The sequence below is a fragment of the Lissotriton vulgaris genome, chromosome 5, assembly GCF_964263255.1.
Source record: "Lissotriton vulgaris chromosome 5, aLisVul1.2, whole genome shotgun sequence".
NCBI lineage: Eukaryota > Metazoa > Chordata > Amphibia > Caudata > Salamandridae > Lissotriton > Lissotriton vulgaris.
The window spans coordinates 1,606,090,811-1,606,162,899 of NC_141693.1; the positions used below are offsets into that span (position 1 = coordinate 1,606,090,811).

The following is a 72,089-nucleotide window of genomic DNA, read 5'->3' on the forward strand; positions in this document are numbered from 1 at the left end:
ATGAACCCGCCCACTCTTTAAAAGCGCCGCACAGGCGCAGAATCGCGGCCGCACGCAAGGGGTTAAGAAATGTTACTTTGGCAAAGTTCTTATGTGGTCATGTTCATTCCAGAATGTAAATTGTAAAATGCATTTGGTACACTTGAAGTCCTTGATAGTAATCCACCACAAAATGTGAGCCTCCACACATGACCATGCTCGGAGCTCCGGGGGAGCTTGCATGAAAACATGATCATTTCAAATTGTGTTTTCATGCGGTCTGTCATCAGTGTGCCTAGAGGTTTGACAAGAGGAAGAGTGAGCCAAGCCAGGACTAAACCTGACATCATCATGATCCATCGGTAGGCTGATGTGTATGGGGGAGTCTTCAGATGAATTTATGTATAGATCATGTGTGTATGCTTAAGTCGGAAAAGACCCTTTACACAGGCCAAATCTATAGAATTGGTCAGTCATGTCTGCTAAAATGTGGCTTTCAGGGCCATCATCAGTGAACCCCTGATCAACTGCAATCTGGATAGCACAGCATTCCAAGTTTCTTATAGTTTCTCATTGCTTCTCATTGCAGTCCTATCTGAAGCTGGGAGCAGGCTTTAGGGCCTTAGGCTTCTTAATCCCACTCCTCCTGTTTTCTCTGGCTTTCTGGTTCTTGAGGTTGACTTGACTCAGATATTCATGGAATTGTATGCCAGAGAGAGAGAGAGCCTTGATTTGCAGCTACCCATCAGAGGAGCAAAAGTAAGGTAGTTAAAGTGCCTCAAAGAATTTTCGAATGTTTGGGAAGTGGGGAAAGGCGGTGGTCACAATGGGCTGACGTTCTCATTACAGTGACGACAAACGGTGATGCCCAGCCTGCCCCTCGAGATAGAGCAACTGCCATCAGTAACACTTTCCTTGCTTCTCATGGCCCCTTCCAGTGCAAACGGAACTATTTACGCTGGACTTCGGATGGTAACTCTTTCAGCGGGACTACCCTGGTTTCTGTATCCGACCCATGCTCCATCACGGTCAGAGTGAAGTTGGGACTTTCACCCAGTACTGCACGACCAGGTAACCGCAAGTGCTGCTTTGTAGCTTTTTGGCACTATACATACATCTTTAAAATTGTATATCTGTGTTTCTACTGATTGGATTTTTGTTGCTTTGATCTCAAATAATATATTAAATTGTACTCTATTTTTCTAAATTGATGTGGGACGTTTCTAAGTTAAGCCTCGCTGCTTTGTGCCAAGCTACGGGAGGGTTGAGCACAAGTTAATTTGGGGTTTGCGTGTGACTTCACAGGAATTGTGGTTGCTGCCTGAGTAGGGTATTAACCCCCCCCCCCCCCCAACCAGCAACTCAATTTGCTACAAATATTTCTGTTTGCAGCTTAGTTTGTTGTAGATCATATGCTTTGCGCGGACTTAAAAACAGTGGTTTATTCCTTTAAATTTAAGGTCGATGGAAAGCAGAGATCGGTGTAGTCGCTAATCTTTTTAAATAAAACTGGAACAGTCGGGTTTCCTTTTTTGCTTACTGTCAACATTATAATGTTTTGTAGATGTGTCTATAGATGACCAAGAGTGGAATATTGCCAACAAAGCCCATGGTATTCCCTTCTTCGAGAGTGGAATGTCTCTGAGCGTAAGTATAGCAGATTTAAAATGCATTTGACCATCATCCAGTTGCTGTACTTTTTTAGGTAAGCATGGTGGAAGTACAAATAGATGGATTTTGTAAAACCCCCACATAAAAGAAGAGATTGAAAGCTCAGTTTACGACAGATTGAACCGTGCTTACTATTGCATCAACAGAAAACAAATATCTTGATAGTTTTAATGTAGGTTTTCCTGTCTTCTTATTATTTTGTAAATTAATGAAATTGACATCAATATATTTTCAGCAATCAATCCCCTCTATTTTTTTCTATCAGGTATTATATGCCTTTTATGCTGTCATTTAGATTTGTATGTTCATCTAGGTTATATGATTAACTAATATTGAAAATTGCAGTGCCGTCATTTTTCACCTGTTGACTTTATACGAATAATTTAGTATATATGTACATAATTATAATTTGTGATCCAGTTCGTATTTTGTCTATTACTGAGCTACTACACAACTATTACAGAATTAATTATGAGGCTTTAAATGTCAGGAAAGTAATTGTGGGGTCATCTTTGAGAAAGGCCGGGGAGCTGGCTGAATCGTGGCAGGCTCTTCGGCACCTTTTGCAATTGCTTAATTTTGCAGGCAGGTTATCTCTGCAGAATTATATAAAATGAAATAAGAGGAAACAAGTAATTTTCTACACTAATGGATTCCGTGGATTCTGCTCATTAATTCTTCTCAAATTAGACCAAACACTTAGCCTGGTAAACCAGAGAATGCAGATGTGGTCGTCATTCTTTGCTGATGCATTTAACTATCCAACTACATTTGCCACCCTTGGAAATAGATTGACCAAGGTGTGCAGGAGCAGGAAAACAAATGGACATGACAAGCAAGTGCCCTGCAGGTCTCTACACAAAACAAAACATCTGTGTGAAAGACCATGTGTTCATTTATAGGTTTGTTTGAAACATCTTGATTACTAGACACTGCTTTTCGTTCCAACATTTTCATCTGAAGAAGTTGTTTGGCTGGGTTCCACTTCACTTGAAATTTAAAGGAGAAAGAGATGTACTTACGATCTCTGTAAGAGGCGTTAAAGTGTATTATGTGGCATGGAATTTGCAAACCATCACCCTTTTGATCGATTATATCAGATTCCCCATAGAAATTGTGCTTTACCTGACGCGACAACATCACAAGATCTTTTGAGATGCTTGTTCACTCGGATATTACACATACCTGCAGGGATGCAGTACAATTTAGGACAGCAAGTTTAATGAGCCTACACATTCCCTGCCCTGCCCAGTCCCCGTAGGGGAAACTAGCGTCCGCCTAGATCCAGCTCCCGGATGATCAGCAGCCATACAGCAGTCTGGGATTACATCTGAAAACCAGAACGTATTACCATTCTTTGTTTTTGTTAATAGATTCATTTCCGCTGACCTATTAAACTTTCCTGTAAATAGGAAATATTCTATTTACAAGTAGCTGTTCTGACTGCACTTGGAGCTTATTACTTGTCAATATGGCTGCTCACAAAGAGTCAAACTCTTAAATATAATAACGTGTTTATTCAACTGGAGGCTCTGGGATACCAGTGCTAAATGAATGAGCCTCACTGATTTTCCTTAGTGACCAGGGATTGCAATAGGACAGAAGAACAGACCTCATAAGTGAATATTGAGGAACAGGATGTTTGGAGGCGTGCCCTTCCTCCATTTTTCGCAAACAGAGTTGAGTCTGGCAATATAAAGTCGCAGCATAGTTCTTTATTTTTCATCAACAAGAAAACGCACTTCCCTCAATTTATTTCTGTACAAAAATAGTTAAAAGGCAAAAAATATCGGAAAGACCCAACCCAGTCCCTATTTCCCTCCCCTTCCTCCCCACAGAAACCCTTCTTTGGTTCGTGATGAAGAGTGTCTTCCCTGAAAAATAATCTGATTGTAGTCCTGAAGAAATCATGTAAACAATGGAATGTTTCACAGTTTCACCCCTTGAAGGGGTGTAGCCATTACTCCCTCACTAACAGAGCAAGCCGGCAGCAAAGACTTGCACCTTCTTCGTTCAGACACTCACATCTTCTTCACCCGTTCCTCCAGCGCGTCCAGCTCACTCACTACCTCACCAGGCAAGTCTTGGTTCACCTGCTCAGTCAGGTATTGCCTGACCTCGCCCACCTCCTGCTCCCAGAATCCCTTGGGAAGGGAGAAGAGCTCATTGGTATCAACTGGGGGCAGCCCTTGCAAGTCCAGGGCTCCTTCTGCTGGCACATAACCAATGGGTGTAACCCGGGCACTCGGGTCGCCATCCACACGACGGAAGATCCAGTCCAGGACTCGTGAGTTCTCCCCAAAGCCGGGCCAAAGGAAGTTGTTTTCGGAGTCCTTTCTGAACCAGTTGACGTGGAAGATCTTGGGAAGTTGGACAGATGGACGGTTCTGCATGCTCAGCCAGTGTGATAAGTAGTGCCCAAAGTTGTATCCAAAGAATGGTCGCATGGCGAAGGGGTCATGCATGATGACTTTCCCTGGGAGACAAGAAAGAAAGGAAGACTGTAAACAGCTGTATATTTTGGGTAGCATTTCCAACCCCTCATAGACACCATGCTGGGTGAGACTCACACAGTTCTTAGAGACTGGTTTTTGGGTTGTGGCTCTCACAGACTTCAACTAGGAAAAAGCTCTCAATGGCGCTACATCCGGTGTGTCTCTCTCTCAATGATAACATTGTGGCTTTGCTACCACATATCTCACAAACGCCATTCTGAGTAGGACCCTCGGAGACTCCTTAGAGGCGCGGTTACAAAGTTCTCATTAGACGTCATTGATTAATAAACAGTTTTACTAGCTTTCTATGTACCAATCAACAAGAGAAGAGAATGCCATGGGGCATGGAACAGGGACATCCCCCAAGTTGTGTGTATCAAGCACATCAGTCATATTTGTACAAAAGAGGGTTGAGGTAGGTTACGAAGTAAAGATGTTGACTGTAGTTGTAGCATTAAGTTGATTTATTAAGGGAAGTTACATTAAATAGCACCCCACCAGGAGCATGTTGGCATCAGCTCAGGTCTAGCCCTCCTGAGCTTCTCCACCTGGCTGGAGGGATCTACTGCACACTAGAATTCTATATCACCTCACAGACACCATAGACACAGAGCAGACATCAGATACACAGCATATAAAACTGGATACAACAAAGAACAACATAGCAAGAACAATTACCAAATTTAAAAACACAATGGAGTGCATCAGTTGGGGTGTGTCAATATTCTTTGTTTTCTACACTTTGCGGTGCTTCTGTGGGCAGCTTGGTGCCTCATATTGTTCTTTCAAGTCTTCTATCACCTGTCTAGCCCTGCTTACGTAGGCTTAGAGCTTCCGCCTCCCTCCTGTGCTAATCAGTCTCCCCTTTAACGTCTATAAAGTCTAGGGGCCAGATGTAGGTAAATCCCATTTACCGATTTTGAAATACCGAATTTTACCGATTCGGTATTTCAAAATCGGTAAATGGGATGTAGATACCAACATCTGGATTTTTTACCGATACCTTGAAATTCGGTATTTACCGATTCGGTAAATACCGAATCGGTATTTGCTATTGAATCCTATGGGCCTTGAAGCCCATAGGATTCAATTCAAATACCGATCCGGATTTACCGAATCGGTAAATACCGAATTTGTCAAGGGTGCAGGGGGTGTCACTTGGACACCCTCTAGCACCCCCAAAACGGGCATGTGTGCAATGTGGCACACAGACATGCCCTAAGGGCACGTCTGTCTGTCACATGGCACATGTGTACATGCACAGATGTGCATGTACACAGGAATCGGTATTTTACCATGGATTTGTATTCCATGGTAAAATACCGATTCTGAAAGCCATGTGCCAATGGAAAATTGGCTACCCACATTGCATTTTCGGTAATTTTACCGAATAGGTAAATATTACCGAATCGGTAAATTTACCGATTCGGTAATAATAACGATTCGGTAAAATTACCGAATATGTGCCCCTACATCTCCATAGCCCTTTACCGATCGGAAACGTCCGAAAATCGGTATTTTCGGCCGATTCCGATCGGTACAGGGCTACCTACATCTGGCCCTTGGTCCCTAAAAGCAAGGCAGCATCTGTTTAAATCCATTTAATCTAGAACGTATAGTAGCACAAGGGAGGGGGGGGGGCCTGAGGGTTGAGGACTGTTGGTGCCCTACTATGCGGACAGTACCTCCAGCACTGCATCCCAGAAGCCCCTAATGAAAGTTACCATAATCAATCAATCAATCAATCAGTGACACTTATAAGCGCGCTACATACCCGTGGGGTCTCAAGGCGCTGGGGGGGGGGGGAGCCGCTACTGCTCGAACAGCCAGGTCTTCAGCTTCTTCCTGAAGGAGAGGTGGTCTTGGGTCAGGCGCAGGTCGGTCGGGAGGGAGTTCCAGGTCTTGGCGGCCAGGTGGGAGAAGGACCTTCCTCCTGTAGTCGCTCTTCGGATGCGGGGGACGGCGGCGAGGGCGTGGTTGGCTGATCGGAGGTGGCGTTTGGGAGCGTAGAAGTTGACTCGGCTGTTGAGGTAGCTCGGGCCTTGGTCGTGTAGGGCTTTGTGTGCGTGGGTGAGGAGGCGGAAGGTGATTCTTTTGTTGACGGGGAGCCAGTGAAGGTCTCGCAGATGTCCGGAGATGTGGCTGGTTCGTGGGATGTCGAGGATGAGTCTGGCTGAGGCGTTCTGGATCCGCTGGAGTCTCTTCTGGAGCTTGGCGGTGGTCCCGGCGTAGAGGGCGTTGCCGTAGTCCAGTCGGCTGGTGACGAGGGCCTGGGTGACGGTCTTCCTGGTCTCGGTGGGGATCCACCAGAAGATCTTCCGTAGCATGCGTAGGATGTTGAAGCATGCCGAGGAGACGTTGTTGACTTGCCTGGTCATGGAGAGGGAGGAGTCCAGGATGAAGCCCAGGTTGCGTGCATGGTCTGTCGGTTTGGGTGCGGTGCCCAGGGCGGGAGGCCACCAGGAGTCGTCCCAGGCGGAGGGAGAGGAGCCCAGGATGAGGACCTCCGTCTTGTCCGAGTTCAGTTTCAGGCGGCTGGTCGTCATCCACTCGGCTACCTCTTTCATCCCTTCGTGCAGGTTGGCTCTGGCGGCGGCGGGGTCGTTGGTCAGGGAGAGGATCAGCTGGGTGTCGTCGGCGTAGGAGATTATGCTGAGGTTGTGTTTGCGTACGATGGCCGCGAGGGGGCTCATGTAGACGTTGAAGAGGGTGGGGCTCAGAGATGATCCTTGGGGGACGCCGCAGATGACTTCGGTGGCCTCTGACTTGTACGGTGGTAGGCGGACTCTCTGTGTTCTCCCGTCGAGGAAGGAGGTGATCCACTCCAGCGCCTTGTCCTGGATTCCGACGTTGCTGAGGCGCCGTACTAGGGTGCGGTGGCAGACCGTGTCGAATGCCGCGGAGAGGTCTAGGAGGATGAGGGCCGCTGTTTCTCCATTGTCCATCAGGGCTCGGATGTCGTCGGTGGCGGCGATGAGGGCGGTCTCGGTGCTGTGGTTGGCTCGGAAGCCGGACTGTGAGGGGTCGAGGGATCCGTTCGTCTCGAGGAAAGCGGCCATCTGCTTGTTGACGGTCTTCTCGATGACTTTGGCTGGAAACGGGAGGAGCGAGATGGGGCGGTAATTCTTGAGGTCGGTGGGGTCCGCTGTTGGTTTCTTGAGTAGGGCGCTGAGTTCGGCGTGTTTCCAGCTCTCGGGGAAGATGGTGGTGTCGAGGGATGTGTTGATGATGTCTCGCAGGTGGGGTGCGATGACAGCGTCGGCTTTGTTGAAGACGTGGTGAGGGCAGGGGTCGGTCGGTGATCCGGAGTGGATGGAGTTCATCGTGCGGATGGTGTCTTCGGTGCTGATCGGGGTCCAGGCGCGGAGGGTGGTGGTGGGGGGTGGTTGTTCGGTCATGGTGTGCGTTGGTTGGTTGTTGAAGCTGTTGTGTATGTCCGCGATCTTGTTGTGGAAGTATGAAGCCAGGGAGTTGCAGAGGTCTTGCGATGGGGTGATGTCGTTGTTTCCTGCGCTGGGGTTGGAAAGCTCTTTGACGATGTTGAAGAGTTCCTTGCAGTTGTGTGCGTTGTTGTCCAACCGGTCCTTGAATGCTGTTTTCTTGGCGGCGCGGATCAGCTGGTGGTGTTTCCGGTGTTACCCAAACATGTCGGGGGGGGGGGGTGGAGAGGGGAGGGGGGAGGGGGGGAAGGGGTCGGGAAATCTACCCATATTCCGGAGTCCTAGAGTCCTATTCGTTAGAAGTGTGTACGACATAAAGACTTAAATTGTACAAGCTTGATGATATGGCTATTGGTCTAGGGACCATCAGAGCAGTGTGCCACTTCACTGCATCCAAGGGACCAACGTCAGCATTCTATGCCTCCAATAGTACTGGGAAGGTGCCTGGCCCATGTATCACCATGCTTAAACATTCCCATTACCTTTTCATCTGTAAGTTCAGATATGGTGAGTTTCACTTCTAATGGGTGTAATTGGGGGAGCTCCTAGAGGATGATCCGGTAGAGTGTTAGTGCATGACGGAGCTGTCCTATGAAAGTTCAAACTCCTTCCGCAGGGCTGTGAAGGAATTTGTAGACTTACTTGTGACCACATTCCCCATTATAAAGATGTCAAGTGTATCCCAGCCCTGAAGCCTTCAACTTCTGCGACCCTATGTTGAAGTCTCCCAGCACGAGGTGGGGATTCTCTTGTTAACTTATTTGCCCATCCCAGGGCATGCAAAGAGTCTCTCCTTCTTACCAGTACTATCTTAGAGGCTGGCGGATCATCACTCTACTGATGCCAAACCTACCCAGCCCCCACAGATGTCATGTATAGGCGTTAATCCACTTATCACCCAAAGCTCCCCCAGAGTCCGATACGGCACCAAACATCCAGTCAGTAATGACCACTAGGTAAACCGCTTGGAAGTATGCCATAAAATCTGCCATGCCTGGATTCGCGTCAAAGACCGATTTACAATAACTGGTCAGTGCCAATATGGCAGCTTGATTGTTCCATATGAAGGATTTAACCAACAAGGTTAAACCCCCAATGTGACACCCCCCCCCCTCTACCCACTGGGGCGGCAGAAAGCTCCCTAGACACATGGAAAAAAATTGTCAAAAAAGAGAAGTGTTAGGACCGGCTTACCCAAGAAACAGGTCATGCCCCCTTCCCAGAAAGGGTCCAGCAGTCTTTCATCTACCCTGGGGGCAGATTAGGGGAGTTTATCCCCTGGAACCATTGGGGAGGGGGTGTGTGGGAGGGGAGGGGGTGTTACCAGCAATAAGACCTGTAAAAAATTGCAGTAGGGTAAATGGAAGGGGTGGATTGGGACAGCCTGCCCAAGCATCCTTATGTGCCCCCAACCTCCACAAGAGGCTCATGCCCCCTTCCCAGGGAACGATAGGAGAATTTGCCCCCAATCTTAACACAGGATGTGGCAGAAAGCACACGGATGCCAGGGATATTTCTTAAAGAAATAATGGGATGGGGGCTGCCTTGACATTATATAGTGCCAACATTCTTTCGGCCCGATGAGGACTAGACCATTCCCATGGCAAGCAACAGGAAATTGGCATTCTTTTGGCTGACGTATGGTCTTCACATATTGTCTCCACCTTCTGGAATTCTTAATGATGGCCAACCAATCTGGTTCTCTTCCTTACCTAGTTCAAAAAGTTAGAAATCTTGGCGTCATATTTGACACCAAACTGTGCTGTTCAGAGCAAATAAACCAAATCACCTCTTTCTGTTTTTTCCTGCTTAGGACTAACTCCTTGGGCGCGGCCGCGATTCTGCGCCTATGCGGGCGATTTAGAGAGTGGGCGGGTTCATGACGGCCCCCAGCCGTCATCAGCACACGCCCACCGTGATGCAAGACGGCCGGGGGCCATCATCAGCATGGAAGGGGTTAAAGAAGATCTTTCTGTTTATTCCTCTGGAACTACAAAAGACAGTCGTTGTGACACTTGTCATTACAAAGATTGACTACTGTAACGCTTTGTATATGGCCACCCAAAAGTGTGTGGTGAAAAGAAACTTCAATCTCTTCAAAACGCAGCTGACAGACTGGTGTTTTAAATTCATAAGACAGCCCCTACGTCTCGATCCTTGCAGAGCCTTCATAGGATCAGTCAGAGGTAGGATTGATCTTAAACCATAATGTACTGGTATACTTTCAGAAAACGTTTTCATGGCACTCACTGGGCCGGGTTCTTAGATCAAGCTCAGCTAGAAAGGGAACTGTGCCCAGAATAAATAAAGCAAGATGGGGAGGCAGGAGCTTCTCGTTTTGTGTTAGGTAACTCTGGAACGCTTTGCCTCTAAACTGTGTTTCAATCCAAACTGTTGCAATTTAGGAAACTGATAAAAACGTGGCTTTACTTAAAGAACCATAACTAAATTTATGTAGTTGTTCTGGTCTATGGTGGGTTTTCAGGGTTAAATGCTAGCGCTAAGACACCTTTGGGTAATTGCGCGCTGTATAAAACCTGAATACATTACAATTGAGCAAAATCCCAATTTTCTATCACTTGCCCTGCTGAATGGCTGCATTATTCAGACTCTTGGTCAGCCAACAACCAGGGAACCCTTCTGAATTCAAACATTCATTAAAACTAAACACTCAGTGGGGTCCAAGTTGGTATGACTTGCATGGCTTCCAATACGTTTTCTTACTCAGAACACCATGCAAACCCCAAACTTTGGCTAAAATCACACATTTTCTTTGAGGGAATCTTCCAGACTCACTTGTGTAGCTGGTCTAAGTGTCCATAACAGTTAAGGATCAAACCAGAGACCGTGCACTGTGCATGGCCCCTAGTTTGATCCATTCCCGTCACAAGTGCTAAATTTACCTGGGTGGCAGTTACGCTCGGTGCTAGTCTCAGCCACATAGTAGCACGGGATGCAAGGAAGACCTGGCCTAGATTCAGTCATGTGAGGAGGGCTAAAATGTGCTCCCATTTCAGATTATTAAAGTCTTCTCAAATTCTATCTGAAAGACTGCTATTGGCAATTTGAGCCTTCCTGCAACTAGCAGGGCATGGTTAAGGTGTTGTAAGTCATGATATGCATTGACTTGTGTGATATCACATGAATTATAGCTTCAACATTAGTGAAACGGTCGCAGCAGTTGACTGGATACTCAGATTTAGGCACCGACATTATGAACACCTCACTGGAGTCCTGGGGTAACTCTCCTGATTCCCTTACAGCTGTGTGCGTCATCAGCAGATGTGGTCCAGTATGCTGAAGTGTAATTTTACAAATTTTATGGAGAATCCATTAGTTTCCAGGGTTTTCTAGGACAACATTTGACCAATGGCGCCAGTCACCTTTTTCCTCAGTAATGGGGTAGTCAATAGGGTCGCTCGCCATGTCAGTGAGGCTCTTCAGTTACAGATCTGCTACGAAGGCCCTCATGGTCACACTATTTGAGAGCGCCCTCGGGCTATAATGTCCCAGCTAGAACTCAGTTCTCCGGTTGCTGCTGGGTCTTACTCTCTGCCCTTCCATATTTCTGATGTATAAGAGATAGTGTATATTTACCTTTTTTTGTACCTAGTCCAGAAGAATAAGTTTAGAGCTTTATCATCTTTGTCATAAAGCTGGCTTTAGGCAATAACCACATATTTTGGCCTCTTCTGTGAGAAGCTGTCGATACTACAATTTTCCACTCTCAATCTCAAGCAGGTGCATCTCAGTGACATTGCTTCTGTATAGTCACTCCATGTTGAGGAGTACAAACTCTGCCGCACAGATTTCCTCCTGCTGGACATGTTTGATGTTCAAGATGTAGTCTACAGCCCTGCCTCTCTCTACTGATTAAAATGCTTCCCATAATATTGCTGGGGAATCAATAGAACCTTTGTTAGGACAAGGGTTTTTATCAGTTTCTTTCTGTAGGGCCACCCTAAGACTAGTGTTGCTAAGACTAGTGTTTTTTTAAGCCACCAAGCATCAAGTCGTTACATGTTGATTGCTGAGCCTTGCCTCCCCCTAGTCTTTGGCCAACTGGGGTGTACTGTGGCTAAAAGGTCTACCTCGGTTATTATCTTAACCCCTCCCATGCTCGTGATGGAACCGTTCCGTCACGACACTCGGTTGGGCTGTGCTGGTGATGGAACGGTTCCGTCATGGCCCGCGCGCCGCACCTGCGCGGCGCAAATTCCGGGCCTGCGCTAACGTTCTCTATCGCGGGCGGGGCCGTGACGGAACCGTTCAGTCACAAGCACAGCTCGCCCGCGTGCCGTGACGGAGCGGTTCCGTCACGAGCACGGGACCGCCGCGCGGCCCCCCCACACCCCCACCCCCTTAGCACTGCGGCGGAATAGCCGCAGCAGTGAAAGGGGTTAAAATTCAATAATAAAAAACAAGTTAAGAAAGGGATCTATGCACTTATTAAAAATGGGTGTATTGTTGGTTGCGGGCAGGTCAGTGCTACACGCCCCACAAAGTCCTCTATTGGAGTCTAGTGTGCCATGTCCGTTATTAATGGCTTATGCGTTAACTATCAATCAATTGAAGTCTCCCCCACTGTGATCTCTGGAGGAGGCTTTTGTATCTACCTCAAAACATGAAAACCAACCATCTGAGATAGTACGCCACTGGCTCCAGGAAGACTTCGGGACAATTACCCTTCACACCCTCTGCCGAAGCCCAAAAACTTTAGACTGATGTGGCGGGCTTGTCCCGCTGCATTGTCTACTTAACCTTTTGAGAAGTTATGAACTTGTTGGCTTACACCTCCTTCACCACTACAAGTTTGGATACTCAGTCCTTTGCTTCATTGACTCTATTCACTGTATTCTTCGATCCTGGTGGAGGAGCCCCACACCCATGCCCACTTCCTTAATATTGATCTGTGGGGATGTGCAGGATGATTGGATCACCACAGAAAGAATTCCATGGAGGCTGATGAGTCAAAGTGGCTTGCACCTGCATTGCTGTGACACAGCCAAACCCTGGGTCAATTGGTGCTACTCCAGCTAACTTAGCAAATGCATCCATTTTACCTTGCTTCAGGATGAGGCTGAGTTTATCTTTAATCAAACAATCAGAAAGGGGGTGGGACAGGAATCGAATGGTTTCTTACCAGTCAGTGTAGTTTTGCAGGTTGGAGATCTGGATTCACTATGCTGTGCATTATTCTGCGGTCTAGAGGTTGGGTCCGGAATCGTAGTCTTTTCTTTCTTTTTTAAAAAAAAATTCATAGCCCAGGTGGGCATCGACGTCCCACCTTCTGGTGTACTTCCTGTGACGTCGGCATGCTTCCTGCAGAAGCTCCCACCTTAGGGCGCCATCTTCGGATTCTTTTTTTTTTGTTTTTGTGTTCTGTTCGTGAATCCTTGGCAATGTTTTCAAGTTCTGGGTGTGTTAGCCAGTAAATCTATTGTTGCTCCCTTTTTTCCTGGTAGAGTGGGCTTGTGCCCCCTCTATTAGTTCTTGACCTGCCTGCTTGTGGCATAATTGTATTGTTTGTGCGATCCATCGTGAAATGGTGCCCTTTGTTACTGGTCTACCCAGGAAACTGCTAGCGAATGACACAAATAACTTTTTGTTTTCCTGTGCTCTTTAGTTCTTTCCATGTAATGCATTACTGCCCTGCTAGCGCTCAGAGTTTGCAGTGCCCTCTCTGCGCTTGTGGATGGTTTCTGAAAGAAGCTTGGTATTTGTATTGTCTGGTTCATGTGAAACCTTGACACCACCTTTGGTATAAAGTGTGGGTCAGTTCTCATTACCACCAGATCATTGTGTATTTGAATGGAGGGTTCTTGCAGTGTTAGCGTTTGCAGTTCGCTTACCCTGCGTAGCGAGGTGATTGCCACTAGAAAGGCTGTCTTCATTGAGAGCATTTGTAGTGATGCCTTATGAAAGGGTTCGAAAGGTGCTCGGTTAGGACTAAATTAAGGTTCCATGCCGGTGGTGGCATCCTTTTGGGTGGTGCTATTCTTTTAGCCCCTTCCAGGAATCGTTTTACTACTTGTGATGTAAAGAAGCTCTTTCCTGTCTCTCCTCTTGTGTAGGCTATTATCGTGGCTAGGTGTACCATCAGCGAGGTGGAACTTAGGTTTAATTTGAGTAGGTGCATTAAATATTTTAGCACCGTTGATTCCCTTGTAATCTTCTTGTGCAGTTTCTCCTTGATACACCATTGTGTGAATCTTTTCCATTTTGCCACATAGCACCTCCGTGTGGTAGGCCTTCTTACCTCTCGTAGCACCCGCAGTGTGTTCTCCGGCAGTTTCAGAATTGAAAAACTCTAGGTCTTCAGGAGCCATGCCGCTAGGCAGAGGCTCTCTGGCTCTGGGTGGAGTACCTCTCCGATTTGCATGGAGAGTAAGTGCTTTCTTTTCCCGAATTTGTGAGGCGGTCCCTGCGCCATCTCCACTATTTGTGAAATCCATCACTGCCTGGCCCAATGTGGTGCCACCAGATTCAGCGTCATGTTGCTGGTTCTGCATTTGCTGAGTACCCTGTGCATCAGTGGTATCGGGGGAAAAGCGTAGGCAAATGTTTTTGACTAGCTTATCCATAGGGCATTCCCTTGTGATTGTTCCCCTGGTTGCCTGGATGCGAAGTATCGGCACTTTGCATTCTGGTGTGTTGCAAATAGGTCTATTGTCAGAGTCCCCCACTTCTTGAATAGCCTTTGGGTTTCTTGTGCATTGAGCTCCCACTCGTGGGATGCCGATGTCTGTCTGCTGAGCCAGTCTGCCTCCACGTTGTCCTTCCCTGGTAGGTGTATAGCTAGGAGGTCTATTTTGAGTGGGATGGCCCATCTCCATATGTCCTGCGCTAGGTTGGATAGTGCGACTGATTGTGTTTCTCCCCGTTTGTTGATGTAGAACATCGTTGTGGTGTTGTCGGTCTGTATCAACACTCTTTGCCCGTACACTTGTTTCGGGAAGGCTTTTAGGGCGAGGAACATGGTCTTTAGTTCCAGGTAGTTGATGTGCCTGATTGCATCTGCTGGTGTCCACAGGCCCCGCACCTTGAGTTGGTTCATGGGTGCTCCCCATCCCTTCTGGGATGTGTCTGTGGCGATGGTCACTGTTGGGTTTTGTGGTGTCAAAGGCTTCCCCTCGGTTATGTTCTCCTTGTTCCACCACGCTATCTCCTCTTGCACTGCATGCATTACAGCCACTAGATCTTCCCAACATCCTGTAGCTTGTGACTATTGTTGTTGCAGCCATTCCTGGAATGGTCTCATGTGTAGCCGTACATTGGGGACCAGGTGTATGCAGGATGCCATCATCCGCATGATATTGCTCGCTGTCCTCACTGTCAGAGCTCGGCCCTTCTGGTACTGACGTGTCTCCTTCAGCAGGGCAAGTGTTCTCTTGTCGCTGGGGAACACTTTGCTCTGTATGGTGTTGATCTGTGCGCCTAGGAAGATCTTCACTTGCTCTGGTTCAATTGAGGATTTCCCCCAGTGTATTGAGAATCCCAGTTCCGTTAGCGTTTTTGTGACCCGTTGTACATGTCCCTTGCATTATTTGTAGGAACTTGCTTTTAAGAGCCAGTCATCGAGGTAGGGGTATACATGGATCCCTTCCCTCCTGAGGTGCGCTGCCACGGCCGCGAGGCACTTGGTGAAGACCCTTGGTGCGGATTTTAGTCCGAAAGCCAGGGCAGTGAACTGGTAGTGTGCCTTGTTGATGGCAAATCTCAGTAGATGTTTGTGCTGTCTGTTCATGGGAATGTGTAGGTAGGCGTCCTTTAGGTCTATGGTGGACATAAAGTCTCCGTCCCTTCTCTGAGGAATGACTTCTTGAAGAGATGTCATCTTGAATTTTTGTGTTCTAATGTATTGGTTTAGGAACCGTAGGTCCAGGATGGGTCTTAGTGTTTCGTCCACCTTTGGTACGAGGAAGTAGTTAGAGTACACTTCCTTGTTTCTTTCTTTGAATGGTACTGTTTCTATGGCTTCTTTGTGGAGGAGTTCTTGAGCTTCCTCTGTGAGAAGAGCTAGTTCTTTTGCTGAGTGCATTTTTCTTTTCGGTTTCCTGTTTGGTGGTTTCTTTTCCAGTTCTATGCAGTATCCAATCTGTATGATGTTCAGTATCCATTTGTCTGTTGTTATTTTCTTCCATTCCTGGAAGAAGTGTTTTAGTCTGCCTCCTACTGGTGTTACATGTTCGTTGATCTTTTGTCCGTGTGACCCTTTTTTGCTGACTTTGGTGTGCCCCTCCCCTAGAGGTGTTGTGTGGGTGGGGACGGTTGGTGGTGTGGAGTCACTCTGAAGTGGGTTGCTGGCCCCCCTTCTTGTTTGCCCTCGTCCATTCGCCCTCCCGCGAAAGGACTGGCCCCAAGGCTGATATTGCCAGGATTGTTTTTGCTAGCCCTGCTGTGCTTGGTTGTCGCTCTGGTAGCCCTGATGGGATGTCTGATGTGACGTTCCCGGCTGGTTTCCCCCTCTTCCGTTTGGCCGCTGTGTCCGTGTGCCTCTCCTCATTCCTCTGAATTGCAAGGTCCCTATGGATGGACCTTGCAGTTTCATGTTCCTTTTTGAGTTGGGGGAGTTTCTCATCCACTGGTGCTCTGAACAGGGTTTCACCATTGAAGAGGGTGTTCAGGATGTTAATTTTGTACTTCCGGCTTTAAGCCTGATATTCTCAGCCAGGCATGCCTTCTCTCTGTGACCCCGATCATCATGGGCCTGCTTGACGTGTCGGCCGCATCCAGGGCTGATTTTAGGCATGAGTTGGCTACATTCTTGTCTTCTTCGACCAGGTGTGTTGCCCTCTGTTGGTATTGCTCAGGGAGGTGTTTGAGCAGCTGTCTGACCTCTTCCCAATGCTGGTACGTATACCTGTTGAGTAGGGCATTAGAGCTGGCAATGCGCCAGTGTACTGCTGCATTCCTCTCTATCTTCCTTCCAGTGAGGTCTATCCTCTTACTCTCCTTGTCAGGTGTTGGGCCTGAGTTAGTTGGAATGTTGGCCCTTTTTCTGGCTGTTGCTGCAATGATGTAGTCAGCTGTGACGGATCGCTGGATGTAGGGAAGATCCTTAAAGGAGTGTTTGTATTTCTTCTCTGTCTTGGGTGTGACAGACCTGCAGCTTGCTGGTTCTTTGCATGCCTCTCTCCCCTGGTCCAGGACACTTGGTAGTATGGGGATGAATTGACTCCAGGTTTGAGTGGGGAGAAGGGTCTCTAGGAGGAAGCAGGCTTTTGGTTTTTCTTCCTCCAGTTTCACTTCAATAAGCTGTTGCCGCGCTCCTGATGACCATGTTGTAGATCCCAATGTCATCTGGCGGCAAAGGCCTCGAAGGGTACGTCTCCAAGGCCTCTTTCGGCATCGAGGTCCTGCCAATCCAGGTCCCGCGCCGCCGAGGATGCGGAGTCCAAACTTGTGCACTGGTCTTCTTCGCCTTCCTCGAAATAGTATAGGCCCTCTTCCTCTTGGTGTTCCTGGGGCTCAGGAGTTTTCGGCGGCTCTTCGGCGTCAAACTCCTCCTCTTCCTCGACTTCGAAGAAAGTCGTCGCCGGCTTTGACAGGATGGTGAACCTCTTCATCCGATTGTCCAATTCTCTTTTCCTTTGCAGGAGGTTATCCATTTCGGCCTCGAGCCTTCTCTTTTTCCTTTCCATCTCGGCGGCCTGTTCGGCGTTGAGTGTGTCGGACGATCTCTTCGACGTAGACACCGACTTTGAAGAAGCCTTCGGGTTCTTTTCCTTCAGAGTCGAGTGCTCATTTTCTGGGGCGTGCTTCGACGACCTAGGCTTTTCGTGTGTCTTCGCCGCCTGGGAGTCCTTTTCGAAGGATCCGCGGGGCTGTTTGTCCTTGGATGCAGCTGCGGACGTCAACATTTTTGGTGCCAGTGCTCCTTTCGTGGACTTAAACTCTGTTTTTCGAGAGTGTGACTCAAGCTTTCGAGAGTCTGTCGGGGCTTTAGGGGTCGACGTCTCTCCTACCTCTTCTGTAGTTTTCTTATCGGTCTCTGTGACCGTGAAGTCATCTGGTCCCTCGGCGCGGTTGTCCTCTTCGTCACTGGAGAGGCCCAAGTCCCGAAGCGATGGAGGTTGGCCTTTTCCTTGCATGCTGTGGTTGGCTATCCTCTGCCTCTCTATAATCCTGAGAGTCTTCGGCGTGAAGACGGAGCAGGCGTTGCAATCCTTGCTTTCGTGGTCGACCAGCAGGCAGAGGTTGCAAACCGGGTGCTGGTCCTTCTGTGCGTACTTGTGGTGGCAATTGCGGCAGAATTTGAACGGGGTCTTGTCCATTCCTGCGCTCAGGGGGCCCCCTGTGTGCGCATTCTCCGTTGGACGTCGAAGTATTCGAAGTTCTCCTTCTTCGTCGTCCCGGCGGTCTTGTTCCTGGATGTATTCTCCAAACTTTTTTCGGTAGATTTCAGCTTTTTCCTTCTTCTTTTCTCCAAAAACTCTGGAACCTCTTAGTGACGATCCAGACCCAATGGCGGAAAAAAGAATCAGAAGATGGCGCTCAAAGGTGAGAGCTTCCGCAGGAAGCGTGCCGATGTCACAGGAAGAACACTAGAAGGTGGGACGTCGACGCCCACATGGGCTACGAAACAAAAAAAAAGGAAGAAAAGACTACGATTCTGGACCCAACCACTAGACTGCGGAATAATGCACAGCATAGTGAATCCAGAAAGATTCACGCTGCAAAAGTAAATCGATCCACCTTACATCTTGCCAGATACAATAACTAAACAACGCAGTGTAACTTTCCTTTCGGTGTAGTGTGGAAAGGTGTGTTCCACCTAAATTCATAGAGGCCTTACTTTTAGGCAGGAAGGACAATCAACAACTAAGAATGAATGCTTCATCCTCTGGTCCTGCTACTCTTTGAGCAAGTACCAACAGGCTTGAAGGATGGAGTTATTTTGTCAAAGACATCTCTGTATGGGTTGCCTAGGTGATATGTAGAAAGGTCTTGTAAGAAGTGATTTAAGATCACCTAGAGAAAAATAGTAGTTTATTTATAACTTTTTTGCTAGCTCCGGTAAGGTTAAAAAGTGGAGTCTGACTTGGTGTGATAAAGTAGTCTTCTCCTTATTGGGCAAGGAGTTTCTGCCTAGTGTTGCCTCTATAGGTCGGGGGCATTTGTTAGCTCAAGGGAGTAATATGCAAGCACCAATCAAAATCTTGACCTTAATCTAGATTCGTGTAAAGTTTTGAAAAATAGGGAAATAAAAGTGCACAAATGACAAACTACAGTGAGAAAGACAATAGAGAGCGGTTATCCTAAGCTGTTTGTTGCATCCCCTCTATAGAACAGTCTCCTGTAGGTCCCTCATCCAGAGACCTAGCTCCTGTCCAGTAATGGATGTAACTACTATGCAACTCTTACACATGTCATATTACATAAGGCCCAAACACCTACAGACCTCATCTTAAGTTAACTCTGCCCATCTGCCCCCACACAAGCTCTTTTAAAAAAAATGTTTAACTTAATACTGTGGTAAATGGACAGCGATCGGGTTAGAGTTCGCAGAAGCCATCCTGTATTTAGAGACTATTTTGTCCGTTTTGTGGAATCCATTTCGTATTTCTGTCAGCCATTTTGTTTGCCATGTGCTACCATGTGCTCTGTCCTACCTTTCTATTAACTGCTCTTGAAATCTGCCTAGTGACAAGCTATATTTAGCATCTTATGCTTCGCACATGCTCAGTTGAGCTAGCAGATGTCCATGCAGCTGCTGTTAGTCTGTAACTGTCAGGATGTGTTCACCAGAATTAGCAACTGTTAGCCCCTCCCACTTGTTGACTGTGCATTTTCTGTATGACCTTATATGTACCTAAAACCAGCATTTTGTACTTGTAACGCCTTCTTTTGAGCCCCTGTGTGGGTATAAAAGGGCCAAGCTCCTTCCAACCGAAGGTTGCTGTGTGAATGTAGTTCCACCTCATGAGGTTTAATAAATCTTCTATTTTCTATTCCAGTTTCTGTGCCAACTTCTATTCTATGGTCTGAGGACTCTGTGCAGAGAAGGGCGAACCCCTTGCACATGTAGGCATTGCTGAGGCTCACAACACAATATAAGGCAGACCCCACTTCTCACAGAGAAGACATAATGGACGAGGATCCTGCATCTCAGACCTCACTGGATAAGGTATCTGCCAAGTTACTTTCAGACCACAATGAGTGGGCTGGCATACTTCTAACATCAAAAGGCACTTCACACTTGGCATGGGCTTCATCCACTTCTCAAAGGCCCCATGTTGGGTGACTCTCCCCATTCTTCTGACCACACAAGTTGATGGAGACACTCCCACAACTGTCAAATGCAGATTGGGTTTGGCACATGCGCATGTCTTACCTTTATGTTCAGCAGCTGCTGTGGACTCTGATCGCATAGCGGCACCGACAAACACCCCATGACGCCAGCTGAAAGACTCGTACACCAAAGGCACTCCTAGAAGTGAAAGTTGGCAGAGGTCAGTGAGTTAGTAAGTGACCTTGAAGAGGTACCTCACAGCAAATCTCGAAGCTACTGCTCCACAATATAAATGTCACTATCAGCTATGCTGTGCTTCATAACTAGGCTGAATTGAGTTTGAAGCAGGTGCATAACAAGATGAAGAGCAGTTGAATGTTTCCCAGATGCTCAAATAGTGCCCCAGGTTTTCTACCCCATTTGTTTTGACTATTTAAGGTATTTCCAAAAGCAAGATTCAACAGGTCCTGGGGCTACAGGCTGGCCTTCCTTGAGATGCACAGGGATAATTTTAAGCATCAAGGTAAGGGGACCCACAACATGGCTTGGAATACAAATAATGGAAAGATGACTTCTGCAGTTTAGAAGAAGAGCTCATAACCGGATTCGTGTGCGAGGAGACAAGGGAGGCCATGTTAAATAAGTTGTGCGCCTCAAGCTAACCAGATCACCACAAATCCCATTTACAAAACCATAATTGGAAGATCGTGGGAAAAGAGATGGGGGTGGGGCTTGCATGTGGGTTAGTAAAGGTCCACCCCACATGGGTATTCACCGAGTGGAAAAGTTACTGGCAGTAAAAAGCCAAGTATTGGAAGTGCCAAGTGATAAGAAAGGCTATGAGCAGTAAATACCTGCCCCCAATGGAGCTATGTTTGGGTGAATGGCTGTGGATATTAAATACCCACCCTTGCGCAGTAATAATTGTGGTGAATGCCTGCAGGTAATAAATGTCCATCCCTGGGTGGTAACAATGGAGCTGAAAACCTATGGGCTGTGCATTCTAATCCCCGAGGATGTAATGATGGGGATATAAATGATGGGAAAAGCTACAGGCAGAATATACCCTCCAAGATTTTAATAGACATTTAAAAAACGCCATGCCCACACATTTTATTGAAGAATAGCAAGCACTGAAAAGAAACAGTGGAGGTGGAAACTATTTTCAATAAATACCCACTATGGAAGATCGTAATGGAGGTGAAGACCGTGGAGCAGTAAATCCCAAGGCCTGGGGTATAAAACTGGAGGTGAGAGTTTACAGGCAGTGAAGCCTCAGGACTAGAGTATAAACGAGGAAAAAGGAAAAAAGGCTAAGATCAATAAAATAATAACATTCCAAGCCTGGTGTTAGCAATGGTGGCTTTATATTCCTCATCAACTTTTATCTGTTTGAGTTATCAACGTTGGTGAATGCCTATGGGCACCATGCGTATATTAAACAAGATGGAAAAACCCTATGAAATGTACTATTTCTCTGATAAAGATCACCCCTACCTCCTCCACACCACTGCTCCATCCACTTTCATCAGCAGCTGCTGGCATGACTCGCCCCACTCCCTCATGTATACCACTGGCTGGACTTACCTTTGGGCCTCCGGCCCCCAAAGATGATTGCTTCGATGGGCACCCCTTCCCGCGACTCCCAGGCCTCATCCATGATAGGGCATTGCCCGGCAGGAGCACAGAAACGGGAGTTTGGGTGGGCACATGGATCCTTGTCACCTGGAAAATAGGAGGGAACAGATTGAGGGTAAATATAAATAAACAAAAATGTATAAAAAAGGGGGGGTAGAAGACATTAAGCATCTCTGAGACTATGGGACTCGTCCTTGCAACTAGAATGGTCACCATGACCTAAAATGGAACACACGTCCCTTCTTTCCCTTCATTATCCTCTTAGAAACTGTAGTGGCTATCTGGTTTCTGGTATCATTACTATCACAGGGTTTAATCCCTCCCTCGGCTGTGCAGAGGTCCTCCATGCCTCACAAATCTACCTCTGACCCTCACAGTTCAGCACCCCAAGCTTCACAAATCTCAGCACCCAAGTATACATCTGGCCCAGGCGTCCTGGTGGACATAGGCCCCAATGAGATCCGTCTATCTCTTTTCAGAAAATTGCATCAAGTCTCACACATCCTACTTGCCAGCCGCCAGTAGGCTTCTCCCTCTCATCCTGAGCATAGCAAAGCAAGTCCAGCCAGAAGTACGTATGCCACTGAAAGTCACAGCACTTAAGTGAAGCGCACAAAAAATGTTGTTTTCTGTATGATAACTGCTACAAGGATAATTAGTGTTTGAGATTTGATGTTTAATGTTTGGGGATTTTTATATAGCGCTCTGTCACTCCAGGGAGCATCCTGGCGCTTTGACTTCATAGCTGATAGATTATCAGATGTTTTATCTGAGTTCAAGTTGTTGTGTACAGTTAGACCAGAGTTTTGCACTTTGATTCTGCCAATCCGTAGATCCAGGTTTTTAAGGCTTTTTTGAAGATCTGTTCTGATGTGATTAGGCGGAGGTGCGTGGGGAGTGTGTTCCAGGCTTTGGCTCCAAGAACTGCCAGTGATTTTCCGCCCTTAGTGGTAAGTCTAAACTTGGGGACAGTCATCAAATTAGCCGTGGCTGACCTAAGTTCTCTAGTGGGATGATATCTGTGAAATTTGTTGGACAGATATTTTGGGCCACGCTTGTGAAAACATCTAAATGTAATCACAAGGATTTTAAATAATATACGCTTCTGGATGGGAAGCCAATGCAACTTGTCCAGGGCGGCTGACGCTGATTATTTTCTTGGCCACCTTAAGACCAGCCGCGCCGCCGCGTTTTGAATCATCTGTCATTTATGCAGGGTGGATTTTGCCACCCCTTCATACAGACTATTACAGTAGTCAATTCTTGATGTAATTAAAGCAATTGCTACTGTTCGGCGGGCAGACAGCGGCAGGTAATCAAAGAATTTGCGTAAGCCTTTTATGATGTTAAAACAGACGGCCGCTACTTCTTTAGATTGTTGTTTAAAGGAAAGCATGTTGTCGAATTTTATGCCCAGGTTACGAGTTGCGTTGATGGTATTTGAGGGAGCTTCCGCATCAGATGGCCAGCAGGTGTATGGAGAGAAGAGATTGTTTTTCCCAAATGGTAGGATCTCTGTTTTAGCAGAGTTGCATTTAAGGTGGTTATCAAGATTTAACTTTAAACTTGGTCGGAGCTTTACAGCTTTATTACCTACATGCTGTAAAAATGTTTTTGATACTAAATCAACGTTTACAAATTAACAGCCACTTTACTTTTGATATAGGTGGAGATGCATCACTCAGTAAAGACTATTAGGGAAACCTGAAACAAAAAATGATGTTAAGTCTTAGAAGCAGGTGGGGCAAATATATCTTCTACTCGTACTTTCCATATCAGTCTCTGTGCAGAGATAGCGCTCTTGCAAGAGTGATAGTGATAGCACTTTAGAAATAAAAAAAAGTCTATCCTTGGAACATAACATGGGGCTATTCCGAATTAGCAGGTTTTAGCACCCGCTGTGAGCAAAATACCGGATGTGCACAGCATAGAAGTAAACACAGCGAAAAGATGGTGTTGCTTCCAGTACTCATCTTATCTAATGAATAGTGGAAGGCTGGAAAGCCAATGTAGCCTGGTCGGAATTTGAACTTGTGACATGCAGCTCCCAGGGAATGTCAACATCAAGTACTAAACATGGTTTCATTTTGTCTCATTGCAACACTATGCAATGTGGAAGGATCAATGGGTCTTCTCTGCATCGGTCAAACTGCATAAAACAGACAGGCTTGATGTACCAGAAGTGCAGAGCGTGTGTGTGTGAGTGTGTGTTTTCTCTATACGGGCCCACCTGACAGACCATTTCTATCTTCTTGATGGATCAAACATCTCACAATTCCCTTTCGCCTCGGACACAAAAGGTGATGGGGACATGCTTGACAGACCACATCTCTGTGCTCTATAGCCCTGCCAAGCAGGCCAGGATTTGGATATACCTGTATGAATTGTAACAAGACTCAAAGGGCCACAAGTCAGAGGGCACAGACATGATATGATTACTATAGGGAATCCTCCATTGCTCCCCTGAAAGGCACTCACCCTGCTTCCATGGTTTGCCAAGCCAGGACGTGACCGTAACCCCTGGAGGCAGAGGCTCATCGATGCCTTCCCAGTAGACGCCACCTTCACTGGTCTCTGCCACATTGGTGAAGATGGTGTTCTTCTGCATGGTCCTCATGGCATTGGGATTAGTCTTCATGGAGGTACCTGGCGCTACGCCAAAAAAGCCATTCTCAGGGTTGATGGCTCGGAGGCGCCCTGCAGAGGGGGACAGAAGGGTTGTAAAGCGTAGGTTATGCGGAAATGAAGGGGGGGAGCATCAGGGAAGGAAATGCAGATGTGTTGAAAGCGTGTCCATCAAAAACAGAGTTAAGAGAGAGAGAAATGAGAGGAGGCTTCACACATGAAGCTAGCAGAAGAGAGCAGCGTGTAAGAAGGATTGTCACCTTCAGCATCAAACTTCATCCACGCAATGTCATCGCCAACACACTCCACTTTCCAGCCTGGCAGCGAGGGGCTCATCATGGCCAGGTTGGTTTTACCACAGGCACTGGGGAAAGCTGCTGCAATGTACTTCTTCCGTCCCTGAGGGTTGGTGATTCCTAAAATCTGGAAGAAGTGAGGGAGAAAGACATTCATGAAAATATGAAGCTCATCCATCTCTCTATGCCCAGCTCTACCAGTCATATTCTTCCAATCGTTCTTACTCTGCAGTTTTACTGTGCTCACTAGCATGTGATTAACCAATCATCGCTTAGCATTGGTCATCCAATGACCCTCTCCCATGCCTCCCTTCTCTGGCCCTTTTCCCCCTCTCACATTTTTGCTGTACTTACCAACATGTGCTCAGCCAGCCATCCCTCATCTTTGGCAATGCGGGATGCAATGCGCAGTGCAAAGCATTTTTTGCCGAGCAGAGAGTTGCCGCCGTAACCGCTGCCAAAGGATAAGATCTCCCTCCGATCTGGCACGTGGGCAATCAGGGTGCTCTCAGGATTACAAGGCCAGCGATTGGTAAGCGGTGCTTTGTAGGAGACATGGGGACACACAGACATGAATGTAAAAAGTACAGTGTGTCCAGGCTGCAAGAATGAAACGTATGCCCAAATGGCATGCTCTCAAAACCTCACACTAGCGCTTGTTCATGCTAAAGAATACTACCACCCCCCCCCCCCCCCCCCCTCGTGATGGTGCTCAGTGGTAGAACTCTTCAAACTTCTCCCTTTGATACCCCAATCTGGAGACACTCAAGCAAATGCCTCCTCCCAGCTATGGGATACAACTTATTCCACCCTCCAGCCATTCCCAACCAACCATTCAATACAACACTCCCACACCCTGTAATACTAAATAATTCACTCAAATACCATCCAAGTGACACAATACTCCACAGCCTCTACAGTCGTGTAGTACTTCACACAGACAGTTACTTGATAATCCATCCTTCTCCCCAAAACCACGCAACAAGCCACACTGCTTCTTTCCATTATCAGGAAAAAACCTAGCTCAACATATCAAGAAAAACTCTACGTCAGATAGCCGAGATATATACTACTACTACTTCTTAGTGAACCTCTGGCTCTCCAGACTGGGGCTCCATTTTGAGGACTATGAAGCATACAGGTACCTCGCAATGGCAGGGGTCGTCCCACGGAGTGTAGGCACTTCACAAACTCCTCATCCCCAAGAGTGTCCAGCACACGGGACCCCATCCGCGTCATTATTTTCATACTGGCAACGACGTATGGCGAGTCCGTGACCTGGACTCCGATCTTAGAGAGGGGAGAGCCAATAGGACCCATGCTGTACGGAATCACATACATGGTGCGACCTATGGGGAAGGCGTAATACAATGCAAGGAGCATTACCATACATGTGGATATCGTTATAATAAGGTAGATTGGAGACAGCGTTACAGTGAGGTGAGAAAAATAAAGATTATAAAGTAGAGTGTTCTTAAAAAGAGAAAGAAAACAAGGGAATCAGAGGTAAACGTGAGAGAAAATAATCTCACAGTGATAGACGGTCACAGATGTTCTTATTACAACGAATGTGTTCTAATTTCATAACTCGCTTGGAAAAAGCAAATTATATCATATGTAGTATGCAACATTTAATCATAGGGTACTAGATTCATCACATTTAATCCACAAGCATCCCTGGCACGTATCTTTTCAATTCCTCCCTCAATAACAAAGTAAGATGATCGGCTGTACGTGGTAAAAGGCTTTCGCCTTTTTTCAGCTCAAAGTGGATGGCACTAACTAATTCTTTGCTTAAAGACTTTCCTGCAAATATGGCAAAAGATGTTGTCAATTTTCAAGCTCGGCAGAGATGGCACTATGCTAATCTTATGCTTAAAAACTCTGCTAGAAAAACAGACATTTGAGGTGAGTAGGTTTAGAGTGTTGGTGGTGTTGTAGAGTGTTCCATATGAAAGAGCTGCACCCTACCTAAAACCTGGGGACAACCCAAGGTTTTTATGTGCATAATTTATGGGGTACTCTTAGCCTGTAAAATGTTTGGGCTTTAGTATTATACGTATATATGGATAGGATCAGAAAATGCATTTTATTTTACATATAAATACACAAAGTGGGTTAGAAAAGTATTAAAACAAGGGAGATATAGGTCGGTCGGAGAACAGGTGTCCAGTACACACGAAGAAGTAGCTACATTTTGCCAGCACTCCACAACAAACACCTGTAGCTGTCATTCTGCTTCGGCTTTTTATTTTGGAAAAAGGGTTGACTTCGTATGTTGTTCTCCATTAGTAAGTGTTCAAAACTATACAATAGCGGTGGCCATAAAGTTTGCATACTTTTCTTTGTTTAAACGGTATGAATTGAAGGAGTGAAATGGCATATGATACGCATTACTGAGTTACCACTGCAAGGCACTCTGGAATTCCATTGACATCATGATACTCCTTGGTGACTTGCAGGGCCTGGATTACATGCAGTTCTGGTACTTCAGTGGTGGGTGCATATATTATAAAGGTGGTGATGGTGCCTCTGTAGTTATGATTAGTTAAGGCTTTCCGGTGTAAAGCCATTCTTTTCTTTCTTAATGAATCTGACATCAGTCAACAAATCTGGGCTTAAATGTATCCCACTGTGGTTCTTTATGGCAAACTTGGTGCAGATCTGTCAATCGAGGGCCAAAAAAAAAACTGACATTTCTAATTTTAACTCCCCTCTGAGACACGGATAAACAGAATTACACCAAACTTGCCATACAAATAGAACTTTACTCAAGGGAGTAAGTGCCTTTGTTTAGTGTGGTCAGTAGTTTGAGAAATTAGAATTTAAAAAGTATTCCAGTCTAGGTATGAAGAGGTAAGATTTTAGAGATATCAATCATTAATTTAGGGACCCTCCACGCATTCACAAATCCATGGATGATGTACAAATCGGATTTTAAAAAAAAAGAAAAAAAAAAAAAAAGGAAGGAGTCCCGTCTTTGGAACAGAGTGCTTTTTCTTCCATTGTGCATTGCAGATCCAGAAATCTGCCATACTCGGTTGGGCTAGCCTCACTGAAAGGTTCTGTTGTGGCTGCTATAACCCAACAAGGTTCACCAAATATAAAGAAAAAAAAATGACATACGGGAACAGGGTGAAGCTACCCTAATCCACGTGAGGGCCCCCAAAGAACCCCAACAAAAAAAATGGATGTGTGTATATATATATATATATATATATATATATAGCGACATTCAGAAATACTGTGCTAGATTTGTGAATTTTAGAGCCTCCCTGGGTCCCACGGTTTGCAAATTCGGCACAGGATTTACAAAATCCTCAAATAAAAAATTAATGAGATGCAGCTGGAGTTAGCCAGTAGCCACACACGAGGTTTGGAAGCAGGCCCTGCGGTCAACAATGATGAACATGCTGAAAGTTGTAGTTGGAAGCCTGGAGTAGGTTGGCGAAGGAACTAGCAAACAACCAGACCATGATCCCAACCCATTCATGTGGCCAGTGCAGATTACGGGTTGGCCACACACACTGGCACCTACTGCGTATGGTCGAAGACCCCATGTGCAGCAGGAATTGGCTGCCCATAGCGGGTTCGGGGGATGGTTGGTTGAGGGTTTGGCAACATGCCAGGCCTTAGACCTATTTGCCAACCCTCACTGAGCAGGGTGTGTGCAGCACGGATTGGCTGTAAATAGAAGATTAGGTGCAAGGAGCAGTTTTATATGGTTTAGGATTTTAAAAAACTGAATTTCACTGAAAAACCAAAGGTTAAAAGTAAAGCCATGGTTATCAGTGCCTAAAGGTTGTAAGCAGTGCATGACAGGGCATGAGCTATGGTTAGTTCACCTAACCATAACTGGCGATTTTCAGGTTTTTTTTTAGGTTTTGGAATTATAACTGCACTTTAAATACGATTTTTTACAGTGAATTTCAGAGCTTTTTTTTAAACATATTTAAAGGTATTATTACCAAGGCTAACTATAACTAAATGTAACTGTTGGATTTTTTCCAATATTATATATATATATATATATATATATATATATATATATATATATATATATATATATATATATATATATATTATCCCCTAAAGAAATTGATGTTGGAAGGGAGTTAAAGTCGACTAATATTTCAAAAGTGACTGCCCCAATGAAGAAAAGATTTGTTTTGAAACTCATAACTCATACCTTCACCTTGCAAGCCAAACCCTCAGTGCTAAGTCAACAGCATGAGCGAAAAATGATTTTGCCCCCCCTTTATTAACTTCTGAATTTTTTTGACTGATCTACACAAAAGTTGTCACGCACTTAGATGTCTTCTAAATTATTGTCACTGCCAACTTTGGTGCAGAGTAGTCAAAAGGGGAAAGTTATTACGGAATCAAACATCCGATTTCCAATGGCGTGAGAAAGAAAGTCATTAAAACAAGGGATAAGAGAAAGAGCTTTAGAATAAGGGATGGAGAGGGCATTCTAATAGGGGAAGGATTGAAAGAGCACTTTTAGAATGAGGGAAGGGAAACTTGCAACCATAAATAGACATCGCTGTCAGAAAGCGGAGGGAAAAAAGTAGGTTCCTCTCACTCCCCACTTACCCTTCATGCACCCTGGGAACCGTGCACCAGCTGCCCGCTCAAAGTCCTCAGGAGACATCCAGTTGCCCAGCTGACCCTTGGCACCACCAACAGGAATTGGCACCGTGTCCCGTTGATTTTCGGTCACAATTACAGTCTTTGATTCCACTCGTGCCACATCCTTGGGATCCGTCCTGGTCAGCCAACTACAAGATGAGCAACAATGCCGGTATGATTAATATAAAAGAAACACCTCAAATAATGACTTTAACCCTAATAGAAATGAAGTAAAATGGACATGGTAAGTCGGCTACCAGAAGAGCAGTTTACTGTATGTGTTAAAAAGGTAGGTATATCAGTACTGTTCGTGTCCAGATATGCTCTGATTGGCCACCTTAAAGAGGACTCGTCAATCCTGATTGGCTGGCCACAACCTGAACGATAAGCTGTGGCAGCCATTACAGGACTATGGAACTTGGTTCCAAGAGAGGGACACTACCTCATGTAAACACAGCAGTAAGTGCATTTGATCTCACAAATACCAGACCCACCCCACTTGGTATGATTTTATTAGAGGCAGAAAAGGAGTTTGACTGAGTGGGGTGGAAATTTTTGTGGGCCACGATAGCAGCCTTTGGGATAAAGGGCCAATTTCTGAAGCAGATACGAGCACTATCAATAAGCCATGTGCTAAACTGGCCTACTTGGGTTTGCAGTCATCTATCTTTCCGGTATTGTCTGATACTCTCCAGGGATACCCTTCGTCACCCTTATTATTAGCTTTGTATGTAGAGTCTTTTATTTCCGTTTTGCAAAAGGATGTGCGAATAAGGGATTTCAAATAGGGAGCGAACTCCCTGAAGGTTGACGCTTATGTAGACGACTTCACGTTTTTTTCAATAAAACCGGGAGAAGCGCAGAAAATAATAACGGAAGCAGGGGGACTTTGGTTTGATTTTAGGTTATAAATTAAATGTCAATAAGACAAGTTCTTCTTAACCATAAACCTGAGAGGACAGAACCTGGAATTTGCCCAACCGTCACCTATTTAGGGGTTAGAATAACAACACAGATTGATCATATACTGTCATTAAACTATGATGTACTATTAAAAGAGACGAGTAGGTCTTTAAAAAAAATGGCACACGTTACCGATTGGGATTATTGGTAGAGTTAATATTAAAATGAAAATTCTGCCTAAATTTCTTTATCTTTTCCGTGCTATTTTATTACGCGTCCCAAACATATTCTTCAAACAATTGGATGGAATATTAGGTCGTTTTATATGGGGATATAAGAAGGCAAGGCGAGCAATTGATCGGTTAAAACTTCCTTTTAGTCAAGGCGGCCTAAAGTTCCTAGACTTTAAAACATATTTTTGGTAAGCCTGCTATATTCGTTTACGTAGTCTTATTAATTCAGCCTACACTATTTTTAGTCACAAGTTTATTTTGGGGGCAGAGAGTCATATGTTTTTATACAGACTTAATTATCCCAACTATTTCAAAAGGGTAAAATATAAGACCATACGAGATGATGTATATTTTTGGCACTCAATTCTGTTAAGTAAGAATATCTCCTGCTATGACAGGGAGCAACCTCTTTGGCAGAATCCAGGATTGCCGGAGATATTCCATGACTCTTCAGGCAGGAAATGGGCTAGCAGCAGAGTTAACAGTATGGGAGATTTATATGATTACAACGGCTTTGTCTCATTCGAGAGCTTACAGAAAAAACATAAGCTACCAGGGTCTATGCTACTTATTACCAGGTTCGACACTTTTTTTGTGAAAATTTTAAAACTGGAAAATACAAATGATTCAGAGATATGCGGTTTCCTCAATGCAGTGGAATCAAAATCTCTGATAAGTAGAGCATATAAATGGCTCAGCATGGGGAGAACCGATTGTGGTAGACTGGCGGAACGGTGAAATGGAATACTGGGGATTCCGGTAGTGGCCCTCAATACTATAGACAAAGCCGTACATGCGACTAATTTAACACTGCAACAACACTGTATGATCTGTCTTCTATATTATAACCCGGATAGAATTGTAAAATGGTCATCGGGTAATAATGCTAATAACGAACTGACAAAATGTGGCAGATATTAAGCATATATTTCTAACATGCCCAGAATTAACAATATTTTGGCAGAAAGTTGGGGATGCTCTACATCAAAAACTAGGGATAGGATTACCTTTGTTGATTTCTGGGGTTATGATGGGATATAGTTTTAGAAATTAAACTGTAACAGCTTGTTTTCTATCTTACTAGTAGCAGCAAGATTAGTTATAGCCAGGGTGAGGACATCGCCGAAACCCCCAACTGTGACGGACTGGTGGCTGTTAGTAAGACAGATTTATGATATGGCGTTTTCATTGGCTGGGTCGAGAGGGATCCGTTCGATGACCAAATGCACGGTAATATGGGGACGTATCTTTTGAATGAAATTGTAAATTGTCAAAGCTTTCCCTCCATTATTTTTATATTCTGTTTTTTGTTTTCTCTGAGTGATTATATCAGATGATTGCTTGTTTATATTATATGTATCTTATTGGTTCGTATTTGCTGCCTTTTTCTGGTTAATAAAAATATTTTTTTTTAAAGGGGGGTGACATGGTTCCTGCACTCTGAAAACAAATTAAAAACCATATAAGAGGCAGGCAAGCTAAGTTCAACTTGCCTGACACCAATAGGCATGTGGGGGAGGCAATCCCCAAAGAGGCCTCTTCCCCTTGATTGGCTAGCCACAACATGGACAAGATGTTGCTGCAGTCATTATGGATGATGTGGGCTTGTTCCCCTTTGAAATACCTTGTAGTAAATGCCAGGTTTTGAGGGTCATAAAAAGGAGCATATATAAAGGGTGATAACAGATTTTAGTTAAATATAAATCTGTTGAGTGTACCATACTCATTTTAAGATTGGTGTTGTGTTCTACAGGGATTTTTTCATGAAAAAAATGATGACCCTCTGCTGCGATTTGATGAACCATGTTTGAAAAAAAAAAAAGCACTTTCTCCAGGAGCTAAAACAAGAGCACATTTTCTATGTTCACACTATCTTCCTTAGCCATCTTAAAACAAAGTTAGATGTTCAGAGTTAAACATATACTTCAACAGCAGCTTATCATTTGGTTCTCCAGTGTTCTGCTGTATCTTTCCATGTGGTTCTATTGAACAACTAGAGCTGTAACATTTTTATGTACGACAAACAAAACCATGGCACACTTTAAGCCATCTTCAACGTATCCAAGCTGGAAAACCTTAAGCATTTTCTTTAAATATTAACAAAATTATTGGGTGTTCTTTTTGTCATAGAAATTATGGCTACAGTTCTAGAAAGCTAAAATGAGGACAGGAAAGATTTTCTAGGAATTCTCAAAGGTTTCTCATCCATTTAAGTAAATTATTCAGACGGGCAGACTAGAGCTTGCTATTTCAACACCAGCCTGTCAGTTAATTTGTTGTGGTCAACTGTAGCTTTACCACAAAGTTCAAATGGGCAACTCGAGTGCTAACATTCTGTATTTAGGATAAAAGTGTGGCACACCTGAGCGTCATCTTGATGGAATCAAAACTAGAGAATACATCAGTAAAAAAAAATTTAAAATAGTGTCTTTTTGTTATAGGCATTATGGTTAGTGCTCTTGAAAGCAGAAATTAGATCACAATTTCTGTGTGGTCTTATATATCTTCCTCATCCATTTTAGTAAAACATCCTGACATGCAGAGTGAAACATGCACTTCTAACACCAGCAGCAGTGTGTCAGTTAACTCCCAAGTATACAACTGCAGAGTCACTACAGTAATCTAATGAACAACTAGAGTGCTAGCAATTTGCGTTCAAGGCTAAAGTGAGGTACGCCTGAACACCATTCCATAGAAATATGAGCTGCTAGATTTAAAGCCTTTCATGAAAAGCATTCTGAAGTAAATCAGCTTTGAACGGTTAATGCAGGCATGGAACCTGAGGGTTAAAAATGTGAAAAGAGGCCTGGGTTATCATAATTTAATGCATGATGTATTTTTAAAGGGCTAAATGTAGGTAAAAAGAGAGATATCTGCATAAATAGAGCATCCACTTACCATGTGTCTACTCAGCCTACTGATCTTCCAGTTGCTTAACAGTTCCCTAATGTATATTAACCTTATGTGACTATGGTCTTATCAATGCTGTCATCAATGATATCATTTGACAATTCATCGGCGACGTAATATGTGAAGTCATAAGCAGGGCACAATTTATATTTAGCTCAGTAAACGGTAACTGGTGAATTTCAGAGGTTTTTAATTTTTTTGTCTTCTGTCTGGTCGTCTTCCAGGGACGGTTGAATACAATGTACTTTGCAAAGGACATTCTCACAGTGCCCTGAAGTAGAGACCCATTCCTTGGTACCTGGGAGAAGAGAAACTGGTCATAGTATCCAAGATATGAAGTGGGCCTTCTCATGCCCCAGTGCCCAGGGATGAAGAGTACGAAGTCCCACAGTAACCTGAAGGATGGTGACCTTCTTATAGGGACCATGGAGAGATGAGCGATCTTCTTAGTGCCAAAAAGAAAAAAATAAGATCTCAAAAGTGCCACCGAGACCAGGAGTGGCACATACAATGCCAAGGAAGATAAGGGATGCCTTTTAAAGTGCCTGTAATTCTTACTCACAGTAACTGGGAGAAGTCTTCCTCACAGTACTCAGCAGAAGGACATATTCACACAGGGGAGAGAAACAGCAGGGGGATTGGTGCACAGGAGTAGATGCCATGTTTTTTCTAGCCCGATTACATTTTTACTAGTGCACTTTACAAAATGGATGTTTTGTGTATAGTGGGCAACCTGAGATATAGCGTTCTTTGTGGGCATTGTATTCCATAGCTGGCAGATTTCTGTGGTTTTGTACGTTTGAGCCAGAACCACAAGTCAATTTTTACACAGGGGCTTTAGTCAACCCTTTTCACCCACTGGTCTGTTCAATTAGTATTCACATTTTGGGCCTATCCACCACAAAATGGAGCATAGGGTAGTTATCAGCTCACTTCTGTTATTGGCTTTCTTCACTGCAAACGATTACATTTTTACTTATGATCATCCACCCAAAAAGCATTCCACTTCAATGCAAGGGATGGTGACATATTGTTTGTATTTCTACTTTTATTTCTTTTTTCCATATTCATTTCTGTGATACGTCATTTTAATGTATTAGTTTTTCACCAACATATGAACACCACTTTTAGAGGACAGCAATTTTTAGGTCAGCCTGCCAGAACATACAGCGGTCTGGCTGCTAAAGACATATTGTGGGCTTCCCAAGAACATAGAGAGGCTTGCAAACCGTTCACTATTTAAAATAGGTTGGCTTTACTGTCACTCTTATTTGTCTACTTCGTATTCGATGGCTTGCTTTGTCCATTTTGTGTCTGTCCAACCACTGGAGCATTGCCAATTTACTTGTGTTTTTTCACTCTTCCCTTTTAGGGAACAGTTTTTTCTTTGGTCTAGAGCACTCAATGAGAATGGAAGCATTTTAAAGCAGTTCTCCTGATCCTAGGCGTATCTGCAACTGTTAGGGTTGAAAAAACAAAAAGAGATGCCCCTGTCCTCTATTGCATCGTGCAAGCTTTTTCAAGGACGCCTTGTATCGAGTGGCTCCCATCGTTCTTGCTTAGTCAGTGACCCTCACTTGCTCCAGCGAGTCATCTACTGATCCACCCAACTAGGTGGTCTCCTGTATGTGGTCTATTGACCAATTAGGCCTATACCTTTGGCTTAAACGTTGAAATCATGAGTACTGTGTGCTTTCTCAATACTGTTCCAATACACAATGACTTATCTGCAATGTCTGCCATGTCTAAGGATGATTTTGTGAATGTATTTTGATGAGTCTTTCCCTCGAGTGCCACATTTTAATCTATTTTATAGTTCTCTGGTGGATACAGCATGAGCTCTTCACTCTCCATTGTTGATGGAAGCATCTGGTGAGCTGATTAGTGGAGCTCACTGTTCTCTGTTGAGTTGTGCTGCCCTCTGCCTTTCCCCCGCTACATACAGCCTTCTGCTGTATTCCTCTGGTGGTGGACCTGTGGAGTGGAGCACATTGACTTTCTTATGGGCCGTTGTCTCTATTAAGAAATCCACAGATTTATCGGTTCTAATGTATCCACAGGTCTTGAGGTAAGGCCATATATTCCTTCCCCTCTCAAAATTACAGTCTTTAATGAGGCTGGTTCTCGGAAAGCTTCCTTACCCTCACGAATAATGCTTGAAAGGAATTGCTTTCAGCTCCTTTTTGGGTGCAAAGATTCTTGTAGGAAACATAACTGTCCGCTCTTCCAATAGCTGTACTCCTGAAGGGCCAGTTTTCTCTTTCTTAGAGTAGGGTACAGGAAAATATCAACTGTGGGGGATGGCTGGGTGCTGGAGGTATGGGTGCAAGGAATGCTGAAACAACCACAGTATAACCAAGTTGGAATTCAGTAATATGGAGATTGGTGTTCATCTTTCTTTTTCCGACTGCAATTTTGTAGGATTTTGTAAAGTGATCTATGAACTATGTGACAGGCTTACCTGGAATACAGTGGATGAGAAAGGAAAGGCGGGGTGCCTATTTTTATCTAACACACAACACAAATTAAATACCTGTCAATGAACTGTACAATGTTTCAGAATATATCACCAATTATACGAGCACAAAAGAATCACTTTTTTGTAATTCTGAAGTGTGATGGAAACAATGGGTTTTCATATTGTATCGTATTGTAAATGCAATTATATAGCACTTAATACGCCTAACGAGGCGTCAAAGCTTTTTTTTTTCCAGCAAGTAGCATGCTACTCCAGAACCCATAAAGGATTAGTGTTCAATTAGTATAGTGAAATATGAAAGTAATTTGAGCGGTGGATAGGTTAGTCAGTTATTTGAATTCAGAAGGATAGCGGAGGAAAAGAAGAGAGAAAAAGGTTTGCATTTATATAGCGCTGGTTACCCCTGATGGGGTGTTGAAGCGCTTTTTTGCCGAGTAGCACACTACTCCAGAACCCATAAAGGATTAGTGTTGAATTAGTATAGCGAAATATCAAAGTAATTTGAGTGGTGGATATCTTATTCAGTTATTTGGATAGAGAAGGGTAGCGGAGGGCTAGACGAGGGAAAAAAGGGTTGCATTTATATAGTGCTTGCTACCTTTGATGAGGTGTTGAAGTGCTTTTTTGGCGAGTAGCACGCTACTCTGGAACCCATAAAGGATCAGTGGTGAATTAGTATAGTGAAATTTGAGAAGTGGACATGGCAGTCTGTTATTTTGATTGAAAAGTATAGTGCAGGGATAGAAGACGGAAGGATTTAGACTTTTCTGTTTTTTGGAGGACATAGCAGTAGGAGGAGGCTTGGGATGAGAAAAAAGGGGCGTGGAGAGCGAAGAGTTTAGAAAGGCTTGTTTTGGGGGATTGGTATAGTAAAAGAGGTGTTGGATGATGCAAGAAGGGGTAGAGTAGGGGAGAGTCTAGACAGCGTTATTTTGGGGATCATAGTAGTGGTATGGGGTTTGAGATGTATGAGAGAGTGGATATAAAGGATATATTGATAGCGATATAGGGTGAGGAAAGGGTAGTGCATTGGAAAGCGTAGTAGAAATAGGTTTGAGATGAGTCAGAGAGTTGAGGTAGAAGATATATTGAGAGAGGCATAGGGTGAGAAATAGGGCAGTGCATTGGATATGCTGAATTAGAAGAAAGTAATACATAATATATATATATATATATATATATATATATATATATATATCCATAAGTACATGGAAGCATATAGATGCATAAAGGAAGTAAGTATATGTAGATTAAAGATATTGATGGAGGTATAGGGGGAGAAATAGGGTAGTGCATTGAATATGCTTTTTTAGGAGAAAGTTATAAATAGAAATGTTGTACTTAAAAATGTATTATTTTTATTTCATTAAATAATTATTCTACGTGTTTATACAAAACAATACACATATATAGGTACATATCCATAGTACAAATAAATGCATATATACAGAGGGATATGCTGTATATTTTGGTTTGCGTTTGGTGCTTATGTGGCGAAGAGCCAATTCATGATCAAAACAAATCAAGACATGTTACTCAGTGATGCACAAATGATAAATACTCACTCAAAACCACACGTTATCTTTCATGTGCGCTCTGTGTAATTTTTTTTTAGTATATCTGTGCAACGTTAGCGGTCATTTTAATGGAAAATATGCTGCCTGTAAATGGCATTGTCCTATCTCCCATGCTTTGATAATGTATGTGTGACAGTGTGCTCCAAAATGCCCCAAAGGCTGCAAACCACATCCTTACCTGCTGCTGAATGGGAGTGGCTCATTTGCTACACTTGTTCTTTCTGTGACGCTTTACAATACCTTCAGTGATACATTGATGGCAGCACCCCCAGTCTGAAAATTGTTGCAGCAGCACTGGGGGCGGCCTTCATGGGTAGGAATCTACTTCCCCCTGTGGTGAATCCGCTACTACATCCTGCCATTGTTTTTTCATCCTAGGTGTGTCCTCATCTAAGGGGACATTTTTCTTCCTCACCAATTGCATGCTCACCCTCCTGGGGCTCCCATAGAGGTTTTGGGATTGCTGGTAGGAGTTATTCCACTGTCGCTCTGCCTGGCGTGGGGGGTTTTGAATGCACTTAATCTGTTATCAGTCTCGTCCTCCAGTAGCAGCGCTGCCATTTTGACTTCATGGCATTCATTTTTCTTCTCCAATTCGCCTCGATGTTGATAATTGATCCACTCTTCTTCTGGCATATATTTCTCCCTTGGAGAGTCCTCTTGTCTTTTCTTTCAGTCTCTTGAAGCCAAGAGCCAAGGTTTATGTGCACTGGGGTCTCGTTTTTGGCCCAGTCGGCTCCTTAGTCTTTAAGGTTGTTCGACTTCCAAATACTTCAGCATCCAAGGCTGTTTCCTTTCTTCAAGTACAACTCTTGTGGCTCTCATTACCTTTCACTTTAAGGAATTGTAGGTGCACATTTTGTTTCTGATGTCGAAATTATTTTTTCTGAGATTTCCTTATATTACTGATGCAGACTCTAGTTATCAGACACTTTCTGGTCCGCAGGGCTCCTTCTGCTTCTCCTTCTTCTAAGACACGTGAATCCTCTTAAACTAATAGTCCTACATCTTTTAAAGATGGTTTCTCCTGAACCTTCAAGGTTTTCGAATTACATTTCTCACCAGCCTTTATGCTTCTAATCTTTTGGAAGATGTGCCAGTTTATGTTGTCACTTCAGGCAAAAACTAAAAGGGAGTATTTTCCATTATTCGTCTGTCAAAGGCTTTGAAGAACCTCTTTCCTTTGCTGTTCAGCACAATTGTTTTCAGCATCTGTGTACTTTTTCTCAACGTTTCTGTGCTTTGAGACAATACTTAATTTGAATAACCTGCTTACACCTAGCCATTGTGATTTCCCCTGATTCTTGGTGGCTGTCTACCTAGAGTTCTCAGCGCTGTGTTCGAACCCAACAGTGTTAAAAATTCTAAAAGAATGCGACTAGGTCACCTGGTCAACACCCAAAAACAAATTAAATAAATAAATAAATAAATAAAGAATGTTTCTGGACGGGAGGATTAGATGGTGAAATGATGCACTGCATGTGACTCTAGAATAAGTTCCACGGCAAAATAAAAATGATCTTCAAGTACCCTGGAGGAGAAACATTGTCCAGGATGAAAAAAGTACATTCTCACAGTTCATGTGCAGTTTCAGTGTCTCCATCCCTGTGTCAACCAAGTAGCTAACCTTCAAGCACTTCCCTTGTAGTACCTCCTTGCAATTGTTAAAGTGCCTTTGAAGTAATCCTTGGACTACCAAATGCAATCCAATCCCATAAATACATAAAATAAATAACAACTTCTCAGTGTGCACTATATAAGTGTCAGGTAACAAAATGCCTACCCACGCCCTGCCCCTCGCTGCCCGCTCTTACCAGTTCTCATATTTGCTCAGTCTCTTGACCATGCCATCCTTCTGCAGCAGGGCGAGCACACTGCGCTCCTCTTCTGGCGTGCCATCGCATATGTGGATGCTGTCTGGTTGGCATAGGTTGGCACTGCTCACTACGAACTCCCTCACCCTGCCAGATAGCAGGTCCAGATCCCCATTCAGGACCCGCAGAGCATGCACGGAGCGACCCGGGCTCTTCTGCGCAGCTGCCCATTGTTTCAGCGAATGGGAACAGATCCTGCAGGGGGGAGAACACAAGATTATAAGAAAAGAGAACACGCGTCAGACAGTGCAAAGACTAGGTCGGTATTTTCTTTTTAGAAGGACAAAACATTCTATTCTGCCTTTTCACTATTTGAGTTCAACCCAGGGCAGCCCACTCTAAAGTTTTGTCAAAAAGCAATAACAACCACTTCCCCTTATTTCTGTACGTATAGACAAAGCTTACAACAGTAAAATACGAATAACCCTGCACATGTCGTCTCCAGCACACCCCTACTGTTGAGCTTGGCGGAGATCCCAACCACCCATTGGCTTGTTGTATGCAACAATAACCCATTAAATAAGTTAAGTGGTTTCATAGACAGCAAACCCTACAGAGCAAAGTTTCACACATCTGTGCGGAGACAAGTGCATAAACAGATAGTGCTAGAAGCAGGAGAGGCCATATTGCAAAGAGTGAAAAAAGAACCCCAACTGGTACAGAACAAGTTGAGCTTATGTGCATTGTTCCTAAAATTGGAACGCTTAAAAAAAGGCAGGAGCTGGCCCGTTGGTGGGATGGTGTGACCCTTCAACAATACATAGACAACAAGAAAATCTCTTGGTTAGGATCTCCGCCAGGCTCAAAAGTAGGGTTGTGCTAGAGACATACTTCAAGTTGAAGCATATGGTGTCGCGGACTGGGCAATGTTAATTTTAAATGTTACATGTTCTTTTTGTTTGTTTTTTAACCTGTACATATCAATGTGTTTTTACGTTCTATGGGTTATGTCAATAACTGCAACATGTAAGTGTGTGTACCTGTCTGGTGTGTAACCTCTCCAAGGAGATAATTGTGGCTGCTTGTTTGAGTCCTGTGCCGTTCTTAAAAGTATCTAAGTTTGAATACCTTTGCGTCCTTATTTTGATTTTGGTCTTCTTGTGTGACGTTTTTAGCCCTGATTAAGTATTCCTAGCGGGAACGAAACACATTCGCTGAGCGTTGCTTGCTATTTGAACTTTAAAAAATACAATTCGAAATAAAGATTTTTTTTTTTTATACTACGCTAAGTTTATTTTATTACCTGGCACACCCCCACTTGTAGTATTAGGATGTTAGAACTCCACAGTAATAAGTTATTTCAGTTGAGCAGGTCTCTCATTTATTTATTACAGGCCTCTAGAAACGTCACAACTCGAAAGCAATAATGAAATTAGAGACTGGCTTTTATAAAGTTATTGATTGCAGGCTTCAATGTATTAAAAAAGTAATAAAAGGTCTGCTGTGCTCGCTTATGATGTATGTATAAAGGTGATGTGCACGTGCCAAAGAGGTTAAGGATAAGGTCCCTCAAGTGTTTGTACAAATATTAGAGAAAGTACGAGGCACAGGAGCACGCAGGCACATGTGCAGTCAAGGGGTTAATCAAGTTTAAAATCAGACTCTAATATACATACATATGACTTTTATTGATGTAAAGAATATTCTCCACGGCGCCATTAAATACAAATAACTAACTAACTAGACGCATGTTTTCAAAATGACTGTAAAAGACAAACTGAAAAATAATTTAAACACTTCCCAAACACATGGTCTTGCCCATTAGTTCTGCCTTTATAGATGTGCTTGCTCTTACTCCAAACAAATACAGGGAAATATCGGACCGTGCTCCAGTCATCACTAGCAAGAAAATACTTCATAATGGACAATAATATTCTACACAGGGACCAGAGAGGCTTCCTACCCAAGCAGTGAACAATAGACAAAAACTTTAACTTACAAACTCTGATCAACGAATATGTAAACAACAAGAACAGTGCAAAACTATTTGCTTGCTTGCTTTTATGTACTTTTGAAAAGCGGTTTACCTAACCTGGCAACCAAGACTAAACAGGAGACTGGAACAGGGGAAAAAAAAGCATACGACATACCAAATCTCTGGTATGCCCTAAACAACTATTAACGTAAGTTAAACAACAAGAAAAACACACATTGCCAATAGGTCTGACATTGGCTTGCATCCTTTTGGCTTCTCGAATGCTGGATTTGTAATGTTTTTTGTAACAAGCGTTGGCAAGGCCAATAGGTCTCACCTATGTTGTGAAAGCGAATGGCTTTGCTAATATCTTTTAGCCATGTTCTTTTAGCATGATTGTGCAGCATGGCTAAAAGTAAAGTGAGAAAAATAAAACGCTAAGAAGCAGCCAGCACTTTTTTCTAACCTTACTTTTTGCCATGCTGCTGTACAGCATGGCTAAAAGACACTGGCAAAGCCAATAACTTTTGCATAGGCAAGACCTAATGGCCTTACCAATGCTTGTTATTGTCTCCATTCACCCCAATGAAGGTTATTGAGGTTTTTGCTGCCTTTAACAAATGGGACTGCTTTGCCACGCTTATCTCTCAGTATGTCCTTTGTAATCACATCTGATCTTTCCTTGTTGTTTGTTTTAGTAGAAGAGTAAGTGGATCGTTTTTCTGCACTGTCACACTCTTTATGAAACAAGTTTCTCCTAGTTCCTAGAAAGTCTTAAGAATTTCTTCTCATCATAGTCTGAGATTTGTTTAGCCTCAAATGGGGCGTGTACTCTGTGGCTGTGCCCATTCCCTAATTATGTTGAGGACACACGAGTACAGTCATTTTTGTGGTGTTGCTTACTTGACAATTTTTCTGTCATCTTTGAAGGACCTCTACAAATCATATTGAAATGCCCTTTGATAAAAGATACTTAAAGATCACTGCATCTTCATTTCAAATGCCACAACATAAACCACTTCCCTTTCTGATCTGCCACCGAAGGATAGTGGCATTACGAGTGGTGTCCATGAGAAGAGAGAATATGGCCCTGGTGTACTAAATGTCAGAAAGCACAACTCACTGTGAAAATCTATAGTGCTGCGTTTTGAAAATAGTAAACAAATTGTACAGCGCCTTATTTACAAACAGTGACGCACGATGATGTCGTTGTCCATGCTTGCACAATCAATGCCATGTTAGTGTGACGCTAAACGTCATGGCAGGGATCAAATGCAATACAGTGGGGTATTGCATGACATTTGTACTTGAGGTACCCCAGCCTCTACAAATGTCTACGCGATGAGAAATGTCCAAGGATAAGCCTCATAAAATGCTTGCATAAAATTTGCATAAAATTGCATAAAATGTTGCATTTTGGAGTATCCTGCCTGCCCATTGTTTGGCCCCTGGTGTCATGTGTGGCTAGGATTTAATGCAAAGGCAAGTTCGGGATACTTTAGAAGAGTTGGCTCTGTGTGAAATCATATGGCTGTTCACACCATTACCAACTTATTATACCACCTTTGAATTCAAAATTATGAGGTTGGTGCAACGCAACTCAAAGCCATTGTCTGCTGGACCCCGGTCTACGTTTTAACAACTATTATTTTAGAGAGAGAGGAAGAGAGAGTGTGTGTGTGTGAGAAGAATACAAGTGACAGCACTTTTGTGTGTCTGTGTGTGTGCGCAAGTAGCCACACATGAGTGTTTATATGTGTGGACTATTTCATGTCAAATAGGATGAAACTGCCAAATTGATCCAGACAAACCTATTGGCGAGATGATCGCCTGGTCCCTCAAACTTTACTTTAAAAAATGTTTTGAAGTACATTATAGTATATGAAACACAAGGTAATGCAGAAACATTTCCTTTAGTCTAATGTGTGGTTGTTGGCAATCAAGGTGAACTTGGAGTATAGAATACTAAAGAATACACGCTTTATTATAGCTAAATTGGAGTCCTCTTAGAGGCAGTCATTTTCATGGTGTATATCAGACTCATTTCATTTGTTGTTTAATGTAATCAGGATTGCACTGTTTCTGTGTAACAGAACGTATCAAAGAATGCCAATAATAACGAACAGCTGGTCAGGGATCATATCAACTCACGCTTTGTGTGAACATGGTTGTGTTGCTTTTGTATGCAGCAGTGACTGTGTAATAGTTTTAATTCTTTCTTTTTTAAACTCTGGAAGCTTGTTCGTCACTCCAGCACGGGTCGGCATGCAGTGCTCCTTATAGCTGTGCACTGCTGTCATTACTTCTAGGATACCAATTACCAGTGCTTACAGGCGCAAACAGCGACCGGACGTGTTACTGTGCGCAGTACTGTCTTCTCCCTGGTTTAGAAAGCATCCTTTTGGTGCATTGTGTCTGTACAGAGCCCATCCCACCACATAGTGTCCCCATCCGTGTGTGGGAAGGTGTTCCATAAGAGCTCTCTTGCTGTGATTTATAATGGCCACAAACCAACAGCCAACCCAGAATGCGCACAACAAGGCAGTGTGCTCTTTCACAAAACAGCCGACCAACTAAAAGTTTCTCCATCAGAGTGCGAGCAGTGGAAGGACATTACTCAGTACTTGGTCCACACTCCACCAAAGGGACGAACACACAAAGAGGAAGTGCAGTCTCCACACGCTAACCAACAAGAAGATACAGACAAGAACAAAATAACCCCTACTCCTTTTTTAACATCTTCTTTGTCATTGTATAAAATCAAAAAGTGCACCCAAGTAAACCGTAGGCCGCAGCATGACCCAATCTGCAGCAGAATGGGGTCGACCCGATGATGAAGCATGCCACCAGGGGATACACCTGGTGGGTGAGGGTTTTACAAGAAAAACGTTTTTTTTCCAGTGGAGAGATATTTCGCATAAAGCAAACATGCTTGTTTCCGGTTCAGGGAAGACCTGGCTTTGCAGCTCGGGCTGGACTGTTCCCATGAGGCACCGGGGCAAGACTGATTTGCATATAGCTGGGTCTGAAGTGAGGTGGCGAAGTGAGCTAAAGAATGATGGTAGATTCAACCCAGATCTGTGACTGGGGGTGAAAGTCTGAAAAGTTTCAGCGCTCCGTCCATCATCTCCTTGGGTTTGCTTTATTCGCCCTAAATTAGCAGGGTATGCCCAGACGTGGGTCACTTGCTCACTTTGCCAAGGGATTCAAGTAGCCTGGCTGATGAAGGGTGTTACCCAGAAACCGGTCCCAGAAAACAAAACAAACAAACAAAACAAAACAAAAAAACTGTCCCAGAATGCCTGTTTTCGGTTCAGGGAAAACCTGGCTTGGCAGTTCGGGCTGGACTGTTCCCATGAGGCAAGGGTCACGACATATAGTTGGGTCTGAAGTGAGCTAAAGAATGATGATAGATTCAACCCAAATCTGTGACTGGGGGCGAGTGTCTGAAAAGTTTCAACTCTCTGTCCATCATCTCCTTGTGTTTGCTGAGATATTTTCTCATGACATAGCTGGATTTCGATTTTTTGAATGATACTAAACAGGACATGAAAGAAAATTGTGCGATCCATTTGTAACAGATTTTAGGCCTTTGTTTATCTTAATTACTAGCAGCCCGCCCCAGCGTTGCCTGGGGCAGAAAGGGGCTGGGGGCAGTACACCAGCTCCCGCCCGACCCCCTCCTGTCCCGACCCCCTCCCGTCCCGCCCCCACTCCTCCCGCCTGTCCCTCTGTGCACACCCGCTCCCCTCCCGTCCCGACCCCCTCCCGTCCCGACTCCCTCCCGCCCCCACTCCTCCCGCCTGTCCCTCTGTGCACACCCGCTCCCCTCCCGCCCCGACTCCCTCCCGCCCTGACTCCCTCCCGCCCTGATTTCAAGCTTTACTTTACCTGAGCTGCCGCTCCGCTCCTCTTCGCTATGACGCGCCCGCGCTCCTCACCTCACGGCAGCTCCACGTCAGCCGCTCCTCCTCATCGTCATCACGCACGTCATGGTCATCACGCATGTCGCGGCCAGGGCTAGGTACCGGCGGGCGCTACTTTCAGGGGACTACTTTGTTTTAGAACTTAATTTTTTTAATTTACTTTTTTTTTAAATTTATATAGCCTATGTCCATCTACACACCCTGACATTTTCATAGATGTATCGGGTGTGTAGATTGGCGCTGTGGTTCTTGAGTTTACCTGGCCAAAAGGTGCAGGTTCTCTCTTTATAATAGTAGTATAGATTAGTCAGGGATCATTAATGTAGCTCTAGAACACTTTTATAGAGCTTTCTATTTATATTTGCTGTTTAAAGTATACACTGATTGGGACCAAAAATACTGGCTTTAAGTGATTTTGCTTATATTGTACTGTTTGTTACATTACAATACCAGTGGTGCCTAAACCAGCAGCATAATGTAAACTCATTGCAACCCCTTACCCTGTAAAAATAAGGGGTCCCTAACCAAGGCTGCCTCTGTTGCTTGTAGGGCTCTCACTTGCAGTCTGTACCGACCTATGCCGAGCCCCTGAAAGTTGACATCAAGGCGCTGGGGGTTGAGGGCTGTATGTGTTCCGAGAATTCGCATTTCCTGTATGCTTATTTAGTATCAGCATACATGCCAACCCTCGCGGTTCAGGCAAGAGACTACCGATTTCAAGGCTCCTCTCCTACATGCAAGAACCTGATTCCTCGACGGGCGTCTGCCAACCAGAACTGGTCTCACATGAGTCAGCGTATGAACTGCCATTAACCTGCTCCTGCAGCCAGTGCACAATGTTTTTGTCACGGTTTCTCTGCCTGCTATAGCGCTTTCCCTGTGCTCCTGACAGGTAAGAAAAAAATATATATGCGTGCATTTCTGATATCCGACCTTGCAGCAGCACACTTGCAAGTCTCACGCATGACCATAGCCCTGATTTACTTATTTATGCGTTTTTATATAGCTCGGACTTTACCCGAAGGCGTCAGAGCGCTTTACAATTGGAACAGAAAATTACAAGTGAACAAATTACAAAAGCAGACGATAAGTTACATGAGGTAAAGTGACAATTGTGAGCAAACAAAATACATGAGGTAGTAAACAGTGCATTACAGGAGGAAAGAGTGGCAAGTATGCAGGTTACAATAGCAAACAAAGTACAATTAGAGGTAATATACTGCAATATATGCTAGACACTGAGGCACAAGAACAAATGTTACGTAGGCAATGGTGGCACTTGTGCAAGTATCAAAAGCAAACAAAATGTGAGAGGTAGCAAACAGTTTGTTACAAGAGAAAAGTGGCGTGTGCATGTTACAAAAGAGTACCAAACACAGGTACATGGATAATACTGCAATAAATGGCATACACTCCAACCACACGAACACACTGGGAAAGCACTTCCATAGTCATGGAGAATAGAGTTTTCAGTAATGGGAGGTCTTCCTTCAGATAATAGAGAGGGCGTCAATAGGAGAAATACAATCTCTGCTCTATTTTTTTTTTATCTCCAAATTTCCTCTTATAAAATATTGGCATGTGTGTATCAATGGTGAGTGTTTGTACCCACCCACAGTATGTTAATCAGAAGAGGGAGGGGGTCCGATTGTCGGATTCCTGTTCCTCCTTACCCCTGGGCGCTGTTAACCCAGCTCTCATTTCTAGTAACCTGAAGAGCCGGATCGACTTGAGAGGGAGGGTGACGGAGAAGGGACGTGGAGGCAGAAAGTGCCGGGTCAAAAGCAGGAAGTGCAAGAGGTATCGATGGCAAACTCTAGTAAACAAGAAGCAAAAAATAGAGAACGTTTCAGACGAACAACAAAGGGAGATGCTAGCACTTGCCAGATGTTCCCTTGACAATATGTGTACTTTACAACGGCTCCCGGTGCTTTACATTTATTTGGGCGGTACCAGAATTTCTCAGCAAGGGTATTTTTATGGGGGCAGTGTCAGTGCGTCTCATCAATGCTAACCTCTACACTAAACATTATTACAAGTAATCACACACCTACGCACGTTGATGCACCCCCTGCGTGCCCCCGCCCCACCCACTGAACCCCATCTGCTCCCCATACATCGCTATCCATCATGTCATACAGTTGTGCCATGAACTTTCACCCAGATGTGGAGCCAGGCCAGGCAGCACGTACGCAGGCAGCTGAAACGTGGAGGTCCGAAGCCCCTCCCCCGGCCTTCCTCCTCGAGGAATTTAGCCGAGGAGTTCCCTCCCGTGCCCGCCCCGTCCCAGCCCTCCCCTTTCCGTGAAGGGAGAGTCCTCCAGTCCCCCCCGCCCTCGGGCCTCTCCCCGGCCATGAATTATTGAGTGCAATTATGTCCGCCAGCAGCAAGACCTTTCAGTGCAGTTATGAGGTGAGTCTCGAACGTAGGTAGCCCCGAAAGCTCGGCCGTCACTGTGCCACCGTCTTGTTCTACTCTGTGCTGTGACGTAGCAACTTAGGTTGAGAATTAAACGAGCATTGACGAAATAACAGACCGCGCCTTTGCAATGCAGATCACTGTATTTTTACAGCTGAAGTTTCACAGCCTCAAAAAATGAAAAGGGCTGCTGCAGGTATGCGTCATGACGGCACATCTATTTTTTTTTTTTTTTTTACTTTTTTAATTTACCGTTCCCAGATGGTAGGCACCAATCTTGGATGGGTAAATTAAAAAAATTACATATATATGCAAACGCCCATCAGAGCAAAAGGAGCATTGGAAAAGCAGCACAGGAATACGAGAGCAATAAACACGCATACTAATATGGAGGGCTGGAAAAAGTTGTTCCTTGAATATGGGCATTCCAAGAATACAACTCAATTTGTCAGTCCAGTTGAAGGATGCCCCAGGCCAAAAGGGCAACTGGGCCCGACTGTGGTGGTTGAGGTAGTTTGCCGAGGATGTTTTGGGTTCTGGCCTACTAAGGCTCTGGAAACTGGGCTAAGCACAACACTTTGTGCACTTGACTCACAGTGTAGTAAACCCAACTCTCAGGGACCCAAGAGCAAGCAGTATCAGGCTTCTCCGGGAGGGCATGTTGGGGTCATGAGCTCATAACTCAAAAATCAACATGATAACTGGCAATTGCAATAGCTAAAGAATAAATGACTGAATGAAACTGGGTCTTATAAAGCGTGGACTTAGCACAAGGGCATCAAGGCGCTAAAAGCGGACAATGCATGAAGTAGGCTAAAGAATGTTAAGTTGCAGACTGAGTAAAAAGCCATGTCTTCAAAGCTTTGCGGAACAGCAAATGTGAGGAATCACAGAGCAGAACCAAATACTACCCAGTCCAACCTAGTATACAAGCAGAGACCCTGGTTGCAATGCTTCCTTGTGGTCTTACGCCAAATGTGGTCCCTGAGGTTAATCCCAACCTGGCTGACCCCTTGATAGCTGATCTCCACTAGTAGTTAGGACAGAAGCATGAACCAGGTTCAGGATACAGTCTCAAATATCCCAGCAAGTCAAATGTGCACACAGTTCATGTTTTCGTAAGACTCTTATCACAGCGGTTGTAGTGGTTAATGCAATAGCCCTTTATGCTCACCTAAGAACGATCTGCCAATGTCGTAGTCTTACCCCTTGGATAGGACCTATAGTTAGCAAAGACAATTGCAGGGGCAGTTGAGTAAGCCAGGTGCGCCCGCTCCTCTGTAGGCGTGCGTGACTGTCCAGCTTATCTCCATGGTGCAATGGCCCTGATGCTGGAGTGCAGGTTTGGTCCCCCGCTGTCGTCGCTTCCGGGTGGCCTTGGATGGTGTCAGCCCAAACTGGGCCAGTCGGCTGACTCATATCCAGGCCCCGACCGGGCAATACTAGTCACAACGACAGATGCAGCCCGACCAGGTCAGTACAGGCAGTTGCAGTCTCGATCGGCCTGTTGTCACACGGCAGGTGCAGACACAACTGCGCTGATACAGGTACAATGTGTGAAGCTGATCCCACCAGAAACCAGCTATGAGACACCAGGAGGAGCCTCCACAGCACGGGTCACTTCTAGCTCAAGCTCACTATGACGGAGTCAGCTTCCTCTGGATGTTGCTCAGTCCTGGGGACACAATGGGATTCTCCTCCTGGACACTCTTCAGCAAGACAAGGCAGACTCCTTCCATTTCTTAGCAGGCAGGAAGTCTTCTAGACACGTAGGAAGACACTCAGCTTCTCCAGCAAAGTGCAGACTTCAGGTTAAGTCCCCTCGCCTCGGGGACATTGGATGTCTGGCATATATCAGCCATGGTTAACAGCAGTCCTTCAGTTTCTCTGCGGAGCACTCCCTTTTCTGGTCTTGAGCGACTTGGAACTGGCACCACATAAGGTGGTTTGTGCCCCACTTTTAACACACTTTGTAAGAGTTGGTCTGTGGTGGTTCTCTTTTCAAGTGTCTTTCTCAGTCTACTCTCCAAATACAGTCTTTATGCAGAGTGATGCTTCTCACAGCAGGTAGCAACAGTGCTTTCTCTTACTTCGGGCACCCAAAACACAGTTACAATGAAGTGTGAGTTTTCTGCACCTGGCTGCGATCGGCTCGTTGGAGCAGTAGTCGGGGATAGACAAAGGGGCAGGCCTGAATTAGACACATCCTCACCTTGCACAACAGAAACTGCAGTCCCATCCCTCACCCTGACCAACAAGCAAATGGTAATGCCCAGAAAGAACTAATCAGCAGTCCCTTACCAACAAAAGTCCTCATTGAATTTCTAAAGGTAGTCCTGTCTCCTTCCTCCTCAATGGATCTTCACCCTCCAGCTATAGGAATGCAAGTAATACACTTCCACTGTCTGGAGAAGCTCACCTCATTGTCCATCTTATGCCACACCAAGTCAGGGTTATTCAAAATAGATCCCACTGGGCTCAGTACTCAAACTTACTCACACACACAGCCCCCTACTACTATACTCGTGCTACTCAGTCACTGTATGTAGGCTGCCTGGCCAACATTCTGGGCACTGCAATAACAGCGTAACTTTAAACCTATAAGCTTTACTCTCAGTGACCAACATAAAAAGGTCTGGTCACATTTCTAATCTCCAAAACAGAGTTTACTGCCACCATCACTTGATGCGCTTTACCTAGGATAGAGACAGTAGTACACGGCCCACTGTGAGGGCGCGTTTGCTGCACCCCCACAGGTCACTGGACAGGTCCAGGACCGCACATTGTCGGGGACAGGACTAGGCCCCCGTGTCCATGCTTAGGTTAGCCAAAATAGAAGTCAGGTTAACTGATATACCTGCAGCCAGGCACTCCGGACAAGGAAACACACCCATATATTCTCACTCCAACACAAGCCACCCAATTAAGAGGATGGTAAAGAAGCTAAGGTTTCGAAAAGGGACAAGCACGTGAAGAAGAAGGAATACTATTGAATAAGAAGCAAGACAAATGATATCGACAAGAAAGCCAACCAATGGTAGGCAACAGTCTGACCCAAAGCAGACTATGTGTTGTTATTGTCCACAACAGGTCTTCGACAACAGTTAAAGGTTCTGGAGGAGAGACCTAAAAAGAGCCATTGTTCGAGTGTGGTGGACCTGTCAAGCCTGTGAGCCCTGGCACCACTATACATGCTACACTAATGAAAATTGCACCGCTGTTAATACGTCATTTTCACTGCACATTGACCTCAGTGGTGCATAACGGTTTTTAGGAGCAACTCCTATGCGCATGATGAATCCATGCTGCGAGATACTCTCCAACTGCAAAAGCATGGCATGTTGAAATATGCCATGTGAACACCAGTCTTTTCGGGTCATCACTGCAGAGCTTCCATCCCTAGTCACCATTAGACCGTTTCAGAGCTCGGCAATGAGGTCCTTGGTGTTACCATCCTGGCCCAGGTCTGCGTGCCTGCTCCCTGTGGGGAGGATGAGACAGGTGTGGGTTGGTGAGTGGGTCTGTGCCTGAATATGCTGAAAGAACTGAGACACCCACCGTGTTAAAATGCACACAGCCGGTCCAGCTTTTTCCTGGGGGCTTCGGTTTTAGGTCTTCCAAGACCCAACTATGCCCTTTTGGCCCTGTGCTGTTCACGGCCTTCTGCAGTGCGGGATGGTTTGAAATATTTTGCAAGGACTAATTTGTCTTTACAGTCAAAACCCTGAGTATGTGCGCAAGTATGGTCAGAAGGCCCACTCCTAGGTGTGTTGTGTCAAAGACAGAAGTTGTTCTACAATATTGAGAATGCGCTTTCTTGCATTGCCCATCAAAGGTTGTGGGACTGAGACAGGGCTCCCAAGTAGTATCTCTTTGTAAGTCAGTCCTGAGGGTGTGTGGTGGAAATGAGAGCAGCTGTGCCACCAAAGGGAGTATAATATGGCATTGGGGAGTTGAGACTAGCTGTCCTGGCAGTGGCTGCGTGGTGCTATGGGCGATGGGGGAGGAAAGATGGTTTTGTGGGGCGGACACGGACTGTCTCTTATTTGAATTACTTCGAGGCCATGATACCTTATAAATACCAACTGCTCCTATTGTACCGTGTCTCCTCGGAGCTGCCTTGTATTTGGTTGGTGTTGTCTAAGAATGAAGCAGACTTTGAAGTCAGGATTAAAGTATGCCTTATGGCCGAGCACAAACAGTGTGTACTCAATTTTATAAAGAGTTAATTTATGTCAACCATTATGCTGGAGACAATAAATACTTTTCTGTACAGGAAGCAGCAGCAGGCAGTCATGAATTGTGCAAAAGTGGCGAATCTGGACTGAAATCAAACTATAAGTTTAGAATAGAGATGATTGGGACACACATAATGTTGATTTATGTGAGAAAGGGGTAAGAAATATCAGGGGTTACTAGGGGAGACCGTGAGTCGCTGACAATAAGCAAACCTCGACCAATCGCTACTGCTGTGTGACAGGGAAGACTGACTGTCAGAAGAGGAGGGCACGCACGGCACCCAGGTGCAGTAGGCTCAGAGAAGGTGCCTGCTAGATGACCGACTAGAACCAGGGCCCAACAAGTTGGCCTTCGAAGCAACCAGGGAGTCCTAGAGTTGCATGTGGCACAGACCATAGACATCCCACCCAAAAAAGGCATGCACACGTTCAGACCTGTCGTATCCTCCCAAGAGACTATTAGCACAGCCAAGGGACTATCAACCAAGACAGTGAAAGGGGAGGTGCTAAGAAAGGCTGATTATACACGAGTCTGTTTTGTTGCTGACACTTTCTTCTCTTCCCGTACACCCTGGACTGGTGCTGATGGGAGGGCGCAATTTGCTGTCCATGAGGGGGCATATGGTGATGGGAAAAACGATATATTTGGTCCGACCTGGATTCAAGTGTGCTGATGTTATCACTCTGTGATTAAATGAAGAAGTTTAGTCTGTCTTCAAAGTTGTATTTGTACTCTTACTTTCATTTATGTTTAAAAACGATTACATTTACTTTCCCAAGAAGGTCAGTGGCGGTGTCACGCACGGCGCTCCCTGGTAACTTGACACAAAATGGTGTCATTCAGTTCGAGGTAGTTTATTCCATACAATACCAGAAAGACAAAGAGACAAATGGGACAGTTCTGGAACAAAGCATACCTTTTTTTCCAAAGAGAAATGCGTGTGCTTTCCCGCACATTGTATTATGTTTAGCATTTATACAGCGCATTACTACTACATTAAGTGACAGCCCTAGCCTCCCTTTGCGCTTCAGCAAGCTGTAGACAGCAGGCTCGGCTATTATTCTGTTCACATGGCCACCACGGTGCTGCCAGCAGAAATGTAAACACGCACCTCACTGTGCTGTATGTAACAGCAAATGTTGTCGCTTTGATATAAGAACTGTAATGATTAGATCTGTCTCCCATAAAAAAAAATTAAAAAACAGAAAATGTTAGTCACGTTGTTGTGAAAAGGTAACACGTTTCAATAAACAGTTGCTGACATTGGGGATTACGTATTGTGTGGCTGGTTAGTTTCATTGCACCCTTAATTAATGGGTTGAGCTGCCCTTACAACGTGTCGTTCTACCTTGAGCTCGGCCCTGTTACCTGTAAGTTTGTCCTTGACACAATTGACTGAGTTGCACACTACCAGGTTTCATCTAAGCAGAGGATGATTATGTTTTCCAAGAATCGATGCAATAAAAAGGCGTGCACCACTTCAGGGACCGGTTCTTCCTGACATGCTCTAAGAATGCAACAGGAGACTGCAATGCCTACATATGATTGTGCACACCTGGGGCTTCGGATTCACGTTTTCGGCTCTGCAGCAGCAGACACGCACCTGTACCACACATTGGCCCGTGCTGGGGTGCATACGTCATCCCACAAAGTCCAAATGCACTGTGTGCCAAACAAAGCACGTATCGGGCTCTGGCAGACTTCCAGACAACCCGCTTCGAACATCACGTTCTGGTCAGGGACCTTCGCTCTGTCAATAAACCACCGTTCAGAACGTGACGAACTTCCGGGTCCAAGCCGACTGGCACTCCATTGCAGGTAGAATGTGTGACGTGTGGGTGAGGGGTAGTGCTGGTTATTGTGGCTCTGCCAGGAAGCACCTTGATACAATATTGGCGTACTAGCGCTTTACAACATATATCATTATTATTACATCTTGTCGCTACAGTTCCTTGCAACACGCGGCGTTACAACCCCCCAAATAAAGTAGAAGGATTTCGTTTTAATACGCTCTAAAATAGGCCTGTTTCGTATCGTTCCAGTGACCTCCAGGTTTTGCACAGATGTTCGCTGCAGGCGCCGACTGTTATATCTGCTTGCAATTAAATAATAATTTATGAGCTATTAGCCAAAAGTAAGCAACATTGCATGTATACTTACTGTATTTATATAGCGCTTACTACCCCCGAGGAGGCTATTAAGAAAACTTCAACTCGTGAATAGGTTTGTTCAGGTCAGTACACACGTATCTGAATGAGTGGCGAGAGTATGTGTCTGCGCGCTCTCATATTTATGGAAACTAAAAAATTCAAAGGAGAAACCTCAGAGGCGAGTGTAGTCAATCGGGGGTGTCTCACTGCCTTCTGACCCCCTGCGTCCCTCCAAACGAGAGTTAAACGATGCTATAAAAGGTCTCCTGTGTTCAGTGATTCGCCATTGCCATGTCATCTGCCACTGTTAGCATTTTAAGGTCTGCAGCCTGGGCTTATAACTGAGGCTCCAATGTTGTTGTTTTTACAGATGTTTAAAGCCAAACACAGACAGAAAACCATCTAGTTCTCTGGCTGCATTTATTTTTAAATAGTTACTAAACTGGAAAAGACAACTTTCTTTGAGTGATTCTGAATGTTGCCCACAAGGACTCTCATCTGTGCATAACAACAGGCGGAAGGTAAAAAGAGGTCTGTGCCTTGAAGCTTTAAACAGCTGCAGATATGCACACTTGTGCCACAATCCTAATGTCTCATTGCACTACATATGAGGAATGCATTAACCAGGGCTTCTTAAAGCACTAACATCCTTCCATGTGAGAATGTACTATATTGATGGAATACATGAAGAAATGCAGTAGTTGTATTTTTTACCCAAAATAAATATGGATGAGAACAAAGAAAATGATTAAAAAAATAAACATGGAAAAATACAGACAGAACTGTCTTAACAATAAATACCATAAAACTATAAGCCCTGTTTATAACAAAGCAACATTTGCTCAGGGGGCATCATCAGCCTTCGAAATCAAGGAAGGTGCAAGTATGCAGAGTGTTTGTTCTGTCACTGTCACAGCGAGTATTGCCTAAAGGAGTACAGTGTCTATCGCCATAGAGTGCTTTATCCCTTCCCTCCAGGACATGCACCTTTTATTACCTGATGGGTATTCTCATCTTTCATTACCGGCATCACTCCACAGGCACATTTTTTTCTTCTCATGTGATCTTATGGGTCTTCACACCTCCTGTCGCCTGTGTCACTGATATGTCTCTTCTTAGGCCCTTCCATCTCCCGAGACCACCACTAGAACCCACATATTGTTGAACCCATGCACCATCTGGCGAATAAACTCAAACTGTCTAGAGGCTCAAGACCTTCTCGGAATGCGGAAAAGTTCCTTCTTGAACCCCCCTCCTTCAAAAGAGAAAAACTGTTGGCACAATCGTTCTCAGGTAATGCGGTGAGAACCTGGAACTCGCTTCCTGCTTCGCTCCGTGCCATCACCTCCATCCAGATCTTCAAAGCGGAACTCAAATCTCTTTTATTCCAAAGACACTTTCAGAACTAATTGTCTCCTTCTCAGACCCTGCCAGGAAGTTCTTTAGTCATTGTAAATTTGTCACATATGTTTATTGTTTTGCTTATTCATCCTGTGCTTGCTGTGTTTGAAATTGTGTTCCTTTTGCCTGTGTTGTTTTAATTCTATGGCCTGCTATTGTTCGCCAGGAAGTTCTTTAGTCATTGTAAAATTTGTCATATTTATTCGTATTTTTGCTTGTACAGTCTGTTCATGCTATTTTTGTTTGTTCTATTCCTACAACAGTTCTCTCATGTAACGTAACTGGTTCTATTGTACAGTGCACTGACACCTTCGGGTAAAGTCTGCGCTTTATAAAAATGCATTAAATGAATAAATAAATGAACCAGAAGGCCTCTCACACATTATAATCCCAAATACAGGACCGACACCACCTACAAAGTGGCATCACTCCCGATACACCACCTGTACCCCAAACACCCTCTGATGCCAAAGCCAAGGGTCCTTATAGATGTAAGCCACTTCTATAGGCTCCAACATCTATAGATGTCACTGAAATAAGGGGACCAGAACACATTCTAATATCACCCAGGGAGCCCAGCGCCGCCTGTTATCAAACCCAAGACTATCAGACCTTCTGAGATCACCACCACAGGCTGGCACTCCATCTCATATGGACCTTCTCGTTTCCTCCTACACCCCTAGAGCCAGAGACCACAGAAACACCGAGACGAACCATCACATCCTCGGATATCACAATGTGGGGCCTCTCACACCTCATGTCGACCCCAGTATTCCACACATCTGAATCATCCACATGTTTGCACCTTATTTTCACCCATACCCAATGGACTCTCATGAATCTGTGCTCCCTCAGACCTCTCCAGCCATGATTCTCACCTTATTTATTCAACCCTAGGAATCTTCACACCTTGGATACAGCCATAAGGACCATACACCATCTGGTATCACCACAGCGCTCACATTGGACATGACGGCAAAAACCCACACACCTTCTGACTCATCTAGTACACCTCAAGGAATCCTCACACTTTTGATACTAACACATAGACTAGACGATATCACATCTAGGGGTCTGACACCCTCTGACAACAAACACAAGGACTTTCACACATTTAAGGAGCCCCCACATTTGACCCACAGACATGTTTACACCTTCAAAACCCATCTTCCTTCCTCACCTATTGATACTGCAGACGAACCTCACTCCTCGAATAAACTACTGGAGACCAGTAAATGGCAATCACCCCCAGAGACTCTAGTACCACTTGGTTATACTTTCATCTACCACCTAAACACCAATAGAGACCTGCATTCCTTTCCAAACCACCCATATGAATCCTTACACCTCATTCTACCAGGGGGCCTTCCACTCACACAAACTTCATACTCGCCTTCACCATCAAAAAGGACCCTCATCTGATGGTATGTACTGGGATACTGCCCAAGGGACCTTTCTACCTCCATAACCCATCCATACACCTATAGGAGCGCTCATACCATTAAACAGTATGTCATATCTCCCTCAACCCTGCATAGACGCCTTATAACTTTCGATGCAATCCATCTATACCCAACACCTTTCAGAACCCTCTTACTTATTATTTCACTTAGAGGCCCGCATGTCTTTCTATTATGTTCAGACAGACCCTAACACCTTCTAAATCTGAGTACATGGAAACTAATACTTTCCTATACAATCAATAACTTTCCTCAAATTAACATAGGTTGCTCATAAACTACCTGCAAAAAACACAGTGGATGGACAGAATGCAGAACAAGGTCTTACATTCACCCCAGTACAAAGATCTGGGCCTAAATCCATCGTTTTTTTGCACTCCACACCACCCTAGGTCAGACACTGGCTATATGCAAATCAGCCTTGACCCTGTGCCTCATGGGAACAGTCCAGCCCAAACTACCAAGCCATGTCTTTCCTAGACCGGAATCAAGCATTCAAGGACCGGTTTCTGGCTATCAGCCTTGTTCAGCCTGGATAGCTTGACTCACGTCTGAGCATACCCAGCCCACTCGGGGTGAAAATTGCAAAAAACACAGTTGATGGGCAGGGTCATGGCTGATTTGCATATAGCCAGTGTCTGACCTAGCTAGGGTGGTGTGGAGTGCAATAAAACGATGGATTTAGGCCCAGATCTTTGTACTGGGGTGAATGTAAGACATTGTTCTGCATTCTGCCCATCAACTGTGTTTTTTGCCATAAACTACCTGCAGCAACAGTACTAAACCTTATACCTGCCTATACCACTAAGGATGACCCCTGTACCTTTCTATACTGCTCATTGTGACTGCCTAAAACTAGACTTATGAACCCCAATACTTTCAAATCCAACACAGGTACTATCACACCATCGTATACCACCGATAGAAACTGCAAACCAGTGTATACCACCGATAGGGATCCTCACACTACACAACCTCATATCTCCCAGCATGACGCACGGCAATCCTCATGCTGCTTTATACCGCCCATGCGAGGTGTGCCATAGGACTCCATGTCACCAAGGTCGCAAGGGTCCACATCCGGGCATTTATGTTACAATCAAGTGTATTCTGGTAGTCGCAGTCGTGGTTCACGTCTCTGAAACCAACTGGATCGAATTACCAGGATATAAAAGCGTGCACAGGTAAAGCAGAGAGGGGTATTTGCATCCTTAGCGGCGTGGACGCTGCTGGTCGACCTTTTGCCCATCATGCCTGTTTACTGTATTCACAGTGTACGTATACTAACCTCCGGGCGCCTCACGTGAACCCTAATACCTCCCCACACCACGCACAGGACCCTTCTTGGCTTCTGATGTCACAGAACTCTCATGCGACCCTAATAGGACTACAAGTCCCAATATGCAAAGGAAAAATACTGTTCTGGGAAAACAACCCGGAGCTGGGTCAGGGAGACTTGAGAGCTCCGCGCGGCTCTCCCGTACAAGGGTGAAGGAAATGATGGCGCTACTCACCCCAAAATCCGTCCGTAGAAGGAGGGCATGTTGCGAGCCCCCGATCACCGTCCCGGTGCGCCCTCTGCAGACCGGTCAGCACTCTGCAGCAGGAGCGAGCGGTGAGGGGGAGACAGGAGGCAGCACACTGCGGAGAAGTTGGTGACTTGGGAAAGAGCGACAGCTGAGGGGAGAGGGACACCCGGGACAGGGAACTCAAGGACAGAGAGGGGACAGGACTATTTGTGAAGCCCAGGTGACTCGGGACCTTTGGGAGCAGTCTTGAGAGGGAAGCAGAGTCCAGTATTTACCGGTAGGGGCCGGACTATGGACCAGGGGGCGTGGACGGAGGAGGAGGAAGAGGCGGGGTAAGAAGAGGATGTAACGAGGAGGAGGCGGGCTCACGTCTGCAGTCACTTGAGGGGGGAATCCACCGAACAATGGCCGGATAGAGCATGATGACACTTATAGATATAAAATACAGGTCCAACGCAGAGTATTTCAAGGCATGTTTTCTGTATTTACGATTTGTATGTGTTTGCTTTATTTATTTTGGCTGCACACCGGTTTCCTTCCCATTATATTAGAGACGATGAAGATTTTGGAGGGTCGCACAAGAAAAGTGCTCTTTTACAAGATAGTGCAGTTACAGTGAGGGTCTGACTAATCAATCCTGGGTCGGTTGACATCTGGAGCATAGCAAGTGAATACGATACTGAATAAAGTGCAACCAATAACGTTTCCAGTATTATGGGGCACACCCCTCCTTAGCGACGGTATTGAGACGCTTGACATGAGCACCAGTTGCATTACTCAAGCACACATTCGTTTTTTGTAGGCACGGATACAGTAAGTGACTTGACCACAATCACAAGATTTGAGCACAGGCCGTGACACAAAACGGGTTCCTAAGTCTGCAGCTCCGGTTGTTACGCCGCATCCCCTCCTCAATCATTTCTTTTAAACAGAAATGCAGAAAGCCCGTACCCCTTTTGAATCTCGTACGAAAGTGCCCAAAACGCTTTTCTGGTAAAATAGCATCGCGCGGGAGCACATTTTTATAATTTGTCCTACGATTTATTGACTTGTCCATGGGTGAGTGGCGCGACAGACCATTTTACGTGTATGCACCCATGAGGTACTGGGAAGAACTGGTTTAAAACTAGTTTGGGCAGCCGTCCAGGCGCCGCTGACCCAGGGTCTAATTAATGCCCCCTCATGCAGGGCGGGAAGGGAAAGGGGCTGGGACGAGCCAGAGATGCGATTGGTTGGCCTATGGCAAGCCCCCAGCACGCCCATCCACACCGGCGTTCCCTGGCCCCGCCTCTCCCCTTTCTGTCCCTGATATGATGTAAGAAATCAAACTACTTGCACAGGGTATGGACTGGTAGGACTAGGAGAAGCAGGTCTGGCTTTTAGAGCAGTATCCATATTGTTTTAATGTAAGGGGTCCCCATCAATAATGTGTGGCAGCAGACAGTTTTATGGGGATTTTCGAGACTTCATTAGATTTTAAAACAAAACAAAATGAGGTGAGAGGGCTACCTACCCAAGTTAGGCAGTATGCAAGTGGCATCACAGCGCGTGACATTGTGTGTGGCATCACACGAAGTGACATCACAGGTGGTGCCTCACAACGTCACAGGAAGTAGCAATCTTTCTATACAAAATGCTATACAGACAGACCTATATTCTGAAAATTGATGTATACATCTATCCAATTCAGAACTGCTCTCATCCCACTGTGATTAGAGTAAAGACATTGCCAATTTTCATTTCTATTTTATAGAACTTGTTCTCTTCTTTAGAAAAACATTTTCCCCAGTTACAGAAAACCTCATCATATAGAGTATCTGAACACCACTGTCAATCCACCACCAGGCACACCCCCTACCTCACTGCCTCCCCCAGCTCCCTCCACTGCAGTTCCTATTATTAGTCCCAATTTCTCCTCCCCCTAACTGCCTTCCCCCTTAACCTGGATGCTATTTCCCCTCTCTCCTCTCTTGACCCCTTACCACCTCAGAACACCGATTACAACTCTTTGCACTCCCTTTCTGACCACACCGTCTTCTCTTCGTCCACCAACCTGAAAACGCCTCTCCACCCCCCCCCCCACACCCTCCATCCTCCCAACCCATACACTCCACAGACCACTTTCCCCGGACAAATCTTATACTACTCTTCTCCCCAACACCTTCCCTCCCCCAGTCCCTATCACTCCTTTAACTCAGACTCTATCTAACACTGAAAACTATCTCCTTTCCTTGTCTTCTGAACTCTCCCAGCTCAGGAATGATCTGAACTTGTCGTCCGAACTTTCTCAACTCAGGAAAGATTTTAACTTCCTCTCCTCTGAAACAACGCGACTTCCCCAAGCCTTGATTCACTAAACTCCTCCAAACGTCAACATTGGCGAACCATCCCCCGCTGCAGCTGTTCCCATAGGCCCCGTGCCTAGAACAACCTCTCCCCCTCTGACCTCCTCCACCTCTGCAACTCTTACCTCCCAAACTATATAATCGACCTCCCCACCCCCAACCCTACCATTCCAGTGATCCTGGGGACGAGCAGAATCCCTTCCTCCCCCATCTCCCCTAGAACCCCATCACAACTCTCTGCCATCCAATCATGCCCTACCCCCACAAACAGCCTGAAACCCCTCACATGCATGCTAGTTAACTGCCGCTCAGCTGTCCGGCATGCAACGGAAATAGCTGAATCCATCCTCAGTGATGATATTGACATTGCCTACCTTACGGAAATTTGGTTCAACGACCACTCTACATCTATCCTTGACCTACTCTCCCCCTCTCCCCCCAGGTTACTCCATACCCAGAAAAGATGGACTAGATAGAATTGGAGGTGGTCTAGCCATCATCTTTAAAAACAAATTTCAACTCTTGCTTGTTAAGAACACTGACCCCACCACCTTCAAATACCTCGGAACAGAACTTATAATTCAGGGCGCCCCTCCTATTGGCCTACATATTATCTATCATCCCCCTGGCGAATCCCTTCCCTTCGCAGAGGAACTTTCCGACCTCCTCACCCAATCCTCAAAATTCAACTCCAAAAATCTCTTCCTTGGAGACTTCAACCTCCACTGGAATGACATCAAAGTCCCTGCAGTTAATCTCCACTTGAATCTTCTGGAGATCAGTGACCTTAAACAAATCTGTCACTCTCCAACTCACTCCAAAAGAGGCCACTCTCAATGCCATTATCACTAACGATTATTTGGCCTCCCTTTCCAGCATCATCCCTATCGACTGGTCCGATCATCACCTCATCCTCTTCAAGATCCATACTACTGCCCCCCCCTCCCATCCTCTCCAAAAACATCAAATACAAGAAACTGACCAGAAACCTTCATCTTATCCCACCCGGCAAACTAGAAAAGAAAATCAAAGCCCAACTCCTGCTAGCTCCCGTCTCTCAAAATGCCAACACCCTCACCGAACACTATAATAAATCAGTTACCTAGGTCCTAGACCAAGTGGCCCCCCAAAACTTAAAACCCAAAGAAACATACCTTCCAAATCCTGGTTCAACTCTGATCTCAACAACGAAAGAAGCTCCCTTAGACAAACTGAAAGAACATGGAGGCATCACCTGTCCCCCTCCCAGCTAGCCCTCCTTGGATCTGCTAGGTCCAACTACAAAAAACACATCCTCAATGAAAAGTCTGCCTTCTTCTTTTCTAGGCCATGTCTTCCCTTGACCGGAAACAAGCTTCCGAGGACCGGTTTCTGTCATTCCAGCCGTCTTCAGCCCGGCTTGCTTGAATCAAGTGGCAAAGTAAGCAAAGGACTCACGTCTGAGCATACCCTGCCACACTTATGGCAGCCAAAAGTGGTACAAAAGGGGGTGGTGATGGACGGAGCATCTGAATCAAACACTCACACCCAGTCAAGAGATCTGGGTTTAATCCATCACCGTTCTTTAGCCCACTCTGCCACCCCAGTTCAGACATGGCTATATGCTTGTTTCCGGTCCAGGGAAGGCATGGCTTGGCAGTTTGGGCTGGACTGTTCCCATGAGGCACATGGTCAGACTGATTTACATACAGCCATGTCTGAAGTGGGGTGGCAGAGTGGGCTAAAGAACGGTGATGGATTAAACCCAGATCTTTTGACTGGGTATGAGTGTTTGATTGGTTCAGATGCTCCGTCCATTACCACCCCCTTTTGTACCGCTTTTGGCCGCCATAAGTGTGGCAGGGTATGCTCAGACGTGAGTCCCTTGCTCACTTTGCCACTGGATTCAAGCAAGCCGGGCTGAAGACGGCTGGAATGCCAGAAACCGGTCCTCGGAAGCTTGTTTCCGGTCCAGGGAAGGCATGGCTTGGCAGTTCGGGCTGGACTGTTCCCATGAGGCACAGGGTCAGACTGATTTGTATACAGCCATGTCTGAACTGGGGTGGCAGAGTGGGCTAAAGAACGGTGATGGATTAAACCCAGATCTTTTGACTGGGTGTGAGTGTTTGATTGGATCAGATGCTCCGTTCATTACCACCCCCTTTTGTACAGTATTTTTCACAACCAACACACTCCAAAGGCCACAACTTCAACCATGTCTTCTGAATGTAACCATCAATCAATGTACACCACCCTTACCCATGGTCTGGACCAACCACTTTGCCATCCCAGTCGCCCTGCTCGGGATCCTACCACCAAACCAAGCTCAACACAAAAGAGCAGATGAAACCTTCAGATCCTTCAAAGGCTTCTATGTAGGCAACCAATACTTCAACTCAGCTCTCACCCTATCAAATCCACATCAGATGCTAGCACCCCTTAAAAAACAAATTGGGTAAGCTATGTGAATATCCATGCCCCAATTGTAACACCCAAGTGCAGGCCAAAACCTTCGGCTCCTTAGTACTCTAAACACCTTGCTTGAAAATAAAAGGGACAGCAGCTACTCCAAAAACAGCAGAATAAAACCATGTCAGGCTTATAAGGCGTCTCCCACTCTGTCCCACTTAAGACAGACTAACAAAGCACCTGAGCTGCTAATCGATGGATAGTGAAGACTAAAGTAGAGCTGAGTGTACCCACTTTGCTTAGCACTTGTGTTTTAGGAAGGCATCAGTGCTTCAAAAGGGCAGGTACTGAGATCAGAACTTTTTTTATTTTGAGACAGAGAGTACATGCACTTCTCAAGAGTGACGTAATACGTTTAATTGGAGAGTACCGGCACTTCTCAAGAGTGATGTAGTACGTTTCATTACAGAGTACCGGCAGTTCTCAGAAACGAGCAGGTACTCAGGTACAGGGTGCCTGCTCTTCAATGTTTCCATTTCTAGCTTTGGAAGGCGTAGGTAGGTAGCATGCCTCAAGCTACTGTACATTTTTCAAGGACGAGCACAGGAAGTGATTCGTTTTTGCTTGTTTCGTCCTAAGTAAGTTCTTTCACACCCAATTCCAGAGCTCAGCTTAGCAGCGGGCTGCCTGTGGAGGAGAAGTTGTGAGCTTCACCTGACTATTAGTGGCGATACTATGTGTCTCTCGGACCTCTTTCAGGTGCTCGTCGTCCTTTTTCCCCAGCACCCGCCCAGTACCCCCCTAGGGGGCAACAATCTGAAGTATAGCCCTGGGCGCCACAAGCTCTAGCTATGCCTTTGTTGGGTGCCCTACTGATGGTTTGGGGGCCCCTGGTGGTTTGGAGCCACCTTAACATATATAGTAATGGGAAGACAACACTCCATCATGCACACACAATTAAGTATGCATTGTAAAATTCCCTATTTCAAAAGTACAGTTTGAATGACAGCACAGGGTCTGATTGGAACCTTTGTGGTTGATTACATGTCGGGTCCTTTCCACCCCGCTCCCAGGCATGAGATAATGAACATCAGTTGTCTCAGCACATGGATAAAGTATAGAATGGCATACATACAGGCTCCTCTCTCAAAGCATCGACGTCAGCTCCACTTGCACTGTACATACAGAGCCACTATGAGTACTGGCACTCTCCTTGGCCAAGTAGAAGTTCCAGTACTTAACAGGAGAAAACTGCCAGTACTCAGGACCAGCAAGTACCAGACCATTTAAGGCACTGATTGGAGCTGGTAAAGCAAGCATTAAGGGCCATATGTACCTAATTTAGGGATTGCGAGTTCATAATTGCGATTCTTTGCAATTCGCAAATAGGAAGTCACAATTCCTTATGTACAAAAATGTACAAGTTATTAATAGTGATTCCTAATGGTCGCAATAGACCTATTTCATTAATATTAATGAGGTAGGTCGCAATTGCGGCGCACTAGGTATTGCACTTCAAGAAATTAAGTATACAGGACAAAACCCATATACCCAAAACTGGAACCTGGGTAATAATAAACAAACGACAGAACAAAGAGTTCCTTTTTCTCTAATAATAAAGCACTTTTCTACCCCATTCCAATATAAACTCGATTTTTATTCTCAATATAGATATAGTCCATTATATACAAATAAAATGTTGCAGTTGGTGCTCACCGTGCAGTGGTGTGCAAATTTAAACAATAATACATATATACATTAGGGATGTCATATATATTTTTCTCCATGTAATATTAATGCAGTGTGTGTTCCTTAATAACTGTCTCTAGTTTATTTAGGGTAGCAGACAACTCTACTGCCCAGTATAGGTTTACTAGGGTTTCACTCTATTGCTTCTGGTTACCTCCGTATACTTTAGGAGCCAGACCTCTAGTAGTACACCACTCATTCACTTAGGTCCTGATGAAGTGCCATACGACTCGTTAGGAGTGACAAGAGCACGAAACATGTCGACCCACTACACAGCGATAGCCCTCTAGGAACATTGCATCCACATAGGGCGTCCACACACTTTTTAACTAAGCTGTAACTACCTGAACCATTACAATTGCTTTTGAATAGGACTGCTCCAGACTTATTTTAACATCCACTTCCTGTGCACTACACTATCCTTGCCCTCTTACCCGCACGCACCCCATGACTTCTTCAAAAAAGATCTCCGGCAAAGAGCCCCGTTTATGGTGAGCCCGTCGGGCATTGCAGCGCCGGCCCGACGAGGAGCAAAGCCCAATGATGAAGCATGACATCCTTTGGGGTGTGTGAGGGCATCACGTTGAAAGACCTGTCTTTCCGAGGTCCCCTCTAGGAACTGCATACCCCTTATAGCGTAATGTATTGCCTCGCCCATCTCTAGGTGCAACAAATTTTAATTTTCTAACTTCCTGGCATGCTGCGTTCTGAGAATCACTGGTTGGACATTTTTATATATTTTTCCTGCTAATTCCTTCTGGGCTTCTGGCACTGGGCATGCTGGGAAAAATCACAGTGGGTGTGCACGAGGCAGGCTTTAAACAGTTTTCAAGTTAGGGGTAGGTATGAATGTTGCTACTGCCCTGTGTGTGATCCTTATAGCAGTGCTGGAATTGGAATAACTTTACTCCAGAAACCCCTAAATTAGGTGTCAAGGTGTGGCAATGACCAGGGGCTGGGGTAACAAGTTGTGGTTTTTAAAACTCTGCAAAGATAAATTGGCAACAAGAAGGAACAGCCTGCATTTTAAAATATAGCTATGGTGAATAATGCATGGGCAGGATATATGCCCCAAAATAATTTTTTGATACTTCCCTGCTCCAGTGATTTTCCTACTCAACTTCCCTGCTCAACTTATCTTTAATCAGGGAATTGTCCCTCACATTTTTAAGGAGGAGGTTGAAGAACCGGGTTTTAGAACCCAGCGGCGCCAGGGACACGCCCAAAGTCTTCGGGTTCACCTGTCTTAGAATACAGAGACACAGGATACTTCTCAGTGATGTCAAAGATCAAATTTATTGGCTGCAACAGGAACAGAAGTCTACGAAGTACGACACAAGTAGGTTCGTCAGAGACTGCTCAAATTCGTAAGCCGAGACATCGTCTTTTATGCCAAAAATCACATTCTGGACAAACACCCATTATTCACAATTTGTTCAATCACAGGTAACATTGCAAAAGATATCGCATGACGACAAACCCACTTTTCAGTTGTCCAGCCCACCATTAATTACACGGGAAAGCCCAACATTCTTTCTCGAACAGGCCGGACAAACCCATAATAAAGGACCACAACCCATACCATAAATAGGCCATCAAAGAAGGAACAGAAACAGATGAGAAGTAGGATAAGGGGTGTGTGTGTGTGCATACCAAACTTTACCAACCACAAAATGGCTGCCATGCACAAAATGGAACCCAAGGGTTCAGAACAAAATCCCTAAATACGTAGTGAATCCATTGGTCTAATCATGGCGAAAACACTTGTACTTGCCGCACTCACTAGTTACGGTTCGCTACTATCAAATTCGTAACAAAACCATGACCTTTATGAAACGGGTTCAGAATTCACGGAACCTCAAGGTAGTCATTCCACTTAAAAAAAAAGTTGGGGAAAATCTCTCAGTCTTGAAGAACTACCATCTCATATCTTTACTTCCTTATTCACTCAAGATTCTAGAGGCAAAGCAGACAAAGGATTATCCCAGGTACTAGTCCTTTTGGACTTATCGGCGGCCTTTGGCACAGTAGATCATGATATTCTAATTGAGAGTGTCAAGGCTGCGGGTATGCAAGGATCAGCATTAGATTGGATGAAATCTTTTCCCTCAGACCATTCCCAAATGGTTCGTCTTGCTCCTTTTTGCTCATCTAAGGTCAGGCTTAATTGTGGAGTACCACAGGACTCTTCTTTGTCCCCCTATCTATTCAACCTCTATATTCGTCCACACTCTACAGAGGTGATGGGTGAAAATATACAATTATGCCGATGAAATGCAGTTTCTCTTCAACATTGATGAGACAACGGAATCCTCAGATTTCTTTCAGAGCACTATGTTATACTTCCGTGATTGGATGAATCATTATCAGTTGAAGATGAATTCTGAAAAAAACTGAAATTGTGATGATTAAAAATAACCTGCACAGTAGGAATCCTTCACTCTAGACATTGGAGATGGGCACCCCATCCCAAAAAAAGCGTTCAAAAGTCTTGGGATACTTGCTAGTAAAGACCTTTCCATGAAGCTTCAGATAGGCGCAGAGACGTTCTCTTGCATTTTCCAGCTTCAGAAAATTAACAATAATCGGAAGTATTTAACTCTTGAGGCTGTCATACAGATTATAATTGCTTTAGTTATGTCCCGGTTTGATTATGCCAACTCTACCTGGGCACTCCAAGGAGACTGAGTCAGAGGTTGCAGCTAGTTCAAAATCAGGCACCCAGGCCAGTCTGGCACCAGCTCAGACATTGCCACATAAAACCTCAGATGGAAAAACCGGCTTCCAGTCACTCAGAGGACCTTGTTTAAAGATGGTTGTATCACCTTCAAAACCCAACACGGCAAAAGTCCAACCTTTCTGACCTCTAGAAACCGAAACTACATTCCTAAATGTGACCTTAGATCAGTCCATCAAAATCTATTAGAGGTTCCTAAATTCGACAGAAAGAGATTGGGCGGAACCAGGTTTGTTGTGATTGCTCCAAATATATGGAATTCCCTTCCCCCACACATTAGAGCCACAACTTCCTATATGAGATCAGGACTTTGTTAAAAACATGGCTCTTTAGAAAGGCTTATGGCTAAACTTTGGGTCTTCCTCGCCTCTACTGCCTCAGCGCCATGAAACATTTTTGGTTTACGCACGCTTTATAAATATGCTGTAACATAACATAACATCTGCATTTTGTCCCGTCACAGTTTTGACTCGGAGTAGCACAGAAGGTTAACATGTCTCCTGCAAAGCATATCGTGTAGCATGCAGTTGACAGACTTTTATATTATGTAGATAGGTAAGTGGGTTACTGCTTTTAACACAGAAAAACTTTGTGTACTTGCAGTTCATAAACTGCAATCCTTCTAATCTAGCACAGTGAGCTGTGGAGGATGAAGAGTGACTCCTACACCTTGTAACCCTCATTCAGGGCCACTGGAATTGTGTGATATTGCTGCTGCTGCATCTTCCGCGTAATTATGGATTTGTCTCATTTGCCAAATAATCCATCATCTGCTGCATAATCTGTAGATTTCAACAAAAAGAATTGGTTTCTAGCTCAAACATATTAAAAGTGACTAACAGTGCAGTGACACACGTTGATGCGCAGTGGAAGGCCCATTGCAAAGGTTGACTGATCACCTTTCTGTTGCTGTATCTTTCCGTATGTGGGTGTCAAAGTGGCATTAATGAGGTGAAACCTTTGCCCAGATAGAATTAACGTGAAAAAATGCCAAAATAGTGAAGTAATACTAGCACTATATGTGCAGCATTAGGCTGCATAATTTGCCTTTTGTTGCTGCATAATTTTGTTGACCCCTGCCACCACATAATTTGGTCCGCAATTGCTCCTTTTATCAGATATTATTTGTGGCGTAGTCACGGATATTGTTGGAGAGAGTCACAGCTTTGGGGCCATGTCATATTATTGGATGCACAGGTAGTGCTGGAATTGGAGACACAATCACTGTTAAATATGCGGCACGCGCGTTGCAGTTACTGTCACCTCCTACTGGTTACTGATGCGATTGATAGGGACAAAGGCACTGATATTATTAGGCGGCAGTCTTTTAGATGCGATACGGGTACAATTACTATTGTTAATAGGCATTGTAACATGCTGTTGGGGACAGGGTCAGTGATATTATTAGGTGGCACGGTGCACAGTAACTTTTGTACGTGATGCGGGCAGCATTCATAGGCACAGTTACTGATGCTGTTGGGGACAGAGTCACCGACATTATTAGTTTGGGGTACTCTCTGTCTGTAAAATTAATGGGCGGAGCCCCTGACATTCTTATGGCCAGTCACTTTTCTTTAGTTGCTGGTGTGACTGCGTGCGTTAGTGGGACGGTGTCTGAGAGGCAGAGATGAAATCAGAGGAAGGTACAAAGAGGTAGGAGGGCTTGCCGCGAGTCACACAGCGTTAACGAGAGAGCCGGGACTCGGGAGTGAGGCCCGCTCCCCTGATACAGGGTTTGCGCTGCTGATAGCCCCACAATAGGAGGCGGGGTGAGTGGGTTACCTCGAGAGGGCCCTTAGGTTTCTCGCCCCCTTCTGCTTGGCCTCCATTGTTTCAGGCTCTCGTTCCCCATTGTCTCCTCTCACCCCATTGATTACACGCCACGCCCCGCCCCCTCTTACCCCCCCACCGCCGGCGGCCTGCTCCGAGCCACGTGCAGGCCAGGGACAGTGTGAGACCTGTTCTTGGGGTCCCGGGGCCGTAAGGTGCTATTGGGCAGTGTTCAGCGCGTCGGTCAATTACCACTGGTGTCGCAGGTTCACCAACACTCATACCCTCCAGTTGGATCATCAAGTTACTTCCTTTGGACACTTTACACTCCAGGGGGAGTAAATCTAAGGTCAAGATTTACTGTGGACTTCCAACATTTTTCTACAGAGCCCCTCCAAGCTAAGTTAAACAAGTATTGGTAAAGCTAATAAGTCTCGCCTTTTTGATCTATTGGCTTTTCGAATGTTTTTTGTAGAGCTTCGCAGCACCTTGTAAAGGTAGATAAACACACGAAGCGTTCCACTTCTATTTAATTCAAGAAGTAAACGTGGGGAAACAAGCAGCCCACAACCGGTCACCCTGGCGCTCTCGTCGTAACTGCCTAAGTCAACAGTTACAGCAGGGCAGACGAGAAAGCCAGAATGCAGAGCAGACATTAAATACATACAGTGCCCGAGGACAGGCGCACGGGAATAACAAGTTGCTCTTAAAGTGACAAGAGCAACTTGTCATTACAACACACCTGCAGAAAGCAACATGCGTTTTGCTGATGCTGAGCAATATTGGCAATAAAAGAGACACAAGCAACAAATAATTTTTGATTTGGTCTTGTGTAAAAGTAAAAGAGAAACGCAGACGCTGTAGAGATGCTGCGGTAAGTGATGGGAGCCTCATCATTCCCTTGTGCGGCCCATGTGTGATGATGAACGCACACTTGCGTCATAAAGCTGCGTGTGACAAAGGCTCCATTTTCTTTTCTTTCTATATTTACTTAACCAAGATTGCGGATGTTACTTGGATTGGGAAATAAACAAGCACTGGCAAAGCCAATAGGTTTCGCCTCTGGGAACTTGTAAGTGTTTAGCCATGCAACAGTTGATGTTGTTGCACCAAGGATATTGTGCTGGATAACTAAACACTTATAAGGCCCCTAAGGCGAGACCTATTGGCTATGCCAATGCTTGTTTATTTGGCGACTTGTTTAACCGTGTCTCACATAAATGGCACAGGGGAAATATCTGTATTCTGCAGGAGCGGGCTGCAATGATGCAAAGGGTATTTTAATGCATGTCTTTACCCTGTCAGGGAAAGGGGTCTCCTTCTGTGCTACATACTCAGAAGAACTGGCATACACCTAGGCAGAATATGTCATACGATTCTGAGAACTGCTGAACAAACCATTTGTAAAGGACTTTGTCACTGTTTCTACAATATCAGGACATTTTGAGGGCAAGTTTCGTTAAAATTGCCCACTACGTGTAACAGGCATGCAAAATATCTATGTAATCCATCTTAAAAATAACTATTTCTTAAGTAGAGAAAAATAAAAACGGACTATTGTTCAAATATAACACCAGAAACTGCATTAAATTGTGGCGCGTGAATAATATGCAATCCCGTTACAAGACACAGTGGGCAGTCGGCAAATGTACCGGTATAGGTCTGGTGATGAAGCTGAGGGTGAACCTGCTAACGGTATCCCAGATGGATGACCTCTCGGCTCTGTGAAGTTTGAATGTGTACCATAGAAGCGGGAAGGAGTCCAAGGAGCCTCAGAATGGCCTCGAGAACTCTTGGATATACCTCTTGGATATACCTCTGTGGTGGCCCAGAAACTCAGGCTGTGCAGCACCAAGTTGCTCCAAAGTCGAGCGACTTTCTGAGCAACATCGAAAGGCATGGCAACATGTATTTAGGAGTAAGAGTGGCAGGAAGGGGCTGAATCCTGTTTAGATTATGTTAATGTTTTTTTCTTCGACTTACCTGAGGATTGACGTAAATAATTAATTTACTCTCTTAATTTCTATGCAGGTAAGTACTTAATCAATAATAACTCAGATCGGAAAGAAAAAAACAGAGTCCGTGGTGTTAGAGTTTCTAAGGGTTTTATTCCTCAAAAAGGAATGGTCATGACCAGGATATCGGATTCTGACCACCACAGGGGTGTCAGAAGGGATAGAGGAATAGAGCGCGCCACATTTTATTGACAATACATAGCTTATATACTTAATCCATTTCATAAGCAACAGTGCAGGAGGCGTAACAGTTGAGAGAAGACAAGATAACAGTATACACGTGGTACTAGTACGTAATCAAGAGGCGTGAACTGGAGGTGTGTGCTAGAAACGTCACTGATAGGTGACGCGAGTGGGTGGCGTTAACAGAAATGTTGCAATGTCAGCAGAAATCGGAAGCTTGGATGCGCGCGCAGCTGCATGACGTGTGATTGGAGGGGTGCAGGGGACTTGACATTTACACTGACGGAAAGAGACAGAAGTCTGGCATGTCAGATCAACTTGTACTTCTATCATATCTGATATCTGATGTTTAGGAACCATATTATCTGGGCGGAAAGGTCTCTAGGGCAGAAGCTATTCTATGCTAACTGTGGATGCGTGTATAAGCGCCTAAGTGTCTGCATGAGAAGCGTGGGGGCTCGGGGCCTTCCATGAAAGCATGGTAACAGAAGCTATGAATTACTTGCACTGAGACAAGTCGGCCCTTTGGCTCTGCAGCTGGGGAGGATGTTTACTGAAGCTGGTAGGCAGGAATGCATTTTCGAGGAGCGGAACAGATAACTCGAAGGTTATAGTCAGTCTTGGCAGAAAGCAGGCTGAGCTGAGCGCAAGGGGCCGCGCTGGAAGTAAGTCAGAGTTCACGGGTACAGAAGCAGCCTGGGCTGAGGCTGTCATAGTCAGAAGCCAGAAAAAGAGGCTCGATGGCAGAAATTCAGGGCCTACTTTGCCAGAGCAGGAAAAACATGTAAAGTACACTACAAAAAGACGTTGGCATAGCATACTTAGGAACGGACTATTTAACCCATTCAGGGTGGATCTGAAAGAGGACAAGTTAACG

The 72,089-nt window shown here is 45.0% G+C and overlaps 1 protein-coding gene across 1 annotated transcript; it reads right to left on the minus strand.

The window, feature by feature from the left end:
• Positions 1–3,350: 3,350 nt before the first annotated feature.
• Positions 3,351–58,318, minus strand: PCK2 (phosphoenolpyruvate carboxykinase 2, mitochondrial). Its single transcript, XM_086923755.1, has 10 exons — positions 58,011–58,318; positions 38,928–39,182; positions 28,976–29,160; positions 25,525–25,728; positions 24,734–24,921; positions 24,344–24,506; positions 23,937–24,155; positions 21,408–21,545; positions 19,923–20,018; positions 3,351–4,126 (listed from the first exon to the last, which is right to left on the minus strand). The coding sequence occupies exons 1-10, from the start codon at positions 58,037–58,039 to the stop codon at positions 3,672–3,674; spliced, it is 1,932 nt and encodes a 643-aa protein (XP_086779881.1). The 5' UTR covers positions 58,040–58,318; the 3' UTR covers positions 3,351–3,671.
• Positions 58,319–72,089: the final 13,771 nt, after the last annotated feature.

Coding starts and splice junctions, on each gene's coding strand:
- PCK2 (XM_086923755.1), bottom strand. CDS start 58,039: ATGCCCTCCTTCTACGGACGGATTTTGGG. Junction 24,507..24,733: donor GGCTGGCTGAGCACATGTTG/GTAAGTACAGCA, acceptor CACTTCTTCCAG/ATTTTAGGAATCACCAACCC. Junction 24,156..24,343: donor GATGAAGTTTGATGCTGAAG/GTGACAATCCTT, acceptor CCCCCTCTGCAG/GGCGCCTCCGAGCCATCAAC.